We start from the raw sequence: 72,089 nt of genomic DNA, 5'->3' as shown, positions 1-72,089 counted from the left end.
GGGCGACTCCGCTGGAGCGAGGGGCGTGTTGACACGCGGTGCGGAAGCGTGGCCATGACAAGACGCCGCCGCCGCGTCGCTGAACCCAGAGGCGAAATCAAATCCTTCAATTTTCCGACCGCTTCTTCGAACGCTTTTGTGACGCCGAAGGCTGAGGCGAATACTGTAAGGAAAAAAGTTAGTGTTTTAGAAGTTTTCATCGGGAATTACCGTTTGCGAAGGGACACTGAGAAGGGCTTTTGACGTTCTTCTGCCGTGTCTATAGAGCGAACAATTTCTTTTCGGCTTTTAAATTCTTCGAAATGTCTCCATCGATCTCAATGACTTGCGTCTTCGAATGTTGTGCTGAAGAATAGACTTGAGGGCGATTTCAGATTGTACTCTGAATGTTCCAGTGGTGCATGGGATAAGTTTGAATACTTTACCTTAAACCGTACTTTTACCGCGTCGTTATTTCTGACCTAAGCGAGTGCAACGATCACTTTTCTTCACGTTCCAAGAAGTAGAAAAGCGCGTTGAGGCATTTGTCTTTACAAGAACTTCAGATTTATGTGAAGCACAGGGGCATAAGCGTACTGGCGTGGGTTAACACCTGGAGTAAAGATTATATAATTACATCATGTACATTATGCCTTTAATCTACGGTATTCGAGCATTTGCAGCTATAGCACCAGATAAACTGGCAAAGCAGTGGACGTAACCGACAACACCGCTAAATTACTTTTACGTTGTATATTTATACATTTTTATTACGACTAAGTGGACGTCTATATTCTCTTCATTATGCGACACCCATCTTGGAGCATAGTTTTGTATTCCTTGCGTTTGTCACTTTAAGCCTTATTTTAGACAAGAGTAACGAAGGGGCGATTGACGTTGATGACAGAAACAAAAGGTTAGCCTGGAACGTTTCTCTTAGACGACCGCTCTGCATTGGGGTTCGGGGAAGATAAAAAAAGAAAGATAACTCGTACAGAGTGTGCTCGACTAACATAACCAAAAGCGGTATAAGCATACAGCTGCTGATGGGATTGTGTCGGCGTTTAAAGATGACTTCTCTCGTCGGTTATCACTCCTCGGCACCATCGCACTTCACTAAGGTAAAGCAAGCGAGTGCACCAGCTTAATCGCAACAAAGCTCTTTCTGGAGATTGTTTTAAAGAAGACAAAAGACCTACGGGACCAAGTTGGACTTCGTGCTTGCGCAAAAACCGTCCCTCTCTTTTGCGAGGCTCCCACAGAGAGTTCTCGAAAAAATCCGCGCTCACGTTTCAGCCAAAAAACATCGTGGAGGCATCTTGTTAACGATCTCCACACGACAACCCCTTCCACACGACAACCAACTTCCTGGAACAACACGTATGTCTCTCATTGTATACAGGCTATCTTTAACCTACAGCTACTTGCCCGGCCGATTCCCCCATTTCCAGACAAAAGGTCTTTGGTGTACTGCCCACCATGAAGCCAACCGTTCCGGTAAATTTTGATTCGGGAGTCGGGACACAAAATGTCCAGTCCGAAGTGTAGCGCATTAGAAACGAATATTTACGTGGTAGTAAGGTGTATATATGATCGAACACCAGACATTCTAGCGCCTTGTTGCACATCACATGCTCGTCCCTATCTGGGGGCTCTTATTTCCACCAAGAAGACTAGACCCCTGCCCTCGGTGGAATTCCTCGTTGGTGGGGATGATGTTAAGCAAGCTTGGATGCTTTGGCGCGATCGATGCACCTCGGGTTTGCAGCAATAGCGCCGCCGGGCGATGTGGTCATTATTGATATGTGTATATTATGAACCTATTATGTTCGGGGCAAAAACGAGCTGGTGAAGGTTTAACATAATTTAAGACTAACCCCCAGACTGAGTAAAAGACGATTTTCCTTGTGACGAACTGTTTTCTTTTTTTATGTATTTTGTCGTCCTTCGTTTTTTCCCCAATCTAGGGGGGTTTGTCTTAATTTTTGCAGGCATTTCCCTTTTGACAAACTGTTTTTTTTTGTGTGTGAGTTTGTACGCCACTGACGGTGTTTCTACTTTGGTTTACCTGTACTCGACTACACTAACGATAAGATCGAAAGCAAAATGACCACAAGGAGAGGGACGTCGGGACCACTGTTACTGGCGATTGCTTCCGGAAGCTAGTTGTTTGATTGATTGACACATTGTGTTCGGTGAACTGTCTGAACTAAACAAGAATGTTTCACGCCGACTCGGACGATTCGAGTGGCCGTTGGCTGCTGAGCGCGTATTCGTTCTGCACAAAGTACTCATCTACTGGACCATTGGTAATGTTCGAATCTTTGTTGGCGTTGAATAATAATGTTCGTTGCAAAGAACCACAAGTCACAGATCATGTTAAGAGCTATAGTCACTAACAAGATGAGAACGGCAGTGAGGTCCTTCAGCTAGTTCAGCTCCAGCACGGTTTGGTATCTCAAGAGTGCAAGTGCAGTCAAAGCACAACGGAAGGCAACAGTGGAAGGCCTCTCATCCTGTCAATAATGGCTTTAGAGACACAAGTCTTTGCAAACATAAACCACAAAATAATATCTTCTATAGTCTGCTGCAACATAAAATGCGCAGTAGAAGATCCCACCTCCACTGTCAGATTTCTACATGTTTATACCGATTCGGCGTCGCGTTAGGCAGGCGCAGTCAAAGCACAACGGAAGGCAACGAGAATGTGCTGGCGGCAGAGTTCCTTCCGAAGATATTATGTTGCAACAAACTATAAATGAACGGCATTTTTTCTCGCCGATGTAGAGCAACATTTCCTGCTATACTTCGAACATTTAGCACCCCATGTATAATATCGTGCAAGTCTTCACGTCTTCCTGTATTAATAGCTCCAGAAGCACAATGAAGCTATCAACACCGGTGGCATAGCAATTCTAAAAAAGGAATTCCAAAACCGGAAGTCGAAGGTCACCTTGGAATTTAGAAAGTGCGCCCAATATGAGTAATAATAATTGAAAAAAAAATCCAATAGCCATAAAACTTGCAGTTTATAGCAAGCCTCACAATTAATTAGCGACTTCTTAGACTTTCACATTGAAGCATTTAATGCAATTTAATATTTTTCTTATCAAATATACGCTAAGCATGCCTTTATGAGACGTCGGTTACTTTATGAACTTCCAGGAGGTTCCATTCCAAATATATGATTTAGAAATACGAAGTCCAGCTAAAACGTTTTTTTATCTCATTTTAATATAGCTAGACTCTTGGTGTAGCTCCGACACATTCATATAATTATGATAACCCTGTCTTGGAACGGCAGTCACTGTGCAGTGGTGTTTACCATCTTTTGTAGTGCAGAGCCCAACACCGGTATTAGCGAAGGCAATATGATACGCAATGGAAGCAAGCTTGCCATTTGTAGCTTCATAATTCAACGTGAAACTGATGAGAGCCTCATTGATTGCTCTTTATCGTTGAAAGTGTAGACTAACATAGGCAAAAAACAAAAACGTCAAAATTCAACGGGTACCAAAAATAATTAAAGAAAAAATAAAGACATATGTTTCTCGAGATAACGTCAGCGCTTTGAACAGAAACATCTCAGTCGTAAACAACTCACAACTTTGTTGTATAAAACGATATATCAGAAATCAGGATAAATGCAAAGTTAATCTGTCATGGCAAATGCTGTGTCGCTGCGGTCTCCCCCCCTCCGCGCCATCTGTAGTGACTTCTCTTCCCCAGCACTCGTAAAAAGCTTCCCGTGTACGAGGCGCGAAATTGAAACGGACCGCGAGAACCGCCTGGCGGCAAGAAGTTTTCATCCGTTCCCACGATCCGGCGTATAGCACTGCTGGATGCCGACAGTGCTCGAAACGAAACAGGAAACAACGATTGCAGGTCGCACACCAATACTCACGGTAGAGTCAGCACTTGGCTTCCACGAGCGAAGAAATCCCGTAACGGGCATACCGCGGCACGAAGCCATCCGTCTCAATCGACACTCAGACTATCTACAGAAGCACACCACTTTCAAGCTGCGACGCAAAGGAGCAACGGACCCGACACCTTCAAGGACGGGAGGGCAACGCTGAAGTCGGCTAGACCCACTTGATGATCACGACCGATCATAAAAAACACCTGGAAGCAGATTTTATTACGGCACTAGAACACTATTTCTAGCTTTAGTACACGCACCGTCGGGTCTTATCGCCGTTCAGCGCACAAGCGACGAAGCACTGCCATGTTAGCCTTCAGGAGGGAGAGCTTGACGCAGAAGACACAAGGTCACTAGAAACCCCCGGTGAGCAAATACCACAAGGCGACGGGATTTGGTTATCACATCACCACCATATCCGGCCCACAGCAGTATGCATCATCACATAACCATTGTCGACGGACGCGGCACCGGTCTTAGTGGCAGACAACGTAGACCTGGAGTCTTGGACGTAGTCCTGTGGAGTGGCGCATCCAGGTAGGACGTGCCCTAGAGTCCTCCGCGGCGGTCGACGTGCGAGCTTCGACTGGCAGCGTCGAGCTCCGAGCGCGCAGTGCGATCTCCGCCCGAGCAAATGCAGCGTTTATAGCATCTCGGCGTCACATTTGTGCCCTTTTCTGGGGCCGCCCGTTCTTTGTCTCTTGGCGTACACACACAGAGCGAGAAGAGGAGGGGGGTCCTGAGCGGCACAAAGAGATAGCGCACAAGCTGAAAAGAGCGAGCCCAGAAAAAAGGGGGGGAGGGAGGGGGGGAACCAACTGTATTATAAGAACTGAATGAACGCCGTCGACCACCGACTTCAATACACACGCGGAGTGCATTCACGGCGGCAGAGCCGGGCGAGAGGGCGAGGGAACCCTGCTTGTGCCTGGTCGTCGACAATGCCTGGCCGGTGTCCCCCTTTCCCGCCGCCGCCCGCCTTTTCATGGGACCCCACAAAACAACGCATTGAAATCCCCTCTCTGCTCGGCGCAAATGAAAAGGGGACTTCTTTCATAAAAGTTGGCTTGGGGATTTCCGGCCTGAAAGGAGCGAGACACTCATAGAGACGCCGGGGCTTCGCCGGTCCTTTTCATCGGCACACAAAGGACGGCCACGTCGTCGACGTCGCCGACGTCGTCGTTGCCGTCGTCGCCGTCGTCTCGCCACGCCGGAGTGGCTGCTGCTGCTGCTGCTGGGGTCCCTTTTTCCATCCTCGGGGTTCTCGTTCCGGAGTCCGGACACGGGGTTCCCCCGCCCCCCGAACCGTTGTTCCTTTGTGTCTCGGGAGGGACTCGTTTTCGCGGCCGGAGTTGCGTGGCCGGCATCCGATTTCGGGTCTTGGCTGGTCACAACCCTGGGCAGGGTGGCGGGGTTGGTCGATATCTTGGCATCGCGCTAGTGCCCCGTGCCACACCGAAATATGGGTTTGCACCTGCATTTTTGTAGTGCAATATGTTTAATCCAGAATATGTGTGTTAATGAACTGGAGTTGGTTTTTACATGAATCGATTTTGTGAGGTTTAGACTCCTGCCTGAAGAAAACCATGACAATAATAGAGGCAGCGATGTACACGTCTGGAGCGACAATATGCCGCTTCATAGCGAAGTGGACGGCTTGCACTGTGTCTTCCATATTGTGGACGGAAAAGTTCCAGTACTGGTACGTTCAGGGACGACAGCAACAGCTTTTCAGAAGACTGCCTCGTAGAGTGTAAATACGTATTACACGAAAAAAAATATAACAAGTTATATCCGTTTGAAAATGTTTCTGATAACAGTGTTTCGGCATTGTTATTTCAGCTGCCGTTGGCATATACACCTTTTACTTTAATGGCACCTACCTTCTATATAGCTGTTCTTTATATAATAGTAATAATAGCTTTATTTACCATATATAAGCATGGTGGGGGCTGAGGAAAAAAGCTGTCCAAGCAGCTTGACTGGTCCCGAGGAGGTTCTTTATTTCAAGTTCAATATCAATATGAGTAAAGACTTTCTCTAATGACTTTCTCTAATGGCTGTTGGGGCGTAGACAACACTAAAAAAAAAAAAAGAAGTCAACACCCCTCTCCTTTTTCCCGCCCCCCCCCCCCCCTTTCCCGGATCTGTAATGACTGCCACCTCGAAGAAGCTCTTTAAAAAGATGGTAATAATTTAAAAACCTGTGCACCAGCTCGCCTGCGTTCTGACTCTGATCATGGTGATAACGATTTGTGTGATTCCCTTTCCCCCATTTAAGATTGCCCTGCATATATGGCACTGGAAGTATAAACGTCACCGTTAACTTATCGCCACAAATGGAGAGGCCGGTGACAATAAGTGCAATCGTGTAACTATGAATTTTAAGTGCACACGCTCGGGGATACATCAGGGTAAACACTCGGGAACGTTTTTAACGTTGTCAATCAGAACCTAATATTTTATAACGAATCAGCGAACCAGCAGCACACCGCTGAGGAAGCGCACAATCAAGCTTATTCGCCGATCGTTAACGGAGTTTGTTATTAAGATCTTTTTAGAGACCGTGATATCGCGGCCGGGATATTTTTATACAAAATGTTTGATTTTAACTCGAGCACATGTTTCCAGAAAGGTGGCGAGGTTTAAATGAGTGCCGTTGTCACCATGTATTTATTAGATTCGGCGGGCGTTATGTGAGGAAATAATCGTCATGATAAGTTGCCTAATTGATTTAAATTTGTTAATTACATTTTAATTAGTTGTTTTATCGGCTATATTGCGATTGCAGTATCGACGGAAAATACCATTAAAGGCCAGACCAATTAAAAAAGAAATTGGAATGGAATAGTTTTTGAGAAATTAACCTATCCTATTTCCCGTTTTCTTAGCGCGATTTAGAAATTGCGCGCAAGAACAGCATCGCAGGCCTTGCCCACAATGACGCTCAAGAGAGCGATGTAGTCGTTTTTGTCACGTAGTCACTTGTGGGTCGTCCGGGTACCCAGCAAGTCCATGCTGCAGAGGCAGTGACGACATGATTAAAACGACGACGTCTGTCACTATTCTCGGCGCATCATTCCGGGCAGGGCATGCGGCGCTCTTTAATGCTGAATTGTTAAATCCGGCTAAAATTGTGAAAATCCGTCGATCAATGTCTCATAAATTATTACATTTTCGCATACTCTTTTAATTTATCTGGCCTCTAATAAACCTTTTCGTCAATGGTGCAATTGCAACACAACTCCTAAAACCAATACAAAAAAAAGTTAATTTAGAGATTCCAGTTAATTAGCCAAATTACTATCACGTTTATCCACTTACGTAATATCAACCTAGCCTGATAATTACATGTTGAAGACGGCACCTCTCCAACTCCCACCCCTTAAATTAAAAAAAAATTATATTCGAATTAAAATTGTCCTTCGTATATAAGGCACATAATATTCGCGCGCATATTGCGTTTAAGCTGTACATTTCAGATTCGTCTACAGTGCTCTCAGAAAAAAATCTATATTAATAGCACAGACATTCGCCTGCTTCCTGATCAAGTTTCTTGGTTTCGTATGAAATAAAAAAATATAGAAACTAAAAAAGGAAGCACATATTTTTTTTTTTTCCGGTTTCGCATTAAATAAAAAAATGGAAAAGGAGACAAATCAGGGTCATTTATTTCCTCTTATGTTCTCAATAATTCCCTGGCACCGGCTTCGCCGCACTACACGCAGGGTTAATCACCGCAATCTAAAAACAGGTCCTGTTGCAAATAACCGAGTTAAAACACAAAAAAAGTGTGATCTTTTATCATGGCATCTAATACACTAGGTGTCAAGGATGATCGCATTTATACGAAGTAAAACATCTTCTGTATATCGATCTGCTCCCAGATTCCTCCCCCAAATAATAGGAACCAAGTCTGCGTACCGCCCAGAGGAGTAAATGGGCACATGAGAGTTTCTCCCGAGTTACTGTTTTACTAGATAAATTTCGGGTTAGGCTACATATACCGAAACTACCGTTACGTAGACGGAAAATGTTGTAAGCCCGTCCCTGCCGCACGAGCTAAAATCTTCAACAGCAGATAGCTCGAGCCTGCTATCAAAAATAGTTCGTCATTTATTACGCCGCGAACCCGCAGCGAGCCGTGTAAACGATTCCCGCCTCTTCCCGCAGGCGGAAATTCATACGAGATCGAGATTATCAGCCCCACGCGATTCGCAGAAGGAAATTAGGAAACTCCGCAAGCAACGGGAAATCCTTTTCGAGCCAATAAATAAAAATAAATGGGGTTGACACGTGTTCGTTTCCACGCACACACATTCGCAGGTTCCACGGAACGTTGTACACAGCCACCCACACAAACAGATGGAGAGAGAGGGAGGGGGAGGCGTGCGCTCAGTCCCCAAAGGGGAACGGCAACCCGATCCGATTCGGCGATATCGCCTGGCTTCCTTTTTTGTTTACGTTTATTTAGGGACCGACTTTTTCCGTCGTTCGGGATCCGCCACCCAAGACATCGCCATCAATATCCCTCTCCCGAACCGTGGCGGATTCACGAGCCAATGTGTACATTGCATTCGGTATATATGGTACCGCGAGGGAAACCGGAACCAGAAGAAATTCTCCAAAAGAGGGTAGAGACAGCAAAATGAATGCAGAATAAAAAAACAGGAGCGCGAATCAAACGAAGGAGATAAAAAGTCGTATCCTTTCGTGTACCGTTTTTATAAATATTTGTTTTCTTTTTGTTTTTGTTTTACGGGTTTTTATTTTTCAGTTCATTTCCTGGTCTATGAAAATACATCTTTCCAGGGGATGTGTATCCGTTCCTTTCTAGCAGACACCCGAGCATTAGGGATGTTTTATGTGTGTACATATCAAACATTTCCTCTTTTTTCCCTACATATATATATTTGCTTAGAATCTTTTTACCCTCTCCGCTTTCTTTTCTTTTTGGTGTGAACGACGTATTTTGCGGCGGCACCCTTTCTGCCACGAGCGCTCGCATAAACGCACATACATATACCATAAACGCGCCAGCAAAAGGAATGAATAAATATACGGCTAAAAATGGAAAGCCTTCCTCACTTCCGGTGTGAGATGCGCATCTATCCCTCAAAACATACAACCACGAGCCCAGCCGCTTGGATTCCCGGAAGGAGGGAAAGTAAGCGTCGATCCCTCTGGTGGTTGGAACGAACGTAGAGGGGGCGTCCCATTCATTCTCTCCCCGTTATGCATTTCAATTTCGTCAAAGACGAAGTGACTGCCGTTTTACGGGACAGTACTTTCCGTGGCGTCCAACCGCGCTGAAACGAGGAGAACGACCTGCCATAGTAGGGCGTACAGACGCGGTAAAGTAGTTATTTAGGTTTCAGTTGAACTGCAAGAGACGAGAAACTATACTTTCGTCTATGGAGTGTTTAATTCCTGTCGAAGCCCTTTAATTTATACATATTTTTAGTAAAAATATAACAATTAATTCGATTTATATTATTGGTATTGATAAGTGGGCTAGTTGGTAATTCATGACAGCGAGTTTGGCGCAAATGACGAGGACGAGAAAGAGACACGAACACGGCGCTTTTGTGCCGTGTTCGTGTTCCTTTCTTTGTTCTCGTTTTTTGCGCTGAAAAAGCTGTCATAATGTAGTATAATAATAATAACGCTTGTTTTTTTTTATTTTGGGTGTCCAAAACAACAACACTGGTCTTCCCCTTGGTGCACCAACACAAACAATAAAACCAGCAAACAAACAAGAAATCCTAAACACACATAAAGTTATGAGACAAATGTAACCGACAGAGTGAGAACGACAGGCCGTGTCTTTCAAACGCCCGGCCTCCAACATGCGCTCCGTGCCTTCCATCGTGCTTTGGCTGCGCCTGTGATGTGAACGAGACGCCGAAGTATCGTCGAAGTCATAGCCTCCTACATACTGACAAAGCCTGGCAGATCGCCACGAGCATGGCCGCCCAAATGGAAAAGGTGGAGCGGCCAACAACGGATGAGGGGAGAGCCACGCGACTGGCGCCCCACTGCGGCGACACGCCGAAACACACTTTTCCCGAGCGAACAAGTGTGTTTCGGGTCCTCGCCGCTGCACAAGCTGTGCGCTGATGTCCAGGTTCTCCTAAAAATGGCTCTTTGATGCGCTGTGCTACCAGATCCTTGCGCTTTTAATCTGCGACCGGGCACTCTATGGCTCCGTCGTCGAACTGCCAGGCTTTGTGAGTATAGAGGGGCTCTGTCAAAGTAGAAAAGGCATGAGCCGGAGGCGGGACCACTGAAGCTTCTCACTGCCGTTGTCAGCTTGTCAGTGAGTGTAGTCGAGACTTATCACAGCAGCTAGGAGGTTTCAATGGCACAATTCTATTCTATTCCTATTTCATGGGTAATATCGGGGCCTCCAGGTCAAAGGCCTCTACGAGTGCAGAGAATTTGGTTTCTGATATTCCCTTAGCGATTGGGTCAACTTTATAGAACTGATTTCTCTACACAAGACACGAAGACTTATTTTTGTTTCCTGTAATTTTAGACTTGATTTCATTTTTTTTTGTTCGTACTTACACTGATATTTGCTCAGTCAGGCATTTGTGTTTTGTCTTTAAGTCTTCAGTTTCCCATACACACGTACCAGATAAGTACCCTAAACATTTTCCATCCGGAAAGGAGACATTGGTGTTGTGTGTACCCAAAACTTCTAAATAAAAAAGCAAACAACTTTTTCAGCTTGCATTTGCAAGTCTACCCACCAACGTATAAATGTACAGGCTTGCGTCTTGTTTATCCAACGCGAGGACGTCATAACACTGAAGATACTAGCTAGAGGGAAAACTTTTCAACGCGGCGGCAGTTCAAGGGAAAACAAGTTTGTAATTAAAATCGTTGATGCGAATAACGATAACAATCGTGCCTCGGAATTCGTCGTAAACTTCCATCGAAAAAGATTCCCGCCATACGTTTCCGATTATCTAATGACGCGCGCCACACATATTCTCGCCTCATTTAGACCACACGTTCGCCGCCCCAAATCTTTAATACCCGTTCGCATTTTCAGCCGGACGACCAAATGCACACAAACACCGCACAAACCACGAATATGACCATCGTCGCATTCACTCCGTCTTCCTATTCTACCTCGTTTCACATCAAAATGAACCACAGCAGACGCTGCGAGGCATTCCATCCAATCTATAGTGCTGCGGACGTACCACGTGACTACGCCTTCTCGAGTCGCAACGCCCTTCCCCAAATATCACGTGATGCTCACACGGCACCGCATTGGCTTCGATAACTCGTAACGTCCTCCCTGCCCTATCGTAAGGTGAAACGAGCTATGAATTGCAAAGACTTGTTTTAAAACTAAAGCGTTTTTTTTTTTGTTTTTTGTTTTTTTGGAGACGATTACGAAGCGGCACGCTGCGGTGCAGCGAACGCACACCCTTAATGGCGCCCAAAGCGGAGCTCGTTGTCGTCCCTTTGCGTCGATTTGAGAGCATCTTCCGTGCTCGCGTCGGTCGTCGCGTCGTCTCCGGCGAAGGCGGTGCTGCGGGCACTGGAAGTCGTCCGTCGCGCGAACAAAGGCGGCGCTGCCATCAAGTCGCCATTTGCGGGGGAAAACTGTGAATGGTTTCCCCCTCCCGCGGAAGAAACAGACGCTCGCGGCGCTCGTAATTTTTCGGGTCGTAATTGCGATGGCGCGTGAAATGTCGGTTTTCTTTTTAAATTTCTGTTTTGTTTTTGAACTACCGAACTGCCGCCATTTTTTTCTTTAAAACGTATGATAGCTTTATAGATAGAATAATAATAATAATAATAACGAGGTCTGCTGTGCGGTGTTAACTGCCTTCTTTCGCAAGAAACCTGTTAAGGTTATCGCGAGGCGAATTAAATTTTTTTTTTTATTTTATCGTCTATAGTCACTGGCCTCTAAAGAAACACAGGGCGTACAGAGCCCCGAGCCCTATCCTCGATCGGTAGCCAATCAGATTAAGAACTTAGCAGGTGGGAACGCCAACGAACGACTCACGAAGCAACAAGTAAAACCGCAATAAGCCAGGCACTGCGTTTTGTTAAAGCTGTTGGTGTTTCATTTCGTTTCTTTTCAATCACTGATTTCTTAAAGGCCATTTTGGAAGGGCATTACATAATCTTTTAAATATTCAAAGCAGGTTTCGAGACCAAAAGCTCATTGGATAATATATATATATATATATATATATATATATAAAACTGAGAAGAAAAAAACCCTTAGTGAAAAACAGCAACAACGGACGATTTAATCTTCGACGTTTCGGCCGGAGTCCGGCCTTCGTCAGGAAGAACTTGTACATGATATGTAAAAGTTCTTCCTGACGAAGGCCGGACTCCGGCCGAAACGTCGAAGATTAAATCGTCCGTTGTTGCTGTTTTTCACTAAGGGTTTTTTTCTTCTCAGTTTTATACCCACGCCTTCGGCCTCCCGCCACCACGCCCGTTATATATATATATATATATATATATATATATATATATATATATTGTTACGGAGATGCGGGGCCGGCAGGAGAAGACAAGGAGGGTCACATAATAAAGCCGAATCATTTAATGGCGGCAGGGCCTAGGGGGTTGGCCTAGCGCGCGATAGTAGTGCACACCACTGCCGCAGCGTCGTCTTCTTCATCGTCAGATTACCCCCTCCTTGGAAGAGGACGACCCGGCCGATGAATGAAGAACACGCAAGGAAAATATGCACGCAAACAAAACAGAAACTGATGAAGACAGATGAACGAAGCACTGCTGCCTGCCGCGAACTATGAGAACCTGTCGCAGTTCCATGAGAAGACGCTCTAGCAGCATTACCGACCGAAGCACCAGTCACAGCCCCGCGACGACACTGTCCGGGCTGGGGAACATCCGTCATGCCTTCACAAGATTGGGCTGGGGACGGGGCAGGGGATCGTCAATTCTCGTAGCTCTCAGTCGTCACAATCATCGTCTCGCAATCGCGTCCTGAAGTCATCACGTAGCACTCTTAATGGTTCCTCGCTTACGTCTGTCAGTTCATGTCGTCCTGTCCTCATGGCATCATTGAGGCGGGGGCTGTGTTGCAGGGCTGTGGGCTGGAGATCAGTCAGATGCGGCGGAGCGCTTCCAGAGACGGCGTCAAGGTTGATGGGGGTGAACGGGATGATCGGTACCCCGCACCTCCACCAAATGTTACGGAGATGCGGGGCCGGCAGGAGAAGACAAGGATGGTCACATAATGAAGCCGAATCATTTAATGGCGGCAGGGCCTAGCGCGTTGGCCTAGCGCGCGATAGTAGTGCACACCACTGCCGCAGCGTCGTCTTCTTCATCGTCACAATATATATATATATATATGTAAACGAAAAGATGGCAACTACACCTAGGAAAACATAGGACAATAAACTAGCAATTATTAACGTTGGAGGCAAAGTGTTGGACCAGAACCGAACCGAAGGTGGGGAAACGAACCGTTATTTTTAGCCGAAACCGGAACTGAACTGAACCGAAATCTTCGTCGCCATTTCGGAACTGAACCGGAACTGAAACAATATAAAATATAAGGATAACCGGTTCAACATGGTTCACGGTATTTCCTTTTAATATTTTTTTAGTATCACAAAATAAATATTAAAAAAAAAAAAAAAAAAAAAAAACATTGGCAGCTTTATTTTCATATATTGATCAAATCGTCATATACAGAATAGCAAAGTATGAGAAATTGTGGGTTTGCATGACGGGCGTTTGCATTGGCACTACGAATGATCATGTGTGTTTGCTAACATTGAAATGTCACGTTACGTGGACGTGTGACAATACATGACGTTGTCACGTGACTCACTACGTCAAGTAGACTTAAATTGAGAACGTCACTCGATGTATTACCGTTAGAAGAATGGATAGTTGGGCAAGTTGGTGGGAATTCATCTCGGGAGACAGCGCAAACAACAGACGCGGACGGAGAAGAAACACACGGGTTATTACCGTTGTTGACACCGTGACGTCACATGCCGTCCCTGCTTCGCCCCCTGAGTCACGTGACACCGTGAATTACTCGATTATCATGAGCCCAAGTCGAGCGCTCAGGTTCTTGAAAATCAGCATCGCCACACATTCGGTTAATGGCTCGTGTTCAATCAAAGATGAGAATAGCCAAAATCTAACAATGTCGATCAGCCCATGCTCTGTGCTTTGCCAGCGCCAGCGCACGACTATGATGAACATTGACGGTATAGAAGTAGCGTCAAACCATCATGCCGCTTGTTCAAATTGCGAGTTGAAGAGGGGAGAGCAGTTTCTTTCCTCTATTTTTTTTCTGCGTCTGCATTGCGGTGAATGGAAAACTGACGGGTGTTTTTGCAAGTTATCAGGTATTAGTTCTTAGCGGTATTAGAAAAGTACAAAAATTGTTGCACGACCCATTATACATGTACGCATCATTGAGAACATGTTTTCGTTGTTGCTGAACTGCCTTAGAAAGTTATTCATGAGAGTAGAAGTACTGAACAGACTAAATGTGACATCAATCCGACGTTACATAAAGAACTACAAGTGTGTACGGGAGGAATACATGAAAAGAAAGATCCTATTGGCCTCAGAGAGACAGCCAAACGTTGTCAGCCGCTCAGTCTCACTGGAGTGTCGTTCTCAAGTTCTTCTCCAAGCTTCGACCAACTCAGTATTTTGTTTAAGCTTCACAGTTTTTGGGTACAAAATGAAACCAATTGAGGATTACTGTCAACAGGTGGTACAAATATAACTGTCGAATGAACACTTCCAACTGAAGGAGGAAGTTCCTCAGTAATAAAAAGCATTATCTAAAGGAGCAACGAAAACAAAAGGGGGGCGGGGAAGGGGGGGTACGTTTAGAAACATACTCTGTTGTAGAGGTTCCTCTGCCCCGCACCTTCGGCACAGACCAGAAAGCGTGACCCCCAAAAAAATACTTTGATGTTAAAAAAGAAAAAAATATTAAAACTCTTGTTAGAAAGCACGCTTTCGTGGTACCGGACACTCGCGCCGTTTCTCACGACGCTGCACCAAGCAATGATAATTTCCGTCTTTCAAATACATGGCTTGCAATGAGCGCGAACCTCCCTCAGAGTGCATTTTGCTCCACCAGATTTGATTTTTTTTCAGCAAGAGCAAATGGCAAATGTCCACCAGAATAGAGTGCGAAAATGTCACGTGCAAATCATGTTAAACAGTTCAATTGCCTGGTGAAACGCGATGTTCGCAAAACTAGCAAAAACAGATGTCCAAATTGAAAAGTTGTGCAGTGTTTATAGCAGTCTGGCGATGATATACTGCAAATGAAATATTAAAGCGCATGCCTGGTAAAGCACAGGGTTGTAAAGTGAGGGTCGGAAACACGTGCACGTAAAATCGAATATAACATTAGACTCCCGAGGGAGTATTTCACGAAGTTTCGAGTTCATGCAAGCTGATGCCCCCCGCCAGTGATTTCCCTGCATACATCCTAAGGGGGGTGTACACATCTTAAGGGGGGTGTACAGCCCCCTCCCCCCATGTTCTTTCGAAGGCACCTCCTTATTTCGCAACGACTCCTCTATTCTCAATGCACCCCCCCCCCCCCCCCCCCAATCCCCTCCCCCCTAAACATTTAGGTACCCTCTTTAATTTCAATTCCTGGGGAAACCCCTGGCCCTAACTGTAATTTATGTTAGGATTATAAAAATCTTCGTTTCTCCTTCGCGCTATTTATGTGTAGTTAGGAATATCCTTGCATCTCTATGTCTTTTTTTTTTGCATTAAGGCGTTGTGTATTGGATTTTTTCGTAGAATAAGGTTTATTATCTTTCTCTTTTTGCCAATTATTTACATTTATTTACCTTCAGATCTATCATGTAAGCACAAATCATTTTTGGCATACCCCTCGACCCGGTGTATATCTTTAAGGTGTACGTTTTTTTTCGCCAAACAACGAACAAAAAAAAGCACGTTTACGCAGATCGGCTCAGAAGCTAGCGTGTTTTCAAAAATCGTACTTTTTCGTCGGTCTCAAGCAGCTTTGCAAACTTCATACGGTAAAATTTATTGATGATATACAAATATATTTAATTACTGGCTGAAAATTTGCCAACATAAATAAAGTGCCGATCACCTAAAGATATACGTCATAAGTAAATGCACCCCTAAATTATGTCAAACATGCTCTGCAAATCTTTTCCGGCATTTTTGGCCTCGATATAAACCTGTATAAGTGATTTGGGAGTGCAATAAACCACAGTTTTATTTTGGAGCTGGTTTAAATAACTTTATGTTCCTGACACATACATAACTTCTAAAGCATATAAAAGCCTGTTATTGCATCTTTCATGTGAAGAGGAATTTTATGTGTCTGTGGGCTGGACAAAACCAAAATAGTAGACCGGGACGCGCGGCGGAACAACGACCATTACGCACGCAGACCATCAGAAAGTGACAAGTGAAGCAGCTGCCCCGTCGAGTGGAGCACGAAGTACCACTTTGTTCTATTTAACAAAGAAATATCAATCGGCAAACGTGGTGCCTATCTCCAAATAGAATTGACCGACATATTCTCAAGAACAAACCTCAACAGCCAGACTAGGCCAGTTTATCCTGTATAAAAAAATGTTCACTTGGGTACGCGCTATCTTAGGCCATGGCCAGCTTGCTAGAAACAGCGTCTCTGCTGAGACTGGGGAAAAGAAAGCACTGCCGAAGCCAGCGCTCGAGCTGAGCGGCACTCAAACTGCGTCTCAAGACACTCGCGCGTCGCAGCCTTTGTAGTGATTTGTTACACCTCAGTTGAGACGCTGTTTTAGCAAGATGGCCCTGAATCGAATTTGAATACGAAGGTGCGTAAAAAGTGGACAATTTTGATCAGCCCCTTTGGCATGATTCTTCGCCTGCACCACGGTGATGAGTGTAAACTATGATGGTTAGGAAAACAAGTGTTGTGATTGCCGCCCAGTGTTTCTATAAAAGTTTAACTGAAAGAGCTTGTGCTAAAAATTTCGTGACATTTTGAAAACATGATTGGTTTTAGCTTAGTTGCGTCCTTACAATATGTATTGTGAAACGTACTTCGTAAACTATATTTAACAATATTTAGGGCAACGAGGTGCCCATTCCACGGTTTTATACACTCTAAATAAGCCCTTATTTCAAGAGCTATACGACTTAAATTTGAATACTCCGACACAAAGTTGTACCATTCGCGGGTATTTTAGGTGACCTACCACGCTTCGTCCAGGTCCAGGTAAAATATGTGTGACTGAGGTAAACAAATGAATGTTGAGTCGTATAAACACGACGTTTTGTGTGTTAATCGATATTTTATTTTACATTTTCGTTAAAATTGAATAACGCGGAAGTTATTGTTTTTGGTACTTGAAAACAAAAGTGGATCGTACGATCGACAAAAGAACTCGACGGAACATTTGCCCGTTTCACGGCGGAAATAGTGCGCATACGAAGCGCAAGTTCGTCTGCTTCTTTTGCTGGGGTTGCAGTGACATCAGAAAGACGCCGAGCTGTGATTGGCTCTGATTGAAGGAAACTGGGCAGACGTTAAATCAAGCTGCCTTCAGGTCTACCCCCTATCCTTCAATCAGAGCCAATCACAGCTCGGCGTCTTTCTGATGTCACTGCAACCCCTGCAAAAAGGAGCACACAAACTAGCGCTCCGCACAGCCAAAAACGACGCGTTAAATATAGTATCAATTCACCGTTTCAAATTATTCTTGCTCCCCGGAACTCAACCGAAACTTAACCGGAACTGAGCCGAAAACCGCGAACCCGAACCGAGCCGATAAAAATGTTCGGTTCGACACTCCGGTTGAAAATGGTTAATAAGACGGTTAGCGAGCGGCCTGAGTCCGGGTTCGTGCACCCGCGGCGTTCCGAAAGGTTGCCATTTTTGAGAACGCCAGGGACACGGCCCGGGCCCTCGGAGCGACCCGGCGATCGATGCAGAGCGCAGCCGGGCGCCCGGACGCTCCCAAGCAACGTACACACTTCGAAAAAAAGAAAAAAGAAAGAAAAGAAGACAACTCGGTCTCTCTTTTGTTGTTCGCATTATCAAACGCTTCGCATTCGTCCAGCAGGAAAGTGGCGGTAACGGACGCCAGAGCTATAGTAATTGACAGCTTAAGATATACAGATAGTGGCTTATTACGTCATGCTTTTTGCTTTGATATTCGTACTTCGTTGTTCTTATTGGCTAATGTCAAAATCTCAGTGGTTGCGCAGCCATAAGACGATGCACACGCCTCGCCTTGCCCTACGTTTTCGTTTAGGCTGTTAGTGCCTATGCGCCCAGCAACTGAGAGAGAGGAGCAGACAAGAACGCGCAGGGACGTCAGAACGCCGAGTTCTGATTGGAGGGATTAGTGGGTAGCCCTAACGCGAGCAGTATTAGTCTCCACTGGACTCGTCGAACGCGTTAGAACGAACAACGCCGGCGTCCGGCAGTGGGCGTTCTCCTGTTTTGTTCATGCATGCATGCCAAAGTCAGAAGTAGACACCAGGCTGTATGTTGCTCGGATCAATCGACAATACAAGTCTCGTTTCACGTGACCGCCTTGCACGCGCGCTCACCAACCCAGAGATCGTTGACACGTGGCAAAAGGCTTTGGTTCGAGCAGCGAACTCCTATGGTCCGCTCTGTTATGAACTCAACTGTAAACGGAGTAGACGGTGCACCGATAGCTATACTCTGTTTCAACTTACAATGAACCGTAAATGACGCTACCAGCCATGTCAACTTATCCAGCGCCGTGTGAGCAACACCTGACCTTTGGGGCGCTTAGTCACGTGACAAATTTGCAGCGCTGCATTAGCTGGAACGGGCAGTAGATGATCCGCCGCGGTTCACTGGAAGGCGAAGCGGAGTACAGGGAGCATACCTTCATGCGACTGTCCGTTGAAATCGAACGCCGCAACGGCGGAACCTGTGTCGTGTTCTGTGTGGGCCTCAGTTTTCGGGAAACATGAGCGAGCTAATGGGGAGATTGGGGAACGCTGGTGTACGGGGGATGGGCGAGGGGGCATCGCCCTGGGCGTTCAAAGGAGAAGGGGAGAAAGTGGAGGAGAGGGTCGTAACGCGACGCGAGGACATTGTGTGCCTCGAGCGGGAGGCTCGCATTCAAAGGGGAACGGAAGGGTTCTCGAATGCATCGTAATGCCGCAACAAAGAGCCTTTGGGGAACGGGGTGATGGTCCCACGCTCCGGGCTCCGCGTGGCAACGAGATGCTCCAGAGTAAAATTAGATGCGAGGATGTACAGGTGAGCGGTATCGTCTGCTGCGCGGGTGTCCACCTCGTGAAAGGAGACGGGAAGGTATGATGATGCAGCTAGCTTTGTTTTCCGTTTGCTTTTTCAGAGATGGTGCTTGGGAAATTAGCCTTCTGAAGCAGTCTATATTTGTAACTGTGGCGGCCGAGAAAGCGTCATTTTAGCCAGTCATAGGGTGGTAATTATTGGGGGCTCGCTTACATTATTGTTGAGGTCAGTGAGGAATTGTGGCGGAAGCAAAACCTCGATGATAGCGCACCAAATATAGTTTTGCCATAAATAACATACAACTATGACTGAATCTTCTCCTAAAACCAGTGATAGGGCCATTTTGGGTTGGCGAACAAGATGGCGAGCCTCGTGATGCGGAGAACCATGAGCAGGCCCCGAGTCATGAAAGCAGATATTATATGACAGTGAGGGTTTAGTTCCAGTAGTGCCGCGATCTTTCCCCATGTATGCAGTCAAGCTGAACGAGCGCCGAACTGAAAAATAAGCTTGATCAATGCGTTGAAGCGTCAATCAGTGTTCAACCATGACTAAAGGTACCCTTGGTTTTTTTGCACGTGAGGCTGGAATCATTCGCATTAGTGTTTCCCCTCGTGTGACTAAGTTCTAAAGCGCAGGGTAATTTGCCCACCAATAATCACACAGCTTACGTCTGTATCGCATTCACATGCCCAGCTCGGTACATTCATGTCTGCTCCTAATATTGAAGATCGCCTCTTAGAAAATTTGTTTATGTTCCACCACCAAACTGCGCTTTCCGAACGTTGGTCCCAGTCCCTGTCGTCTTGACTCGAAGTCCTCCCGCCACGCTCACCGAATCCCTGGCCACCCATCACGGGACGTCATCATCGACGATGACTCCTTCCCCCTCCGCCTCGCAGACGGCTGCAGAGTGGCCTTTAGAAACTCCCCAGTCCGGGAGACACGGCCACCATCCCGCCCGGGAGCTTATTCATGCCCACGCAAGCTTCCCCTCCAACGCACCGATCCCACCGCGATGTGGGCCAACCGAAGAGTTCCCGCGGTCGCAGCAACGGGCGCAATCTCAAACCCAGCGCGGCACACGCGGAGTAGCCCCCTTTTTTCCCCACAGCGGGGCGCTTCCTACACACCATATTACGGGGGAGGGAAGGACAGCAGTTCCCCTGATTAGCGGCGTGCAGCGGGGACCGCGCGCCGAAACCCTGGCATTTCCAAAAAAAAATATAAAATTTTTATTTTTTTTTCTATTTGGAGGATGGACCGTTGAGGACCCTAGGAGCCATTCTAGCCAATCCAACACCACGAACGTGTCACGTGATTCGCGTTGCAGCGCCCCTTCCAAAGGTACTAACACAGCCTTGGATTGGCTTGGGCGGCTCGTGGCGTCCCCCGCGGTCCATCGTACGGTGAAACGGAGTATAGAAAAAAGCTCCGGCCGCCGCCGCCCTGGTCGGGAGTGGCGAAGACTGCCCGGACCCAAACCACTGGAAATTCATCAGCGCATGCAAATCATCTATCAAGATGGCGGGCGCTAGGTGGTGGAGTCTGATGGGGGGAAGCGGGGCGAAGCGGGAGTGTCATCGACACGATCGTCCATCACGCGACCACTAGGGGTCATTCGACACGCTCCCTCCCCTTATTACGTCATGAATTTCGCGCCGCTCAGCGGACGCCATTAGGCCGCCAGGAGGAACTGCCCGGATGAGGGCGCCACGATTGCGCTCGCAGTTGGATACGGTATACCGGCAGCAGTCTCTTGCGTAGACGTTGCGTGAGCTGGTGCAGTATATAAAGCGAATGGGTGTCACACAGTTCGAGTTGAAAATGCAGTGAAAAACGCGATTTACAGCGCATGCAGGTGAAACACTGTAGTTTGCTTAGTGAACTAGTTGAGTTGTCTATTCTCATAGAAGCGGTAGAGAAATCAAGGCACAGTTCTGTTTATGGGACCTTGTAAAAGATCGACCATTATGTCACAGACGTCTTTTCTTACCTTTGAGGAACAAAGTGTCTACATTAACCGCTATGCAGCACCGCTTTCCAGGCCACACTTCGCTTTGTAAGGGGCTGTTTGTGTCATGGCGCCCGCCCTGGGCATCTGCAGCAAGCAGCGGGAAGTCGCGACTAATGACACCGCTTCACTGCGCGAGGGGGAGGGAGCTCGACTCAGTCCTCAGTCTGGACGTGCATGCCGCCCCGCTGTCAAGCAAAGAGCCACGTCGTCGCGTGACACATGCTAACGACCCGTCTCTGATGCCGATCTTGAAGCCTACCGGGTGCTGAGCTATGAACTTCAAGGGTTAGCTGTGCACGGCTATTAGTTTTTTGTTGGTATGTAAGTGCATCGCACTGGTGAAGTGCGTTATGGATCGACACAACTTAGTTTAGTAGCCCGCTTGCTTTTTTCGTTTGGAAATAATGTCCTTCCAATTTCTCGTGAGAAATTACATTAGAATATTTGAAAAAGAAAATGCATCGAGGCACTTAAGTGCACCTTCTTAGTTTAGTTTATAATAATAAAAAAAAACATCCTTCCCGGGCAAAAGATATATATATATATATATATATATATATATATATATATATATATTTCCAAAAGAGCAACGCGACAAGTACCTTGATTTGTACATCGAATCGGTACAGCGTGATGTAATTAGAAGCTAACAACAACGAATATGCCTACGTCACAATCTCACTCCTGCTGAACGCATCGCTGTGCGTGAACTCAGCTCAAGAGATGATATTATTATTAAACCTGCTGACAAAGGAGGAGCCATAGTTTTTATGAATAAGCAGGACTATCTAGATGAAGGATTTCGACAGCTAATGAACCAACAGTTTTACAAAGAACTTCAAGCAGATCCGACCAAAAAATTCACTAAACTAATAACGGACACCTTGGACTTAATGCTGGATAATGGAGACATTTCGGAGGATATGCATAAAGCAATGAAGCCGGCCTATCCAAAGGCTGGCCGCTTTTACACATTACCTAAAGTTCACAAACAAGGAAATTCAGGACGACCAATTGTATCCGGAATAGACACGGTGACAGAGAGAATTTCTAGCTTCGTCAATTTCCTTATTATGAACCTTCCTCCTACGATGCCGTCATACATAAAGGACACAAAACAGACCTTGTAATTCCTACTGACGCAATCCTGGTAACCATGGATGTTGCGTCCCTATAAACAAACATCCCTCACCAGGATGGCATTGAAGCAGTAATTAAGGCGTATAGTAATGACCCTCCAACAATTCGTGTCAACAACGACGTCCTCGCAACACTTCTCAGGTTAGTTTTAGAAAATAACAACTTTGAATTCGAGGGAAGACACTTTCTACAGACTCGGGGAACTGCAATGGGCACAAAGATGGCCCCTAACTATGCAAATCTTTTTATGGGCGATTTAGAGTCACGCTTCTTGTCTAGCCGCTCTCTGCAACCTCTGGTTTATAAGCGCTACATCGATGATATATTTATGGTATGGGCACATGGGGAGTCAGCACTCATAGACTTTATTCGCGACTTCAACGGTCTCCACCCCAGTATTATGTTTTCGCACAGTTATTCTAAAACTAGCATTGATTTTCTTGACGTGACAGTCGAGATCAGCGGGAATGCTCTTACAACAAAACTCTTCAGGAAGCCGACGGACCGTCAACAGTACTTGCACTTCAAGAGCTCCCACCCTAAACATTGCAAAACAAGTATTCCCTTTTCTCAAGCTCACAGATTCCGGAGAATGTGCTCAAATTTAGATGAATTCGAACGTAACGCCAGCAATCTGAAACCCGTGCTATCCAAGCAGAATTATCCACCAGCCATTGTCGATAAGGCCATTGAAAAAGCACGTGCTCTCGACCGAGAGCAAATTATCAATCAACGCCAACCCAAAATGTCACAAAACGAGCACGCAAACCTGGTAGTTACATATTCAGCCCGCCTTCCAAATCTAAACAATATTCTCAGGAAACATCACAGTATTTTGCAGCAAAGCGATAAACACCGCACCCTTTTTCCGGTACCACCACGCGTGGTATATCGACGAGGCAGAAACCTTAAGGACATATTGGTGCACTCGAAAAATAGAACTTCTGACGTTTCTGGTTGTAGACCTTGCCGGACGCCCAGGTGTGAAATTTGTGAATATGTCGAAACCACCAGTCTTGTCACTAGCGCGAACTCTGGTTTTTCTTTCAAAATCACTGGAAACCTCAACTGCGGTACGCGTAACGTTATTTATCTTTTACGCTGTAAGCTATGTAACATGGATTATATAGGACAAACCAGTACTTCATTTCGGTTGCGCTTCAATAATCACAAGTCTCATGTCAAGTCCTTACCCACGCTCCCGTTCTCAAAACACATGCATCTTAAAGATCATAGCATTGAAAAAATACGTGTCATCCTTCTTGAATCTGAATTTAGCTCTGATCACGACAGAGAATTGAAGGAGGCTTTTTTAATTCACAAATTCAATTCGGTTGCTTGTGGTATTAATGCAAGTCCATGCGTGCTCACTTGGCTGCCACGCTGTGTGTAGGGCCGAGGCACACAATTATTTTGGTTTTGCACGGACTGTGCTAGCCGAGCGTGTCGATCACATTGTTGCACCAAAGGCGCCTGCCATCGTGAGCTCGTTCCACGCCTCTCGTGAACATCCTCGTGAGCGTGCGTCCCGTGGTAATTCCTTCCGGCGCGTCAAATTCTTGGGCGCGTAAGCATCATTCAAATATGATTTAAATACTTCATAAAAAACCGCCACGGCACTCTTGCGCTGTCTAGATCTCCGCTCTCGAAGCGGTGTTAATCCCGAACATATCCTCATTGCTACTTTTGTGTACGCTCCGGTTGCTCGGGGGTGATTGTGCTTAAGAGCTGTAACAAAGACTGTGCCAAATACTACAAATCAATTTATTTCGTTTTATTGATTTGGATTAACATTGTTTATAATTACTAATTTCAAAGATTTACGATAATTTTTTTTGCTCCTGTTCCGAATATTTTTAATACCCTTCATAGCAACTCTTCCTCTTCCACACGAACATCAACAAGAAGAAGAGGACATATGATTTCACAACCATCCCGCCCTGAAGAAAAGCGGTCCCCGCTTGAAACGTCGGTGCAGTAAAGAAAGGCCTTTCCTGGAGCTCCTCCACTTTCGTTTTACGTCCAACCGGCCCGTTGAACCTCTTCACCGTGTGTATATATATATATATATATATATATATATATATATATATATATATATATATATCTTTTTTTTTTGAGGGTGGGGGGGAGGGCAAGTGGCAACTACAGCTATGTAAGAGAATGGTGAAGGGCACGGACTCCCAGAATACGAGAGCCAGATTGTCCAAGGCAGTTTATACAACGGTGCAAAGCACACTTGGACCAGAAGCACTTTATTTCCTTTATTTTTAGAAATAATAGAACGAAGTTTCGTTTATTCCCTCACCCCAAAAAATGTGGGCTTGACCATAGCGAATTCAGCAAAGCCGACTGAATCTGCCTCATCAGAGGTGTCTTTCATATTGATAGAGACTGAACATAGGTGCCGGAAAGAAACTCGGTAACTAGTCACTTTTCATGTAGGTGCAGAAAAATTAGCATAATTTTTTTACGGTAACTGTAGATTGATCTTAGGTAAAACTTCCAGCAATTTGTAATGATTGAAATTAATTTTTAAGGTATTATTTCTAGTATTTCAGGCAAAGTGGAGGAAGAACCCCCATCTGGCTTGAGCGGCGTTTAATATCAAAATCGAACAAGAACACTGCTGTTCATAAGTCTTTCCAGCGCAAATCGCAAGCACTGGGGAAAATAGCTGTCAAACTACCGATGGGGTGAAATGTCTGAAATGAAGCGTACTTGTATAGAGCATCCTGCGAATAGTAGAGGTGGCCGCCAAAAGCTCGACAGTTTACGCCGTTGCAGACCGTAAAAACGACTAACTGTTTTTTTTTTTATATTTTTTTTTACTTTTTTTGTATCCTTTGTTTTCGCGCATATTGTTACAATTCTGAAAAGTTTTCAATACACTTCAAGTATTAGTATGGTGTATGCTTAGCTAGTCCTCAAACAAAAAAAAAAAAGCAAAAAAAAACAATCCGAGGAGGGTGTTTTGAAGTTTTTAGCCACGAATTGATTTCTTATCAAAGTGATTATCTTTTTTTTTAACAGAAAAAAATGTGTAGAGCAAAAAAAGGTTCCTCAGAGGTAGCTATACCTGCCCTTATGCAGGTATCGCTTATTTGGTGCCTACGTGACCAAAGTTTGAACATAAGTAACTGTAAGTATATTTTAGGTGTACCTTAGAGTAACGTCTATAACCCTGGTCAACGCTTGTAAAATTTTCGAGTGGAACTTTAAAATATTTTTTGTCCAGTTATAGTAATTTGTTCTGAAAGAGTAATAAACATTAGCATTAGAACTGATACTACAGTAAAAAGGAAGATGACGCTGAGCTGGCACTTTATTCGGAACATCATCACGAGTAAACCTGCTATAAATCGGTTTAAGTTAAATGCATTATAAACCTTAGGCTTTCCAGTAATCAGGTAAATTATTTTTAGTCGAGCTCTTGTGTACATTGCGGGCGTGTACGCAGATGGGGTGTTAATAGAAGGGCTATACTAGTGGTTCTCCTCGACTCTGCAAAATAAGACTCTTTTATCAAAATTGTACACATTTGAGTACGTCTCACCTGCAAACTCTCAGCATAACTGAAGCAGATTCTAGGGTTTCGTTAATGATAAGCTTCTAATTAACCAGAAACTTTGAATGACGTTCCGTCTAGAACGAAACTCTACATTTTTTTTTTTACACTTCAATAGAGACAGTGTTGTGTTTGTCCCTTTTTTGTGTGCCATCGTCACTGGGTTTTTTTAGTTTGCGCATTCGTGTTCATGGCTTCTTCTTTTCTTTTTTTGTGCTACTACCTTTAATATTGCTTCAAACCTCTAGTCAAGGTCTCCGAGGCGAGAGCGCCGGCCTACGGATCCCCAGGTGGCGGGTTCGAATCCCGACCGAGGTACCCGCAATATGACGAAGGCTTATTGCGGAGAAGGCGCCGTGTAACCGAGCTTTCGGTTGCACGTCAAAAGATCCCCAGGTGGTCCAAATTAATCCTCAGTCCTCCGCTTGGGCGTGCCAGATGCCCGTCGTAGGTTTGGCACCTGAAACCCCCAAATTTGACCAGTTAAGGTGTAAAAATTTCTTGACGATCACACGACATGACACGTTTAAACAGCGGAAGCCGTTCTGCTTATTCGACGTCATGACGGTGACGATCGATTGACATTAGAGAGTTTTAGGGAATTATGTGTCCACATCGGACGCCGTGCGAATTGCACTAAGTTACACACTGCGCATGTGCGTCTTCTGCGGTAGGACATGTTCAGTTCGTACCTGAGGGACCCTCGTGCCGTTAAAAATGTGCAAAAACGGTTCCCTCAAACTCTCCTTTGCGCCGATCGTGCGTCATATGACGATCCCACATTGAAATGACCTTGCGTTGATTCAGCGTAGACACGTTGCGGATGAGTAAATGATTTCAGGGTCACGAAATGTTTTCCCTTCCAAATTATGCGGGGAAACTGAATCGGTACATAGGTCACGTGACGTAGATTTTCCCGCTAGGTTAGAGGAGAATAGGAATTCGTTCGTAGGTCACGTGATATCATTTTTTCCGCCAAATTTAGCGGGGAAACTGAATTGGTGCAGAGGTCGCGTGACGTCAATTTTTCCACTAACTTTAGCGGGGAAACATAGGTCACGTAACAATTAATTTTCGGCAAATTTTTAAGAGCAAAAATTTACGTTGACGCTCAGGTCGTCGCGATACCGGGGAGATGGGTCGTCACTAAGAGCCGCCTCTGTAGAAGACTAAGCGCACATTCTTATCAAGGCGTGAACCTTCACAGGTATCACCGCTGCGCCCATATGCACGCTTAAAAGGGAACCAAATACAAGCTACACCTCATAAAACAGTCTGGACAGATACCTTAAACAAACATTATAGTAGCATCTCCCTCTACCAAACCAATGAGCCGCATCTAAATCAATCCCCACCTTGACGTCTGAGTAGCCGCAAAATCCCCCCCCCCCCCCCCCCCACAAAACACACACAAACAAACACAATGTCATCATGCGCAAATCAAAAAAAAAAAAAGGCAGGAAAGTTATGGCCGAGATAAAAACGGCCTTCAGCCAAGAGGGGAGCAGGGGGTGTTCATCTGCCCCGATAACCGTGCGTCGGGAATGGGTTGACGACCGCCGGCCTCCGGCCACGGGGCGGGGGCGTCCCAAACTCGCACGTGTTCCGTCGGGGCTAGACTTTATTAAAACGACAGTTCCAGATCACAGACACCGGGCGCGAGAAACCAACAAACGAAACCAAAAGAAACGACAAGCATACAAAACAAGAGGACAGCCCCCAACAGGCACGCACACACACACACATACACAGCAGAACAATAGAATCATAATAAGACTTAAAAAAACAAAATGCGCCCCCGTCCAACACCCAAGGGCTACGGGCGCGACGCGTTAAGTCGCGAACAGGGAGCTATTGACCCAGAAGCGAAATTTTATCAGCTCAGCCGGGCGATGCGTTCAAATCGGCGGACTCCGTTGGGCTGACGATGTCGCGCGCAGAAAGAGGGAGAAGGGGATGAGACGAGGAGGAGAAAGAGAGGGGGGAGAACTAACTCGAGGGATCGGTTGGTAAGCAAAAAAATAAAAGAAGATTCTAGGCACAGTGTTGAAGGGACGAAATCAGCGCCAGGAGCTCCTGATTACGGTTCTGGAGAGAGAAACGAGAGAGAGAGGGTGGGGGCGATGACTTTGCCATCTGCGTTCACCTCGATGCATAAATATAAAACCACCGGAAGAGAAACAGAGGGACAAAACAAAGGAAGAGGGGAGAGGGAAGAATGGGGACTCCGCGTTCTGCGGCTCTAGGCCGCACGCTCGGGGTTTAATCTACGGCGGCGTGGCGACCGGCGGCGTTCCGTCGGTGCGGGGACGCGCGGCACTTCATAAGTGGGCGCTAAGCCGTAGATTAAAAATGGAAATGAAGTGAGCGGGGCCTGTCCATCGCCGAGCAGATAAGGCGCTGCTTCGGGAGCGCTCCGCTGGGAGGAGGACACGGCGCGTCGGGGAGGTTCGCCTTGACGGCTTAATTGGGTGTTGGGGAGGGAAGGGAGGGGGGGGGGGGGGGGAAGAGGCTTCTGCTGCTCAATCGAGCACGTCTCAGGAGCCGTTGTTCTCTGATTTTCGGTGTTACACACGTAGGTCCCATGGCAGGACCCGATAGCATGTCGTGGTGCGCTGAGTGAGGACCTCAAGGTATCAGATGGTTTGCTGTAATGTCCTTGACATGTTCAAGGTTGCTTCCAGCCTAAATCTGTCTCGTCTTTATTAGGTGTGAACGTATCTTATTTGCATGTTCAGCCTTTCGTGTGCCTCATACCCCCCATGCTAATTTAATCTGCAACCTTAATGAAAAAATAGAATGCTGATCAGCTGGGTTATTCATATTTTATTTCTAACGAAGTTATAACACGAAGACTATTTGCAGGTTGAGTAATTGCATCTTTAAACTATTTTTGTTATTGTACATAGCAAATTTGCCCACAACGTTAATCAGATAAACGGAAAATATCACTCGGGAGCGAGAAAGGATACTCCAATTTTGATGTAAAATCCCGATGCAATCAGCTGATGGCAGGAGTCTTGCTTCTGGTCACCGTGGTTCATTTTTCTTAGTCGCACATAGTTTTTGTTCGTTTATTTTAGCATTCAAATGTCACTAGAAGCCTAGCAAATTTTTTCAAGTTTCCCCGCGTGTATTTTCGGGAATAAATTGATTGCTGACTTTCCGCATTTGTCCTTTTGGTGAAGGTAGGCGAATTGCTCTGGATTTCCTTGCACCGAGCTTGTGTAAGGAATCGGGGATGATAACCAAAATCACTTCTTCCAGATGCCGTAATAGTGAAAGGAGTTTAACAAAGAAAGAACGTCTATTTAAAAAAAGGCAAGGCAGCGCTTCTTTTTAATCACACTGCTCGAGACCAGGTAGCAGTAGCACCACCGACAAGCGTCAAATTCACGCCAAGTCCTATCAATTTAGAATAAAAGGGGATATATTATTCTAACCTCAGAGCCCCGATAAAATAAGATTTTTGTACTTTTTGACTAACTTGGTAGTTTTATAACTGCCCGAAGGTTAACTGCCTTTTTTCTAACGCAAAAAAAAAAAAATTGCAATGCCGCCGCAGGTTTTTATCCCGATTCCCGCCATCCGCGGACGACTCTCCGAAGCAGGCAGGCAAGCGTTCAGCTGCCGCGCACACGAACCCAGTGCAGCGACTGACTTCGTGTAGTACCCGGCTAACCGGGTTACCGGGTTTGTCTAAGCCAATCACCGAAACGTTCCATCGCCCTCCCCAATTAGGTTATCGCACCCCCGCACCGAACCCACCTCAACGAAGTCGGCACCGCCGCCGCCGAGCGCTCCAGCACAGAGGTAATCTTCGTTCCACCTCAGATAGACCACAGGGAACCTTCCCAACCAATCAGGAGCCATCGACGCACCACGTGACCACGCGATTTACGCGTCCCCGCACCCCTGTTTTCAAGGTCGCGTGACCCTTACACGACAATGGATTGGCTCGAGATGGCTCGTAGCGTCCTTCCTGGTGCATCGTAAGGTGACAAGGAGTGTATCGCCCGCTCTCCGTTCGTGGAGGCGGCGACAAACGCACCCAGGGTCCGACACGCGGGCACGCTGATAAATTGCGTTAACTATGCTAATACGGCAAAACCCACTCAAGCCGCGGTACGCGACAGGCGCCCAAAAACAGTGAGTGACGCAGCAGAATTTGGTGGGCTCTTACGTGCGCCACAGAGAGTGTTCGAGCGTTGTTCTTTTCTCTCGGTTTGTTGGAAAAGGCAGGCTCGGACATGCTCTCGCGGGGCGTGAGAAAAAAAGGTCAGAGGGGTTGAGATGGTGGGGATGTAATTAAGTACGCCATGTTGAATTACGCTCTGTTTGTGTCTCCCCCGCGTTTTGCTGACGGAGTGAGTTAGTTGCGGAGGGAGGGTGGCGGGGTCAGGTTACCGAGGTACGTTCGAAGCTGGGCGGTGAACGCCTCGCCTTTTGGCGGGGAAACATGTGTTCTTTGTGGCACAGTGATACACGTGGTAGCGGTGACGTGATTTTAATCGGGGGACATCGAGCGGTGGCCGGCCAGTGTCGCCACGTTTGAGGGAGTGGTAGCATTTGGGAGTCTGGGGTACCGAGCATGACGTGATTGGTCTTAGTTCCGTGAATTTTTTTATTTAGAACTGAGTGTGGGCGTTATTAGTGAAAGGTAAACTTTCACATATCCTTCTTGAAAATGCTAACTGTTAGCAATAAATAAACTGGGTTAAAAAATGAAGAGACATTTATTTAAGAAGAAGCCATATTTTTTTTTAATTTTTACGGTTTAATGCACAAAAAAACCGAGACAGTAATTTTTTTTTTATGCACGCCTACAAAGACAAATAGAATATTGCACTCTGGATTACGTGACCTTAATTTTGCGCGCATCCATTAGCAGGCAACTCGACCAGGCCTTCTTACGTAGTCCAAATATAGCTCGGCGAAATATGGATGGTAGATTTCACAAGATGGACACTAGAACTCCATCTTCCATGAGCGACCGCCGGAGCTAAGGGCTGAATGACCCTTACTCTAACCAGCAAACTCTAGTCGCGACTAACGAAAAAGCAGAGAAAGTGCCGGCTGTCGGGAACGTAAGGAGATCGCTTCAACCCCGTCCGACACCAGTCGGGGTTCCCGCCGCAAGCTCCATACTCAGTCTTGATCTTCACATCACGGTTGACGGAAAAATCTGAACTCGGTGAATACTCAAAGCGCAGCGTGCTTTGTGTATTGCAGTCAAAATATATCAAATTTCCCCTTGCCGTACACCAGCTAAGGGGAGAACCCCTTCAATCTATGCGGTGTTTTCTCCACTGAGCACGCAGGTTATGTGGCGAGGTGGATTTGCAGAGCTCTAGTAGCCGATTTTGAAAACCCGAAGTCGGTGGATGTTTGCGGAAGCCATAATGAGAACCGACCTATGCTCAAGCGAGAGTGCTTTAACGGATTCGGGCAAATGGTGTATGAGTAATTTGAAACCACGTGTTCTAGCGGTTTTCCCGACTCTGCTGAATATGCGTTGAGGGGAACACTCAGAGCAAATACGCTGATCAGAAATATTTCGAACTGAGACAGAGTAACCGCGGCTATAATCTAAATTTGAGAGTGACAAATTAAGTTGACAAACGAGAGCCATCTCTACAAATTTTGTGAATTCAAATACTTCTGACAGATTGACGAATCAAAGACGAAGAAAGAAGACAAAAGAAGAAAGCAAACTAAAAAGCGAGGCCGACGGCCGCGTCGACAGAGCCTATTGAGTCGGAAAGTGGTCCTAATCGTAGATTGAACGTTTCCGCTCCTGCATCCGGTTTCTGCACCAATCCCACAATCGGCCGTCTTCCATTGCCCGTCTAATTTTATTTTTATTCTCTTTGTATTCGAGAATAATCTGTCCGTTTCTATTTTTAAGCGAGTGGAGCCGTCCAAGTCGCGGCGCGCGAATTCAAATTAGAACTTGACACCCCCGCCCGACAATTTGAGCAGGAACTTACGAACGTCGTTGTCACTTAATCGAAAAAATCCCCCGAACACACTCAAATAAAACAAAACGAAAAAAAGCGCGATCGAGCCAACATCGAAGAAAAAAAAAACGACTACGCACAATGAAGCAAGCAAAGATAAAAACGACAAACGTTAATCTGTATCGACAATTTAAACGAGAGATACCACCATGAGGATTAGTATAAGCGGAGCGAAGAAGGGAAAGGGAAGTTTAATCTCTAAATCTTCGCACCCACCCGCTGCCGTTCTCTACGCCCACGCGCGCGTCTATCAGTCTTCGGTTCGCAACGTGAGCTCCGGGCCAAGCGACTGGGTTAGAACTCCACGCGATGGGGAACCTCGGAGTTTTCGGGAGACTTCCCTTAGCACTCGCTACGGTCTTCCTCAGTAAGTGGTGGATTTGCATCTCGGGTGACACACATTAATATCTGATCAACTGTTTTTTTTTTCTTTAACGCGATAGTGTTTAGGAGCTCGCGTCGCAGAAAAGTCGGTGTTGGTGTGGCGGGAATATCCTGATTGGTCAATAGGGTTATGACGTCAACTCCACATGAACTTGTGCGGGCATTTCCAATGACGTACAACGCTCATGCGTGACGTCACGCGTGACACACGTGACGTCACATGGAGGCGGGATTCGAGCCTACGACCATTTGGTTGCGAGCCAGACACGCTACCGAATAGGCGCCTGCACGTCTTGGGAACAAGCGGGGGTTTAATGTTCTGCTATAGCGTTCCACTCTTAAAGGCGAAGCTTAAGCGCCCGTCCGTAATTTGTTTTCACTGTGTTTGGTGGGTTTAATGCAGTTTCACGGGGGTGTGGGGGTGGGGGAGACCAACCTTGAAGAAGATCGGCGTTATTTTGGTATGTTGATGTTGCTCGTTTCGTGAATAGTCTGAAATAAGTCGAAAACAATGCTTAAGAGTGATTATGTTTTTTGCTTAAGCCTCTATTTTTTCTTACGTTAACAAGAATAATTCTAACAAAATATTGATTAATGTTATGGAAACTAAGCGCGTGGGATGCTTCAATTTACTGTACGCTTAAGTGACCGGAATACAAAAAACTGGGATAGGGCTGCATTGTTTCCCAGTTTATTCTAGGGCAGTTAAAATCTACAGCGAGTATGACGATATCGTTTGAGTAAGAACTTCTTATTGTACTAAGGCTTGTGCACAAATTATCGTTAAAGACACCGGGGTTTGAATTTGGAGTGCGGTAACAAACACCAATCAAAGTGTGACGGAAGACCAATTCCAGACGAATAGCGAAGCACCGAATTCGTGTTCGTGCTAACAGTGTGGCGCGGTGTAGAGCGAAACACCAATAGTGAATACCAAGAAAATCGGCTTGATTTTTTAATACAAATCAAGAATTCACTTGCTTTAAGAATAATTGTTGTGCGCACTTTGTGGCTAATTCTCATACCTCATAATTTAGAGCTTGTGAACAGGGATATAATACAACCACAATATGTCAACTTGAGGCTTGCTTTTTGTTTCTAAGTAATGCGATAATCAGTATTGCATTTTTGTAATAACAATTCGTTAGGGTGAGAACAGTTGAATCTCGTTAATTCAAACACGGGGGAGGGGGGGGGGGCGAAAATTTGTTTGAATAAAGCAAAGTTTGAATTATCAGGAGTTTCCTTCCATAGAGACGCATAAGATGGGGTCTGCATGTCAGTTTGCATTATCCGCAAGTTTGAATTAAGAGAGATTGAATTAATAGAGTCGACTGTAGCATGATTACTTACACAAGCTAGTTTGCTTCATTTGTTCTCTTTTCCCACAAATAGATGTAATTCCCCAGTGGTTTGTAATATCGCAACAAAGATAGTTTCCTTCTACGATCGACATGTATAACCAACAACTTTCCACATTTGTCGATTTTAATGAGCATCTAAACAATTTAGGTTAGCTCCAGAATGCACCGCAAAGGACGAGCATTTTTAGCAACAAAATGTAATTTTGCACCCAGACTAATAGATGCTGTCTAAAATAGTAGCAGAAATATATTTATGTTTATTTGTTTATTTATTTCAATACCTACATCGTTCGAAGATGCATTACAGTGGACATTACATTAAAAACATTTAGTAAATTGTTACAACTAAGATAACAGAAATCGATTACAGTGTTAGTAAACCGATTTCATGGTGGTTGATCAATTTATTGTTTGTTTAATTCATAAAGCAACTTTTACTAATACGATCATTGACAACGTGCACGAAGCTAAACCCAACTTTAACATGATATTTTCTTCATCTTTTCTTTAAAGTTTTGTGTTTAAAATTTAAGTGCAAACTATCAGAGGCTCTGGTCCTCACGTAAATTACTAGCGCATCATAAAAAAAAAAAATTTTGTTTTGCATTTTGAGTGGTTGACTGCTTCAACCCATATTTTAAATCAGTATTCACGGTTGATAACGATAATAACACCAAGATTAGAGAGCTCCAAACTTCTACTCCATCTCTAACCAACTTATTTAAAATAGAATCAGGTGTTCTGTCTCTGTTACGGAATTTGGATACCAAAAAATCCCCAGGCATTGACGACATTCCAAACGCTTCCTTGCAGGGGTACGCACAATGGTGTGCTAAGTACCGGTGTATAACATATGAGAAGTCTATCCCGACGTGTAAAGTACCACGGGAGTGGAAATGTGTCAAAATGATCCCAGTATTAAAATCGGGAGATAGTCAACAGACCGATAATCGCTCTTGTGTGTGTCGGGACAAATCCTGGAACACGTCATATTCAAACACATCGCATATTTTCTTGAGAGTAACAAATTATTGGACAATAGACAGCACGGGTTCAGACAAGGTCTCTACAAGTACACAGTTACTAGAAACAGTCCATTACATTACAAAAGCACTCAATAGGTGATGCCGAGTCGACGCAATATTATAGGACCTCGCACAGGCGTTTGTGAAGTCCGGTTTTGGTCAACTCAGGGGTGCCGCAGGGGTTCGTCCTCGGGCCACTTTTCTTTTTAATATTTATTACCGACATTTTTCTCAATATTCCGGTTCAGATTAAGCTATTTGCGGACGACTGCGTACTATTCCACGAAATACGTAGCACCGAAGACCAAGCTCTAGCTATTAACCACAGCCCTGGTGAGAATTGCTAAATGGTGTGAGAATCGGCAAATGACCCTGAACCTTAAAAAGACGGTAACTATGACGTTCACTAGAAAAAAGCACCTAGATAACCCACACGTTTTACTGGATATCCAACTAAATAATTCATTTAAATACTTTGGAGTAGCTGCCAATCTTAAACACCTTAGTTTGAGACATCAACGGGAGTGACTTAAATTTATTTTCCTACTAGTATATAACCAGCTAAAAATAATTAAAAGTGACCACGTTTCATTTATCTAAACACGCGTTACAAGACGTTCTCATTTGCTTTCATTAATAGAATATTCCAACCATAACGACGTCTTCACGAAATCATAATTCCTAGGACAATTCGTGAATGGAACTGCCTCGGCCCAGAAGCTGTAGGCAGTCATTTTTTGGTTACCTTCCTATCACAACTTGATAAAGCAAACGAAGAATAAAAGATAAGTATCACATATAGCTCCCCGAGCTCACAATAAAGCAAATAAGGTTTTTCAAGTGTTGTGTGTTGATGACGATCGAATAATTACTTTACTTCTTTCATCTTTTTGCCCATTGATAGGCGATCATGGCACCAAGGGCAGTGATGAATATTGCTTTTATACATATTTGTTTTCCCTTTCGTGTTAGTGTGATGAAAGTGTATATTTTTCAATTACCGAGCGGCGTTTTGAAATGTTTTCTATAAGTGTATCACAATAATTTCTGCGAACCGGCTTGGTGATGCGGACATAGTTTGCGGCCTGTTTTTATATTGTCATGTACTTTTTCGTGAAGATTGGTATATTTTGCTGTAACACAGTGTCCACCCTGCTAAAACCTCAATGAGGTTGCAGTGTTGAATAAATAACAAATAAATAAATAAGGTTTCTTGGCGCGAAATAAAGTTGTAGCATGCTTTAAGTCACAATACAACGGAGTTGCGAAATAGCTATGTCTGTTCATTCGGCATGTGAAGCTGTGAGTGTTTTAAGCGACAGCAAATTATCAGATGTAACACATCCTAAAAAACTTCGTTATTACTGAATAAAGCATAGCAACCGAAAGACACGTCGATCAAACCACTTTCATCGATCCTCCTGGATAATCCGGTAATGCTGTCCTTTTTTCTTTTCTTCATCTCAATACAGCTACAACAAAACGTTCAATACCACTCCTCCCGCACACCAACGTTTGTCGTCTCTCCATTATAAAACGGAGAGTCGCTTTCCTTGGCACGCCCGCAATCGAGAGACTATACACTTGCCGCGACAATTCCGACGATCTTCACCGGCGTCGACCCCACGATGCGATTGCTGTACCACGTGTTCCCTTTTCGTCCAACCAGGTCAGTGCATTCCGCCTCCCTATGTCTCTGGCCCAGAGCGCAGAAGCCACAGTGATACTGCCCATAACCGTCTGCAGGTACTTTCTGAGACGTCTTTCTTCATTGTATGGCCGGCCCTGTCAGGCTGCTCATACAAACACCCCCTGGAGACGTGTTCGAAGGTCACCCACATATATGTATAAACACAACGTGCTTCGATTATGCGCGAGGCCGTGTCTAAAGTTAACTTTACCCAACGTGTGTACAGCGAACGCTGTCTGTTTCGTATGACGCATGAGCAAACTGCTGCTTCAAGCTCGCGTTCACTCGCCCGAATTGATCAAACGCGTTCACGAGGCCTGCTCGGTGTGCGACCAATTCGACCCCAATCCGAAAAAAAAAAAAAAAAAAAGAACAACTTTGTCTACAAGTTTTTGTTTCCACAGCAAAAACATACCGGACTCTACCTTCGTTGCCATGGAACTGCTGGCAGTCGGTTCTGCCGTAAAAAATACAAGCAGTACCGTTGAAAAAAAAAAAAAAAAAGAAAATAAATCTCGCTGCAGTTTGTTCGAGTACGCCTCTCTCTCTCTCTCCCCCCCCCCCCCTTCCTTCCCCGTTTCAAACACACACACACACACACACGCACACACTTCCTCTGACCTGCCTGCCTGCCTGCCTGCCTCGTATCCGTGCTGTTTCTCCAGAAAGCCGAAGCAAGGAGGCCGTAATGGCGGCGCCTCCCCTGCCTTACGTCGCCTCTCCTTCGTGCCCCCTCCGCCGGGGCCTATAGTTTAGTTTCAGCGAGATGTATTGATCAAAGCCCCAGTGTAGTGTTTAGTCGGCCATATAGGCCGAATTTGTGCCTGCGGATCGGGAAGGGAGAAAGCCGAGGTTCGAAACCCGGCTGGGTGAGGACGGAACGGAGAAAAAAAGGGAAAAAGGGGAACGATGGTGAAGGGGAGAAGATGAGCCGCTGCCGCTTCAGTCTTGAGGGAGTTAGGGGGGAAACGCGGCCAATGGGAAGGCTGCTTTGTTTTTAGCCGTCCGGTCCGCCAATCAGCGATCGACCCGTTCTTCCTCTCGGCGTTCGCGCAGCGGCGGCGGCGGTGGCACCGCCCTCTTGCGTCGATGGCGTGACCTAGGTCGAGAGTAACTCGAGAGACGCTCGACGCGAGCGACATCTCGCGACTAGTTCCGGAACTAGAAAGCGTGGGATATTGGCGGTACCGTCGCTTCGCTGTTCCGATGTCGTGCAAAAATTGCGGCGAGACGACGGCAGACGTGGGTTTCGGGAGAAGAGTTCCCCGGTTCGATGACAACGAATTTTGGGTTGTTGCTGGAGTATCCTGCCGGAGCAGGCAGGGATTTGGCCTTTGGGAGTTTAACGACATCGCGAAGTTGGTGCTAGGGTACGTGAGGCTCCACCTTCGTGAAGCCTTTCTACGCCGAACGGATTACGCAGGTCCAGGTGGATCCCGTTAAAATAGAGTGCAGGATACCGGAGCTGTAAAATGAGTTTAGAGTAAAGCCTGTTATTTTTTATTTCATAATCCTGAATTGCGGTTGGGTGCCCAGAAAAAGACATAGATTTTGTCATTTCACGTATTGTTTGCACCAAAAAAACAATTACTGTTTTTTTGTTTTTTGTTTTTCTGCTTTTGTTTTTCGCCGGAAAAATGAACTACAAATCGCCGAACTCTCATTCTCCGCCCAAAGGTGGCGCTAGACGTAAAAAGTGTTGAGCTGGGCTAGTTGGTACGCACTATACATGGTGAAAGTGAGCGAGCAACGTGAGGAAGCTGTAGAAGAATACAGGAGACAATGATAGACGCTGAACTCACAACTCAATATAGCTAGCTACAAGGCTGAGATTGAGAGACTCCGGTCATCCGGGGTTCCCGTTGCAGGTGTTAACTGAGGTTGTGCGATCCTTAGTGAAAAAAAAAAGTGAAAGGAGCTAAAAGAGGGTAGTAAGAGCAGTGTTGAAAAGAAACGGGTGGTAGTGGTTCCATACTTGCACAAATTATCACAGAGCTTAAAACAAGTCATCCAAAGATGTAAAGTTCCAGTTATTTTTTCAGCACCCCAAGAAATGGCCCAGATTTGTTTTAAGGTGCACCCTAATATGGAAAAAAATATATCAAGATGAATGTAAAAAGAAACTTGCTTTAGTTTGTGCCTCCGCGCGTGGTATACAGTATTACAACATTTCCTTAGCATGTGGTAGGCCGTACATAGGACAGACAGTAAAATGTATTAATGATGGGCTACCTGAAAATAGCCTGTCTATGATGTCAACGGTGGGAGATCACTTGCCTCTTCACTGTGAAGCCTGTTCATATAGTCATACTCTGCCCAGCACCGCTATCATCGGTCGATATAGGGAAAAACTATCCAGAGAAATATACGAGGCGTATATTGCGCAAGGAGCACTGCGTGAGCCATCCTTCTCTTGCACTATATCTGAAAAGGGAGTTTTGTTTTTAAACGCTTCAGTTCTCGTGCTATGAGCACGTGCCTGTTGGTTGTGTGCATATATCCTCCTCTATACTCACAAAGCTTGGCAGTTCGATGACGGAGCCATAGAGTTCCCGGTCACAGATTTAGAGCGCGAGGATCTGGTAGCACAGAGCATTTCTCGGGGAGCACATGTTCACCGCACAGCTTTTGCAGCGGCGAGGACCCGAAACATGGTTCTTAAACCCTAGGAGAAAGGAAGCGGTAGCCCGAGGAACGCGAGAAGCACGAGAGGACATTGCATCGCTCGGGACAAGTGTGTTTCGGCGTCTCGCCGCAGCGGGGCGCCCGTTACACGCCTTTTGTCTGCCGCTCTACTTTTTTCACTTTCGGCGGCCGCGTCTCGTGGCGATCTGCCAGGCTTTGTCAGCATAGAGGAGGCTATGTTGTCTGTCATCTTTTTTTTTTCTTCTTCGCTTCTGAATGAAATATTGAGTTGTGAGTTTAGCGTCTATCCTGTCTTATGTATTCTTCTACAGTTTCCTCATGTTGCTCGCCAACTTTAATAACGTATAACGCCAGACGTTTGAACCAGATGCTAAAGTTGCAGCCCGAACCGATATTTTATTCAAAAGTTATAAGTGATTTTGTGAAAATTTTCCATGGGAAAATAAAGCTCATTTAGCCCGTTTTCGGTTTCTGGCGCCATAGAGCTGCATGTATTCGAAAGTTCCTTCCCATTGAAATTTTCACAAAATCAACTACAACTTTTGAATAAGATATCGGTTCGGGAATGAAACTTTGGCACCTGGTTCGGATCTCTAGCGCCACCTTTGGGTAGAAAAGGAGCATTAGGCTATGCGTAGTTTAATTTCGCGGTGAAAAAAAAAAAAAACCCTGTAAGTTTTTTTTTCGGAGACACCCTGTATATGTTTTTTTTTTTAATTACCTCTGCGTCAAATATTTCACAATTATTCACGCTAGCCAAATCTGTAGTATCATTCTAAATTCATTTGCAGACAGTTGACAAATTTCGAGCACACCAGTGATTACGTGGTATTGCTTACGGCTTCGGTGTCCTGTATAGTGAGCTAAAATTAAAGATAGCATTATAACGTAGGTAACAGCATTATGAACACATATGATGTACCTCTGATTGCAAGAAATGTTTCCCAGAAGAGGCAAAACCCATTGAATTTGATGGACATGCGTGTTTCTGAGGGCAAAACTCACGTGCTCGAAAACAACTAACAAATAAACCCCGTAAAAAATGTAAAAAAAAACAAAAACAATTAGCATTATGGTTTTTAAACAAACAGATAATTTTGGGGACACGCGTAGAACGGTTTTAAGCAGCTGCTAACCCTTTACGATAATAATCTGTTAAGCTGTTCTGCTTGAACCAGAACGGTTTTAAGCAGAACAGCGCTGTTAACCCTTTGCGATAATAATCGTAGTACTAAAAAGAGACAGTAAAATTTGAATCTATTATACGCTATTTTTGTAAAATCTTTCGTTCTTGTACAAGTGTCTTATATACAGTAAGCCAAGGTTACAAGCATACCCGACTCTAATTTCTGAGTAGCGGCCACTATCGAATTCAACACACAGAAGGAATATACTTTAGTAGCTATCCTTAAAGCGTTTGAACTAGATGTTCCCATCATAAGTCCTTCAATAATTTGACGGGGATTTACAAAAAGTAAGTACTTGAAATTAGCAAACTACTACTTTTTAAGTTGCATGGACAAATCGTGAAAAATAAAACAAGATATTCTGTCACGCAGATTATAAGAAACATCGATGTTTTTTCTCACCGAATTACGAACAAGTTGCCTGATGCCTATTTTATGCACAGTAAAGTGGGACCATTCCTTTCTGAAGGTGGTCTCGATTTTTAAATTGTGTTCTTAACGTGCACTTTTTATGCGTTTCTTTTCTTGGCATGCCTTACTGCATACTGTATTGTTACCATATGATTGTTTGGTTTCCTTCCTCACTCGGGGTACACCTGCTATAATGCTTCGGCGCTGTAAGTCATTCCTGTAAATAAATAAAAATGTTGGGTTTCGTATAAATAAATACGTAAATGAAGAATTTACAGAAATTCATAAAAACATGCCTGACGAAATAAACTTAATAGGAATAGGAATTTATTATAAACATACTTCAACTTTGAGCGTTAACCTTGTGTAAAATGTCGCACAAACCTCGCAAAAAATTTTTTTGTGATTAAAAAGATGTTTTTGCAGATATTTCTTCTTTTTTTTTTAGTTTCCTTTACCTTCAGGACACCAGGTAATAGCTTCTGATACCGACGAAAAAACGCAGAGACAACCGTTTTGTCGGGTTTCATATCTTTTGAACAATATAAAAGGCCCCCGTATTCCTATCAGAAACCAAACACCCTTAAAGACATCCTAATTTTGATTTTTGCGCGCTCTAAAAAACGAAACTCCCGAAACAAAACTATAACTAACACGTACGATGTAAAATAATAAAAAAAGAAACGATCAAGTAATAAAAAGAATACACGCTCTCTAACGTCTACTGACTGCTTGCGTATAACAAAGTTCATACAAGCGGGGATAAATGTGGATAAGTATGGAGACGTTCGCTTTATTTCGCTTGCGTTCATGGACGAGTGAGATGGCATATTATTGCATAGATAGACAGCATGTGTAGATTAAAAAAAAAGTGCGTAATGGTGGTTATCGCTAAAGCTATGTTCGACATATAAATTAGTTCTTATTTAACAGTCAGTAGGGGGTTTTGTGAAATGAATGGCCACGTTTTCATTGTTTTTTTTTTTTTGCTTTATTTATAAATTACGCCGTAGTTCTAAAAGGCGTAAATTTATTTTATTTATTAAAAAGGGTGCAAAAAAAAACAGGAGGGGAGGGGGAAAAGAGGGGTGGGATCGCGTCGTAGGGGCCATAAAATCATTCAATAAAATAAATACAAAAAATACATAAATAAGAAAAAAGAGTCTGGACATTCCTGCTCATAAAAAGAAGAAATATGTTCAAGTGAATAACGAAGGACCGAATATCGGTCATTTCAGGACGTGGGAAAAAAAAATATATCTCCCAAAAATTTGCCGTTTTGGAGCGAAAAAAAAGAAATTTGCGCGCCTGCAATATGCACAACAACGAGCCTGCAAGCGAAACCACCCCGCAGCATCAGTGCAACGAAGGAAGTCGTAAAAGAAGAACGAACGCGTAGAGAAAGCCGCACAGAAGAGGAGCGGGCCTAGGATATGGTGCGACGTTGTCATGCATGGAGGGCACTGAATGGCCATTCGCGTTCCCTGGACCGTACGTCTATATATATTTATATGTAGCTTTCTCCGCCAGAGCCGAGCGGCTAGATAGACAGATACACACGGCCTGCTTGCGGGGGTCAGACAATAGAATCCTTATTTCGACTGCGCTTGGGCGCGCCTGCTGCAGCCGATGTCCCCCCGAGATGGCGCTCGCGACTATGACGCGGTCGGTCGAGTGTTTCGACCGGAGAACGACAAATGCGCGTCTCTTCTATACCTTTTTCTTTTTTATTCTTCTTCCATGTTTTGGGCCTGCTTTAATTTTTTTTTTTTTTTTTTTTTATTGCTTAACTCGTAGCGCGGACGGTCCGTCGTTGTACATGCGCAATCGGGCTCATGTCAAGAAATCTTTTGTGGGATGTGGTCGCGCGGTGGTGACGTTTTGCGTATTTTAGATTTTCCTGTTTGAGTGTCTTTTCTCTTTTATTCTTCTAGCTTTCTCTTATGAGATATAAGGACTGCAAAACGTTTTGAAAATACAGAATACAAATAATATTATTAGCGGGCAAAATACGTACGCAAAAATGAAGGCAAAAATAGAGGACGTCGAAGGAATGTATGGTGCTTCCTCGTGAATAGGGACAAGTCGTATTTTATGTAACTTCTTTTTATGCGGGGCGTAAAAATGATGATGTCCTCTAGATGGCGATGACCGATGCTTTTTTCCCAATTTCTTTCCCGTTTCCGTCTTTTTTCTAAATCATTCTAAAGGATTTTTGTTTTTTTATGTAGCGTGAACAAATGGACGACAAGAAAATCTATCACAAGTTCGAGATTGAAGTACGCGCCTCATTGTAGGCGGGAACAATTTACACGATGACCGATGGTGATGCCCCAGAAGAAGAAGAAAAAAAAAGACTTCGTGTTCGTACATGTCTTCCTCCTAGGAACTTGTGCGGGGATTTGCATTGTGGCGAATTTTACGCCGCATATGTGCAGGCTCTCTGGCCGTTTCGAAGGCATCTCAATGCGACGGCCCTCGATGATTTACAGACGCTATTTGTGTCACAAAATAGCTAAGAACTTTGTCGCAATACTTGGGCTTCCTTTTGGGGTACTGGTATTTTTTTTCTTCAAAATTCAAGCCCTTGTTGGTGTTCCCTCCACTAACAACGCGAGGTATAGTTTTATGTACAGTCAGTGGTAACTTGAGGAAAGCAAGACGTAGCAAGTTCCGTGCAACTTCTTTTATCGCTCCCCCCCCCCCCCCCCCCCCCAGCCAATGAGAGCGCAGCATTAGCCAGTGAAATCGGCGACGGACCAATCATGGAGCAGGCAGCGCGAACGTCATAAGCCACGCCTCTCGTTTCTTAAAACTGTCACTTAATATAAAAGTATTAAAATAGCGGCGCATGTCACGAAGCTATAATAGCACGATTATTTTGTTTATCGACGGGGATTGCAGGACACTGAAGTCTTCTGCTAAGAGAAAGGCAGAGCAGCCTTCGGCCAAGGATTCAAGACTCGACACAGAGTAAGCTTGGTTCGGCTGAGCAAAAAAAGACAGTCACGTCCAACAGAAGTTGGTGGGCACGCTACTTCAAAAAAGTATCTTCGATACCGATGCCCAGTACCGATACCAAAGGTTGATTTCTGATACAGATGCTCGAGGCAGAATCGTCGATATTTCGACACATCGCTGTAATCGCCAATATTAATGAAGCTTGTAATATGATCTTCTAAGTTACGAAATGTATCTGTGGTTTCTGGAATATTTAGTGTATTCGATGTAGCGGACTGTTTCTGAAAGGGCTCAAGCGAATCCGGCCACACGAATTTCTTTAGGCTCTACTGTCGGCGCAGCTGGTTTCGTTAAAACTAGCATTGGAACAAGGCCTGAAGTGGGACTATATTCTGTTTCACCTTATGTTGTACCGCACAGAAGGCTAGAAGCGCGAGCTCATAGCGTTGGCAGCTGCCCCTAATGCACGAGACCTTGTGCCGTCGAGATGTGCCCCAGAGCAAGGAGCTCGCGCTTGTTACCTTCGCTGCGGTACAACATAAGGTGAAACAGTGTATAGTTGGTGCATTATGAAAACTTGGAAACAGCGCGAAATAAACGATGGACAAGAACGAGAAGTGAACGAACACAACGCTGTTCTTGCAGCGTTGTGTTCGTTCACTTCTCGTTGTTGTTCTACGTTTATATCGCGCTGTTTCCGAGCTAGCATTGGACTTGGGGGACGTTTAAACGCTCACTTTTATAAGCAGCGTAGAAGTCTTTTTTTAAACTAAGGTTCTTCATGCGATCTGGTGTCCGAGCGCTTAAATATACACACAAATAACCTGAAACTTTTTTATGTTCCTTGTCTGTTACTGCAGCTTTTACCGCGATGCCTTTTCTTTTCCCTTTGCTGAAAGGTGCAAGCCCGGTGTGCTTAAGAAAGCCGAACAGTAATTTTCCCAGCACACTGTTTAACATACGATTTGAAGACGAGCATTCTGCGTTAAAAGCTAGAAAGAAAACAACAATGATAAAAGGGCTGAAAGAGTTCGTCAGTCAAAACATATGTTGCTAATCTCTATTATATAGATATTACCTTTACTTAAACGTCTTAAGTAGCAGCATTTGCTCAAACTGCCGGTTCGAAATAGCCATATGCGATGCGGACGTTCTGTAACCGAAGCAAACGAGAGAAAAAAAAAAAAAGCCTCGCTACAATAGCAGACGAGCACGTTGCCGTGTAGTATTTGATGAAAGCGGCTTTTATCAACGGATAAAAGTAAAGCATAGCCTATTGTCTCTTGAGAACTACGGCTTGTGGTAGCGCTTGCTTCTCCAAACGAAAAGAATGCGTGATTATTAAGAGGGAACCAGCGCCGAAAGTACGGAGGACAAAGAAGGAGGAACACACAGTCCGAGCGCTGACTGACAACTGGTTTATTTCTGGGAAACCCCCTACCGGCGTGAAATCAGAAGACAGATACATCGGACCATCGCGGAAGGGCACGTGTCACAGCTTTTCAAGAACGCGATTTCCTTATCGAAGAGCGAAATTGAGGGAGCACTGAAGCACTCAACCTTATACTTAAAAACGTAACAAGCCTCGAATATTTCACGACTCACCTGCTTACTGTGCCGAGTGACAATCGTCCTCTTATCTAAAACAGGGGAGCACCAACATATATCACAATGAATGGCAAAATTTCCCGATGGTGAAGATATTATCGAAAGTGCGTGTTCTCTGAGCGTATCATTGATGCACCTCTCTGATTGGCCAATGTACACTCTCCCACAAGACAACTCAATTTTGCACACCACGCCGACCGCGCACGGCACAAACGTCGTTATTGCGCTTCTTACGGCATCAGAGTTTATCCGAACGACCCCTATCAGCCTTAGCGGGAGACTCGTGAAATATTCGAGGCTTATTATACATTTCTAAGTGTACGGTTGACAGCGCTCGGTCTGTGTGTTCCTCGGTCTTTGTCCTCCGTACTTTAAACGCTGTTTTCCCTCTTCATAACTATACATAACCAACTCGTCCAACTTTCAAGAATGCGTGCGTTGATGCATTTAAAGCTGCCGTCACTGACGACCCCGTTGACTCGCGTGTGGAAGAGTGCGTGACCTTTGACGCGCTGTCAAAGTCAACAACAGCTTGTTCGGTAAGCTCCTGTGCATGACGGCGCGTGTGTTTTATTTCTATTGCAACCACCGCAATTTGAAACAGAGGCGAAAAACAGCAGTCTTCTCTCTCTCTCTCCCCCCCCCCCCCCCCCTTTTCCTCCGTTCAAGCGCTATAACTCCATCCCATCTCTTTCTTCAGTATGCTACTGCCTGATCGAGCGCTGTTGGCACAAAGTCTGACTCCCAGCAACTTCAGCAGTGGTGCCGGGCACCGGACAATGGTGTGAACAACAAAGTTTCCTCTCAAAATGTGCGGCACATGTTCTTTTCTTTTTCTTTTAGTTTCGAGTATAGTGAGAATACACGATACACTACAAATCTATTTTCGATACCGATACACCGATGCTTTTATTTCTGGCAAGCGATATCTAATACCGAGCCAGAAAATGTATCGAAAGATATTATAGACTATAGAGTCTATAGACAGTACACGTATCTTCTATACTGCCCCATACCTGACGTCCAAACATCGTATAGAAAGATCATCGCAGCTCTCAGTGCGGACGCTGTAGCCTAAACTTAAGGATGCGGCTTTCCTATGGGCTCTCTACCTTCACTCCACTTTACCTGCACTCTTCGTGGAAGTTGACGTCCTACGAAACTGTAGTTTTGCTATGAACTTCGATGTACCCTCTGTTTAAGCCTGGCAAAAAAAAAAAAAAACAGAACAAAGTCAACATGTCATTGAGGCGAGTTGTTCGACAAAACAAAAATAATAAAGATGCAGCAATGCGCAAAAAAAAAAAAAGAGAAACAACAAGACTTCACACATAGCAGACAGGAGCATCTAAAACACTATGTCGGTCCTCGTTTTCCCCCGCAGTTTATTATTTTTTTTTTCTTCAACTCTTACCCTGTCGCTCCGCCGTTTCATTTTGGCGCGCAGTTTATCCGTGACCAAACGGCGGTATTCGCGGCTCGTCCTCAAAGCCGCAAAACGGCAATTTCCTCGAATACGTCAACAACCGTCACGGGGTAATCAAGGAACACGCGCACTCCAGAACGCACCCTCGCTCCAGCGTGCGGCCTAGCATGGTTGCCAACAGCGGCGGCGGCGGTGACGGCAGAAGCAGAGGTGGCAGGCGGCAACCCTCTGATTCTTTTTTTTTTTTAATTTTTTGTTTGTTCGTTAATTCCGGGACCCGCTCCCGCGCCCCCTGGCGCCCGGCGCGGGCGACAAATATTCAATCCGACTCGGTTTTTGCCACGGCTGCGCGCCGAACAGCTAACACACGCGACTCTGTTTGCTCTCCGAATCCTTCTTTGCTTTGCTCGTCATGCATGCTATTTTCTCATCTTCCGTTCTCTCCTTCTCGCTATACACATATGTTTTCTTTCTCTCTTTCCCGTTGCTTCTATTAAATCTTACTGCGTATTGCGAGAGCAACGACTGCGGTCGCTGTGTTTGCCCCAAGTGAAGGAACCTGGGTAACGCGAACCAGTCCCGTTCGTGCAGATGGAAAGGTGACTGCCCGGCAAAAAAAGGAAACACGCACATGCACACACAAACACCTGCAGTGCATGCTGAATGCATGCAGGATGTGCATGCATTCAGCATGCACACCGTGCCTCTCCAGAGGATCAAAAGTGTTAACTTAAAAACACACCTCGATGTAGCGTGTCGATGAACTTTTCAATAATGGTTTGCGCACGTTTCGCTTCCTTAATGTGCGTATTAAAAAACAAAAATCGTCGTTCACTTTTGCTTTGATCACCGCACGATTACGGTTGAATACATTGACAAATTATAAATAAACAAACAACGAAATAAGATGCAAAAAGATAAACGGAGGAGCACACGTAGATTTGATTACATTTACAAAAGGAACTGCCCGGATATTCGCCCAGTCCAGCGAGAAAACACACACAAACACACACGCACGCGCGCACATCCACATACACTCCGTTGGTTACGAAACCTATGCTGCATTTCTACAGGAAGGGAGAGTAAAAAATATCGCGAGACTCAAGAATAAACTCTTGGAAAGTTGCGTTTGGAGGTCGAAGCCCTACCAGAACATTTGTTTTTCGGCCATATGCTACGGGCAAGACACAATCCACCGATATCCCATACTCGGTAATACAGCATGGTTGTAGTTATCTTGTATAGTAGTAATAGAACGAACCGCGCAAAAACGTTTCATAAAGCAAAATGGCGATGCGGGCGAGTTGGTTCATGATACAACTGGAAACAGAGCACACATAACGAAGACGAGGAAGGTACAGACGGGACGAGAGTTTGTCCCGTCTTCCCCGCCTTTGTTATTAGTACGATGTTCCCGGTTGTTTTATGAAGAATGCAAAATTCGGGGGTTTATGTGCCAGACCAGCACAAGGCATCTGGCACGCCCCAGCGGAGGAGTGAAAAGTAATTTCTGGCACCTGTCTCTTGACGTGCAATCGAAATCCCGGTTCTGCTCCGCGATAGGCATTAGGTAAAACCCGCCCTCTGAGGATCTAGACTGGCGCTTTGCCTTGGAGCTACCGAGACGGCTACAACATTTTACGAAGTGAGAAAAACAAAACACTTCCCATCACTGCCTCGTCATCTTAGGGTATCCCTGTTTTTTCATATAGCCTACTGATTACTGAAACAGCGTATTTTGTTTTTAATGATGGCAATTCTAAGGATGCACAGGAGGTAACTCGGTTCCCATGGAAACTTTCCTTTCGTATGCATCGTTCTTAAAGAACACATAAAAGAGTCTCCATGAAACGTAGTTCGCTTTATGCGGCTACACGAATATTGTGGGATTTGCAATTGGAGTGTTGCTATGTTTGTAGAGGGGTGCGAAGTTCAGACCTATGCGCTTCCCAACGTCCAAGCCATAACTACGTCGCTTAAGAAGAAAGAAAAACAAACCAAACAAACAAAAACATCGGCGTTCGGAAGTTTTTCCGGCACGTCCAACGCCTCTTGCACACGAGCGTGAAAACATGGCGTAGTCTAAGAGAGACAGATGGCTAATCCTTGATACACGCCTTTCTTTCCCAACAAAACCTGTTGAATGGTTCTGAACTCTATTTATGTATACAACTTACGCGTTCTGTTTTTTTCTTTCTTGTTTTTTGAAAGCGCTAGTAAAATGAGATAAAAGCTACCATTAGCCTAGAAAGACAACCGTACATGCTTATCTTACATAAAAATGAACTGCACTACGCATCTCAGAACGCCTAGACTTGAACCTAATATAGCGCCAGTAGTTGGGGTGAGATTCCAATTCATAAAAAGTTAACGCCGTCTAATTCAAACGTCAAGTAGGATTTAAAAAAAAGAAGAAAAAAAATTCGATGAGAAAATTGGGGTTCGTTCTTGACAACGGGGGGTTTTTCGTTTCCATAGATTCGCGAAATCTGCGTTGACCGACATTCATTTTTGGAAAGGTCCGAGAATTCCGTTCTCCTAGATAATAAGTAAACATAAAGTTTAAACACGATTATTAAACAACGCTTTTCTGTTTTCTGTGCCTTTTGCAAAAGGAGGACGGAGGTGAGGGAAGAGGGGGTCGCTATATTCTTATAGGCACTCAGAAGTCAACATCTTGTTTTCCAAGCCAATGATTTCGCATATGTTCAGGTGTGGTCATTTTACTGCTGATTTGAGCCTGGTGACACGGGTCGCATGGGCCCAGTGTTATCAGGAAAGATATCTCAGTGACCGACCTTCCCCAGTCAGCTATCAGCCCCAATCGTGGCGTCATTCCTCACGCCGCGTTAACATGTTTTTTTCTCTTTTTTTTTTACTTACCGGATTGATGCATTGGCGAAAGTATCCGACTCTTCATTCTGAAACAGAGGAAACCTAAATTAGATTAGAATTACATCGCCTTCAGTCCAGGCAATAATGTTAGCAATGTCTGGAAAAACAAGATAAGTTATGACTCCATCACTCACAAAGCAACAACAACAAACTGGTAGACCGTTTGCCCGCGCACAACGAGACTGCAGGTTAGAAATTAAGGGCAACATATAGCTATACTGTAGATTATTTCGCACTCTATCAAGTTCATGCAATCGTCTAGTACAACACACTTCTGACGCAAGAAGCATCGTCAGTATAACAGCGCGAAGTAATAAATACGAGCGACAGCACCGAATCACTGGACAAAAACACATTATTATGAAAATCTGGTAAGGTAGCGCAGTTACGAGGCATCAAACCGTGCCGCACGAATCAGGATTGAACGAGGCTTTGCCGGCCTCAACGATCTTCAAGGGTCGGATACCCCATGCACGAAGAAGGAGACAGACTAATAAATCATTACCTAATGTTGTGTAGAGCGAGCATTGTCCAATTTTTGAGAACCGTGGGATATAAAGCGATTAGACAACGTACATTGGAATGCCAAGTCATACACAGAAAAACAAGTGGGGCCCAACATATCAAATCCGACAGCCTCGAAAAAAAAAAAAAAAAAAAAAATCTCAGGCCTGCGTTGTCCCGGTAGTGACCCCAAAATCGGAGGTCGCTCCTCCCGTAACCAAATACCGTCCGCTGTTCTCACAAGAAAATGCGCCGCACTCTTCAAGAACCAACCTACCTCCAGATGACGAAATGGAAAGCGAGCGCTCACAATGCATCCTTACCAAGGTTTTATGTACATTTACAAATATATATATATATATATATATATATATATATATATATATATATAATTTATTTTTTTAGACTTTCTTCGCAACAACGCGAGGTTTCCAACAGCAGCGTCTTCGGGCGCCCCGTTTTCTCCGACTATTCAAAGTTCCCGGTCAGACCCCCACAAAAACTGCTCGCCTCTTTTATGCGACCATTTTCTGAGCACGACAGAATCTGTGGCCTATGTCAACTGTGAATACCTTAAGACGCTCTCGACGGTACCGTAGCTACTTCTATATAAGTATATAGTTTTTTTTATATATAAATATCTATATTTATTTCTCGCTGCTCCTCTCTCTCTCTCTCTCTGCATGTATAGTTTTTTGTTTTCCCCTTCCTTCCGACCCCTGGCTCGATCTCTAGACGCTCATCACGCCGCCCGAAGGAAGACGTAGCATTTCTTTATTCGCACCGAGACCCCCATTGTGTAGATTCCTGATTTTCATATGTTTGTTCTTGTATTCCTTATCCCCCCATCCCGATGTCGAGGAATGGCGTCGTCGTCGTCGTCGGCCATTGTGCGGATCCGGGACTAGCAGCTCGGGGTGTGATGCCCGCCATCTCAAGGCTACCGAGGGGCTTCAGGTTAGGAAGTTTGGAAAAGGCGACGGTGGTTGTAGCTTTCACTGATCGCTTTCTCCAAGAGGTCATGGGAAGAAAAAAAAATTCAACGGAGCTTGTTTACAGGCCAAAGACTCCACGACATATGTTCTCTTTTTATTTTCTTTCTTGGGGGGAAAAAAAAGGGGGGGGGGGTTGAGGATTGTGTACGTTTGAATATGAAGAAATTGCGAGACAGAGGTGGGGACATTTTTAAAGGTATGTTAAGAAAAGAGCAAGAAATGCCTCGTGATGACGAAGTACGCCTATTGTAAATTGTAGCCGAGGAAAATGTTTTGTGGAGTGTTCGTTCGACGAAAAACGGGGCCGTCGACTGAGTCATCCGGGCGTCTCTAACCTTAGGCTGTGTTCCTTTGAGAGCTCCGTGGGAACTTCCTTCTTAGGCGAAAAGCTCCTAGCATTCCTTAGAAAGGTAATTAATTTCATCTGCCTTTCTCCGATTTGGCGGCGAAATGAGAAACCTAGCAACAAGACTTATTCGATGAAACATTTATAATAAAAAATATGACCGCTAACAACGGCCTAAAATCTAATTGTTTTATCACTGGCTTCTAATTATGTTTCTTGAAAGAAGAAAAACATACTTACAAAATACTGAGTTTCACGTGCCCTTGTCAACAAAAGAGGAAAACAAACGTTTGTGAGCCATGAAAATCTCGATTCGTCATATATTGAGACATCTCATAATAATAAAAGATAACGGCTTCGAGGCTACCGTGTTTCTTTCTTTGCCTTATATTACACCGTTTGGTATCGAGAAACTGATTGATAACCTTCCCAATAATTCTGCCCCAGGCCCGGACGACATATTGACTAAATTGCTTAAATTAATTATGCCTGTTTACAGCATTCTTCTATGCCAGCTATTCCAACAGTCCATTGACTCTGGTGACGTGCCCCCTGACTGGAAACTTGCTCGAGTAAGCCCAATATTTAAGACCGGGAACAAAGATTTCCCCACGAATTATAGGCCCACTTCTCTCACTTGTGTTGCAAGTAAGTTGATGGAGCATATTGTTTATTCAAAAATTATGAACTGCATGGTTGATAATGGTCTACTTTTTGTAAACCAGCACGGTTTCCGACGGTCTCTGTCCTGTGACACCCAGCTTTCTGAATTTATAACAGACATCCATAAAAACCTTCATCACCATACTGAAACGCATGCTATTTTTATTGACTTTTCCAAAGCGTTTGACAAGGTTCCTCATCACCGTTTAATATTAAAATTACGCTCGCTTAAAATTGAAGAAACTCTGATCAACCGGGTAGCTAATTTTCTTTCAAACCGAACACAGTACGTTGCCCTTAACAACAGTTGCTCGTCTTCTATAGCAGTTAAATCCGGAGTACCTCAGGGAACCGTGCTGGGTCCATTATTATTTCTCATCTACGTTAATGATCTGCCTTCCCTAATTTAGTCTTCAATTAGATTATATGCTGATGACTGTGTTGTGTATTCTAAAATTTTTGATCCCTCTGAGTTTGCGCAACTCCAAACTGATTTACACGCTGTCGAATGTTGGTGTGAAGGGTCGCAGATGCAAATAAACGTAAATTAAACTAAACAAATGACTTTTACTACGAAAAGTAACACAATAGGCTTTCAATACTACCTTTCCGGTAATATTATCGAAAATGTATCAACTTACAAGTACCTCGGGGTTTACTTAACATGCCGTCTTTCATGGGAATGCCATATAACTAGCATTGTCAGCAAAGCTAACCAGACACTCGGCTTTTTGCGACGCAACCTTTTTCTTGCCTCTAAGGAAACTAAACTTTTAGCATACACCTCCCTTTTTCGTCCCCAGCTGGAGTACGCCTCATCGGTATGGAATCCCCATCAGTTATTTTTAGAAGAGATGTTAGAGGCCGTCCAAAACAGAGCGGCACGGTTTATTCATAAAAGTTATAATCTCACGGCTAGTGTCAGTAATCTTAAAACTCAACTTGGCCTCCCTCTCTTAAAACACGTAGGACAATATCCGCCTTAACCATTCTACATAAATTTTACTATCACCTTCCTTTGCAGATATCTTTATACTGCATACCTGCACCTCACACCCCCCGTCGCTTAGATAACCCCTACAAGCTTCTTTTATCAATTCCTAAAACAAATATATTTATACTTTCGCCTCTGCAGCTTTCTATTAATAATTGGACGAAATTACCAGATTCAATAGTAACAATACCGGATATCTCAAAATTTAGAGAAGCACTTGCCACCTTTTACGGCCTGTAGCCCACTTGTGTATTATCTTTTGTTCGTTTTTTTTTTCTCTTTTTTTTTGTACTCTGTCCCTGAAGTGTACAGACTGCCTGCCCCCCTCCCCCTTTATGTAAAGCCCCATGTGGGCATTTAATGGATTAATAAATGAAATAAATAAATAAATGAAATTAAATTAAATTTTGCATAAGCTGCTTTTTTGTAAAGACGGCCTTTACGAAACGAATGTATGAGGTAGAAACATGCGCGTAACGCAGACGCTACAAAATGCTCTCGTGGTTTTAAAGTCGTCCTTGACTACCACAGCCGTACCACTTGGTTGATAAGGAAAGTAGGGTTGACAGCGATATTAAGAGGTTGCGGATTAGATTCCGCCCCAGATCAAGTTGTTTCGTGCTGTAGCCGCAAACTGAGTATACCACGTGATCAAATAAAAAGATATTCGTTTTGTACCTTTCGTACAGCTACTAAGACATTGGCGACGATATTAAATCTAGCGTTTACGTCACTCCTTATCACACAAAGCCACGCTTGCGCGTGGAAACAACCCCGAACCTTTAAACCATTTCTCAAATCAAACAATTTCAATTAACTAAGACCAGAAAGTAATTTGTGCGGGCGTCCGACCACAAGAACACCTTGTCCGGGTAACCTAATCTCCATCACACGAAGTCTTTTTTTCACTGCCACACCTGTGACACGTACAACACTCTCTAACCATAATTTGTAAATGGAGGAAAAATCGCGTTTCCCACAAAACCAGACCGAACGAAGCTCTCGTTCGCGCGTTCCCATCGCGTTATTTTCTAGCCCCGACCTCGAACCCCCAAGACCATTTATCGTCGTACAAGGCATCGTACGTTTACGTGCAACCTCGTCCTCCGCCGACCCTTTGCTCGAGATAGGGGGCCGCTGCGCTGCCTACGAGTAAGCGTTCCCCCGGCGAAAATGGAGTGCCCTAACGCCGACGCCCGTGTCGCGGTGGCTCCCGACGAAGCCGAGGGAGGTTCCTTCGCGTAACACTAAAGATAAGGGAAGTCGATCCCCAAAAATCAGGAAAAAGTCCTCCCCAGGAATAAAGTGGTCGTGGATGAAACAGGGTCACTACGCAGATAATATTACTAAAAGAAAAAAAGAAAAATAGGGGGAACAAAGCAGTACACCAGGGTTACACGAATGCGCCGGTCCCCTTGGCAAGGGCTATCGCCCTTGTCAATCTTTGTTTTACGACCATGGGGGAGAGGAGAGACGTTGTTGAGCCTCTCCCTATCTTCTCGAGACCTAACTTGCTGTATTTTATTTTTTTCTATGTTTAAAGTGAAGGCATACACATCGAGCCGTGCTTCCTTGCGAGTACTGCAGATTCGATTTGCACCCTTATATCTTCACCGCCAGCGCGAGACTGGATGCTGAGTTCACGCCGGTTATAATCACCCAAAACTTGTCGCCATTTTTTTCGTTTTCCATTTTCGATCCAGGCCGACATGGGCGTACGGTATACCTAATGATGTCTTTCCAGATTGCAGGACCGCTGACATGTGTTCAACAGCTTCGCAGTAGCATAAACAGAAACGTGACTGTACAGCACTATACGACATAATTGCGCAAGAAACAAATTAAGAATTCGTTGGCAGTCTGACCCACAGTTTGATAGAGTAGGCGTGCATTTTACTCTGGACTGATTTTATTAGTTTAGTTAATGTATATGTTAATATAATGCAGTCAACTACCACATCAGATCTTCAAACAAATCGATACCTTGAACACATTAAACTGAAGCCGAAATTTAACGCATATATTAATCTTGTCGTCCGCTCACTCTATTGTGTTATTCAACATGTAACATTTCGTGCTTCTTTGCTCGCATGTCTCAACTCATTTTTCCTACGCAATCGTATGTTCACGTAATAACTGAGGGCATTGTAAACGCGCAGAATTTTATGTAAAAGAGAGACGCGTGTACCCTATACCCAAAAATGTATTAATTGAAAACATTTCAAAACGGCGTTCTGAAATGTTTTCTATAGATGTATCACAATCACTTGTACGAACTGGCTTGGTGATCGGGACATAGTTTGCAGCGTGTTTTCATATTGTCACGTATTTTTTTCGTGAAGATTGGTGTATTCTGCTGTACCACAGTGTCCATCCTGCTAAAGCCTCAATGAGGTTGGACTATTTAATAAATAAATAAATAAATAAATTTGTTGGTCAAAAGTTAAAAAAAAATATAAAATAACTAAAAGCACAACTAGTGTTTAGTGGCGTCAAATATAGGGGTTAGTTTACATATCTAGTGCTAGTATGTTATGACGTGTAATATGGATTGTAGTGCACTTACAAATGTACAAAGTAAGGCAACATAAAATTCTTAGATTTTACGTGTTTCCGTTACTGAAAATTTCAGCACAAAAACCACTCTCGTGAACAAAAGCATCAACAACAAATCATAAAATGAAATTTATGTTGCAGGAAATAAGACGACGCGATATTAAAGGTACAACCAACAAATATAAGACCGCTCACACACCGGCATTTTTAATGTCAAACTTTTATCGCAGTGTATGCCAAGGCAGCGCTCCTCCCGGCCAATCGTAGAAAGATTTAGAGGCGAAAGAGCCGTCACGGCCCTTTCCCCACCCACCGGACATTGCGACCATTACATAAGACACAAGAAGCTCCAGTTTCACCCAGATCCCAAAATAATACCAAAACTGAAAATATAAAGGACAGAAAACAATTTATGTTCGAGTTAACGTCTCCCTAAACTGGAAATTTCCGCCGAGAGTGAGCGAAACCACCCCTAAAATAGAGCCCCACCACTTCCGCTTTCCGCCTTTATCCGTGGATGCCGCGGAGGCACACACCAAGCTCAAAATGGGGCGATTTAAGGATAGCGGGGATAGTGCCCATGGAACTCTAGATATGGGTTAGGAACACGAGGTACAGTCGGGGACTGTGCAAATAGAAACGAACGAGGAACGACCGAAAGATACCGTGGTACCGATGCGTCGACGCGAGAAATTGAACTAGCAACGCGAGATGGCGTGCGGACGTGCGTACCACGGCCACGGCTATATGTGACTCAACCTGTTCTTTTTTCGCGTTTAAGAACACATCGGTGAGAGTCGCCCTTTCTTTTTGCTAGCAAACTTTTTTTTTTCGGCGTCTGAACAGGCCAACGCGATGTCAACCATAATCAAGCCCCGTAGCAGCACGTACCCAGCAACTGCTTGCACTTCTCAAACATGATCAGGTTGAGTGAGGTTCGTCACTATTATCTCGTCCGCATGCTATTCCTCGTTGCCGGTTCAACTTCTCATATCAGGACAGCGCCACCGGTATTTTTCTGCAGTCACTCGGTTCTTACAGCTTGGACTGTCCACGAGTGTAGACACAATGTATTTATTTAGAAATCACAAATTTATGTGTTTTTTTTTTTTATGCTTGGAAGCTGAAACCTCAGTAAGAACATATAAACCTCGCGGAAAAGTTCTGAGACAAATGTGATTATTAAATGCAATTAAATGCAAAGATGCAAGCGAGCTGGACAGAAAGGACAAAAATAATCCCTGGAGAAGGGGAACAAGAGGGACAAAGGACAAAGCATTAAACAATAAAAAATCAACAATTTATGTTTGTCCTTTGTCTCTCTTGTTCCCCTTCTCCAGGGATTATTTTCGTCACAAATGTGATGCTGCTTCTTAGTTACAACCAGGGTGTATAAGATCACAGTTTGAAGAAGGTCATAAATTTTATGACATTCCGTTCCACTTATGAACAGAAAAAAGACTAGTGAAGTTAATGACAAGGTGTCTTAGATAAAACTACAACTACATTCACCAACAATTCTAACACTAGAACCTTTACATTTTAATCTTTGTGAAGCAAGTCTGGTTCAACAGCCAGACTTGCTTTTATTACAAATTAGAGTGGCATGTTCACAGAGAAACGTAGTACGTAGAAATGCAAGCATCAAATTGGCTATCCCCAAATAATTGTTGAAGTATTTCATTCAAATTATGAATTATTATACAAGTTGGTTCAGCTTTATCTATATATTTTAGTCGTCTCATACGAAGACTCCGGAGAAGAGGGGGATACTGGGAGAGATGTGCGCCTCCTCTACGGGGCAAGTGATGGCCAGTTCTTTGTTACTTTGACACAGAGGCACATTATTCAAAGTACCTGACAAAACTTTCCTACAACCACTAGAAACAAATTACATGGACCCGTCAAGTTCGTAATCTTGGATGTTCTCATGCACAGTTTCCACGGGACTTGCTAAGAAAAAGGAAAAAAAAAAATAGGTGGGTTATTGACCCGTTTTAATAAATTGAACTTTGTGGGGCAAAGATGTATGCGCCAAGACTGTATGGTAACCACAATGTTATACTATTTATCGTTTCGCTGTTAATGCTGTACGAACTTCAAAGCACCGGCTGTCGTTTGAATACACTGATTACATTAATTTAAAGAAACATGATTTTTGAGTAACGCCATCAAATCCAAAAAAAAAAAACAGCACCTATACAAATAAGATGGATGAACACGAGCACAACAGGCAACATTTTTTTTATGAGTGTTTAATCCGCATTGTTTAGCTAACAGTAATGACAGCTTTTTTTTTAAAAATATAACTTTATTTTTCCCGCAACCTATATTCAAAGATTCGCACGAGGTATTCCCACCCACAAATTTACTAAACCCTAACCAGCAAAAACAAGAACAACGAACAAACCCGGAAATTGATAGTTCGGTTTTCAAAGGCACCTTCAAATCCAAACTAAGCAACCGTGACTCAAAGACAGATGACAGGAGCGCCCTTTTTTACACAGCGGAGCGACAGGGGTGCTTCGCCCAATCCAGAGTCGGCTGTGTGTGTCTGTGCTTGTGTGTGTGTGTGGGGGGGGGGGGGGGGGGGGATCTCCATCGCGCGGCTCATTGTTTCATGACAAATCTCACCTCAACGACGCACTGGGCCGTTCTATGAATCAAACCGGCGGCGAGAGACGAAGCGCCCAGGGCCACACGTCGGCGCCATTTCTTCGCCGCCAATTTGCTCCCCTGCCTCCCTCCCACAAAACTCCGCCTCAGGGGCGCCGCGGAAATTAATCAAACGCTCTGCAAATGACACCGACGATCGCTCAAAAACCTCGCCGAGAAAACAGAGGGATAAACACAAAAATAAAATAACGATAAAAAATAATAAATAAAGTTTTTTTTTTTTTTTTTTTTTTTTTTTTTTTCAAGAAGATGGAAAACAACTCGTACCAGAAAAGAAGAATGCAGTTCATTTCCTGAGCCTCGAGCGGCATCTTTTATTTCTATTTTTTTGGTTTCACGTCTTCATCATCCGTTTTCAGCACCAGGTGGTGCCCGAAGCGCTTCGGACGAAGCCATCTGAGCTTTATTTAATACATATCCAAATTCTGCTCGTACCATTATTTCTTTCGCACTCACAGAAGTATTGCGAACCAACTTTTCGGAGCTGGAAAATTGTCTGGCGAGCTACGAGCGCCATCTAAGAACGGTGGCGAGACCTACCGGAAAGTTGATGCTGATCGTTCGACTCGCCCGGCTCTGCGCGACTGGCGGCATCTGCCGGAGGGGCGAGCAACGAGTTTGGAGGATTTTGGGAGGTGGTGATTGATTTTTGCATCACGTGCTGGCTGACGTCAGAGGTGGCGCCGCTTTTTCAATCGTGTCCCGTGTTGTGCGTCGGGTTTTCATTGTAGCCGGCGTTGCACAACTCACTGAGTGTTTTAGGCAAATCGGTGTATTGTTCTCACTTCAAGCACTGTATTCCTACTACATGATGGGAAATACGCCAAGAAAACGAGTCCAGAGAAGAGAGGCACACGGGACACAGGGCACACATACGCCCTGGCCTGTGTGCCTATCTTCTCTGTCCTCGTTTTCTTTTTTTTTTCTTTTTTTTTTGTATTGTTTATTATGTATCAGAATCAACTTGACCAACTCGCAGTCTTTATTCTGTATTCCTCTTCGTACGCCAAATGTACCAGCACCAAGACCTTATGATTTTTTTTGCGAGTATATCAATGACAGTTAATTTATAGAAGACACTGAAGTGAAACTATATTTCCGCTATTATAGTCAATATGGAATAATGGTCCATCATAGCTACCCTGTCAGCTCTCCGGCGCTCATTGACTTTTGCTACAATAACGTACTGGACTTTTGAAGCTAATACGACATTAGCTTTTTTAGATATTACGACAGCCCATCTGCGAATTATATTAAGGCTATTTTATATAATACAACAGCTAAAATAGCACAAGTTAATGGGGTCATGAAACGACATCGGGTTTGAATGTTCATGACTTTGCAATGGCATACTGGTCCTAGTCTGGCCCAAGTATACTCACATAGACAAGCCGCCACTGATTCAGAAGCTTCTTTGTCGAGGTGAGATTGCCAGGATAAAAGGCGACTATTTCTTTCAGACTTGCCTTCGCAAAGCTTGATGACGTAATTGTGTGATCGAAACCACTCACCTGACGATAGTCGAGCGCGGCTCATGGATTGTACACGAGAACTGCGAGAGCAATCGTCTTCGTCTCGTGACAATCAATGCCTCAGAGTACACTCAAGTAGTAGCTCGTGTCCAACCACTGCGGTGATCAGAATAACCAAATTCAAACAATGCCTGGAGCTCGGCACGCGTTTTCTACTTTGCCGACCCCAGCGCGTGGCTATGATTAACGTTGGCGGCATAGGATTAAGGCACCAGGCTACGTGGCCCTATGTTCTGGCTCTAAGTTGAGGGGATGAACGATGCTCATATTTCACGAATTTTTAATGCGAAAACATGAACTGTCCCATGTAGTGAACCGGCGCCCCCAGCTTTTGAAGCCGCGCCAAACGGCACCTAAATTCCCCTGTCGCATGGAGCGAAGCCTGTAGTCTGTAGCAGCGATTTGATGGATAAGTTCCTATTAGCTCCGTGTCACGCATGCCCCGTAGCTCGCGCTCGGCCGCCGCTCTTATGTCACGCGTTGCCGGGCCTGCGGCCGCGCTTCTGCTCTTTCGGCGCCCAGGAACATGGCGGCGCCTGAAGCATCAAACGTCGGCGGCCACAACCTCGGCAGTAGGCAGACGTGGCCGTCCGCGCCAGTACACCGCAGACGAACTAAAGGAGCGGAAGAACGACATTCATGCTTTCGCATTCACAAAACATAAGGAGTGATTCGGTGTCCTCTTATTTTAGAGCGCAGCTCTTAGGCGCCCGTTTCCGGCTTGAGCGGCGTCGCCAACGGCGTCGGCGTCGGCTTAACCGCGCGGTGCATTATGGGTAAATTTCCCCACTAAATCTAGCGAAGAAATTTCCCTACTAAATCTAGCAGAAATAATTCCCCGCTAAATCTAGCGGAAAAGTATCCCCGCTAAATCTCACGAAAAAACTTTTCTGGGGGGTCACGTGACCCCCCCCCCCCCCAAGGTACCCCCCCCCCCCCCCCCGAGAACAGGTGACCCTCAGTACCCTTCCCTCCTCCTCCTTAAGAGCTGCGCTCTAATTCGGCGTTACAGGGAGTTGTAAACGGCTTTAATCTTTTGACGACTGCCTAAAAAGAAAAACTAAGGCAAGTTCATTCAGTTAGGAAGTGATGCTAAGCAGTATTTAGAGAAAGTAGAAAAATTGTTTCATGGCTCCTTTAAATTAAATATTACGCCAGCTCGCCTGCGTTCTGATAAATGTTGGTCGACTGACTGTCATGAACTCTTGGGTATAGCAGTAGCTCTAAATAAAGCGACAAAGAGTGAAAGGTCACTTTTCTAAATCCGGTCAATTAATTTGCTATATCCAAGTTTTTAGCCTTTTTGGACGACGCCGGAAACCACTAAAGACACATTAGCTGATCCTAGTTTCGTGAGTTCGCAAAAATTCGGAAGAGTCAAATATTGAGGGTAACAACGCACACATTTATTTATTTATTTATTATTTATTTATTTCATGATACTATCAATCCCCCAGTGGGGACTATGATAGGAGTGAGTACAAAAAACCGTAGACATTATAATACACATGCAGAACACAATGACAAAAAATGAGGGACTATACGACACCTAATACTCATATCAAAAGCACAAGTACAGCAAAAATGATAACATGAGGTCTATTAGTTACATGGGAGACACTTTATAAAATCCAAAACAGTTTTGCATTTAACAACGCTTTCAGGAAGTTTATTCCATCCCCTTATCGTCCGAGGGAAATACGAATTCTTGAAACATTCTTTGTTGAATTTGTACTCTTCGATTGTCCTAGTATGCTTATTACGTGTGATTCTAGATAGATGGGGTTTGATGAATCTATGTTTATCAATCTGCAGTGTGCCATCTAAAATCATGAAAAGCATTTTTAAACGCTTACTTTTTCTCCTCTCTTCTAATAAGGAGATACTTGCCTTAGAATAAAGCTCAGTTGGTGAATCCAGTCTTCTGTACTTCGAAAAAATGAAACGCAGTGCCATTCTTTGAACTTTTTCTAATTTCAATATTAAACCTTTTGTGTGGGGATCCGAAACTTCACTAGCATACTCCAATCTAGGTCTTATTAGCATTTTATAAGCTAGCAATTTAGTTTCTGTGGTTGGCAATTTTAATGATCTTCTTAGTGACCAGAGTTTAGCTGTGGCTTTTTTTATTATATTACTAACATGTTTGTTCCAACTTAAATCACTGGTTATTGTTACTCCTAAATACTTAAATTCATCTACCCTAGACAATGGTTTACTCTTCAAGTAGTAGTTATACACAGAAGGAACTCTCCTATGTGCTATTGACATGCAAACTGTTTTTTCAGTATTTAAAGACATTTGACAGATCTCGATCTTGCTAATTTTCTGCAAACAGTCTGACTTAAATACAGTCACTGACTTAAATACAGTCGCAAAAAAAAATAAGCGCCTGCTCTTAAGTCATACCTGCTGAAATTCTCATACGTATAATAGGTTTCTGGGCCAGCGAATCTCTGCGATCGCTTGAAAGTTTGAAGTTTGTAAGTTTTTTTGGTATTTTCACGATCCAAGCCCGGTAGGAAGGTAGTGGCCAAAGGCATTTCTGCCTGACTGGGCCTCTACCCCCGTAGCTTACAGAAGTGCATGTACCAAAACTCGTATAGAGCGCATTCCTACGAAAATTCTATTGGTTGTCACTAGTGTCATATGACCGCTTACGCCAACCAATGGGTGTGAGGTAGTGGCGTAGCCACGGTGGTAAATTCAGCCCACCTTTAGCATACACATGCACTTCAACCCCCCCCCCCCCCCCCCCCCCCGATAAATTTCCTGGCAACGCCCCTAGGGAGTAGTAGTGCGGGTTGTCCTGTGAAGCACCATTCGCGAGGGAGCCCTGTTCTATGGGTGACAGTATTTCAATGGGTACCAAAGTTCGAGAAAGACCAAGAAGTAAAAGAAAAAGAAATCCGCTATATTTGGCACGCAAGACATCGTGCGCCAAATTTAGCGGACGATGCGCTGATAACGTTACTCTGATGAGGCCACTTCCATTTCATTTTTTTTTTTCAGTCTCTGTTTTGTATGTTTTCTTTTTCTAGTATGTCTTTCCCTGGATGACCAGCCCCATAAATTTATCCTGGTTAACAAAAAAAAAAAAAAAAAGTCTTGTTACCAGAAATATGCTTATAAACCCCGAGACAAGGGGACAACACAACGACGTCTCATCTGAGACGCATTCCCACTTAAGACGTCGTTGTGTTGCCCGCTGTTTTTCTTCCTCTTCGTTTCTTCCCTTGTCTCGGGGCTGATAAGTATAAAAAAACTTGACAGGGTCAACAGCGGGCGGCGACGTAGACGATCGAGATGGGTGGCGGGGCGCTTTCGGCACACGAATTCATAGATGCCATCGGTAGCAGCGTCGGAAGGGGTATTCGACCAGCGAAAGAAAGCGGACGACACGCAGAAGAAATTCGTCGGCAGCAAGAGCGCCGTTGGCTTCGTCATTATGCAACCGCGTTTTCTTTTATTTTTGTTACTTCAAAGTTTTGCTAACTTTGTCTGCATTTATTTTTAAACCAAAGGTGCATTACAAAAATATTGTGTTCCTTTTAACAGACCGCAATCGTCGCGAGTAGTCTCGGTACGGAGGTAGCGCCACCTATCAATACGTGCGCCAAACGCGCCCCGCCACTCGACTCGCTCGTCTGCGTCGCCGTCCGAGGTTGACCCTGGCAAGTTTTCGGCTTTTCTTTTTCCAGGAAGGAAGCTACGCTTTGCGATTGTACAGGATAAAACCGACATGTGAAATACGCACTTGACGAAAAGTTTACACTGCTACTCGCAGGCGCCGATGTTTACGGACCTTTTTGGATAGAGCCTAATATTTCAAACACCCTCTACGTAAAAAAAAAAGGAGAAACGAATTTAAATATTTGCAATTGCAGCCATGTCTCACATATCTGCACGCCCTCATCGTTTCAAAAGGCTGAGTGAACTTAATATTTGCACCGACCCTTAGTCACTAAGATCTTAAAGGGGCCCTGCAACGACTTTTTGACTGGTTTTTAATTTGCGCCGAACCTGAGCGCACTGAACGTAGTAACTTAGTGAAACTTTTCGTTTCTCGAATTTCGCTTTATTTAAAAAAAGTTATCGGCAAATTAAAATTACAAAAACAAGCAAAAAAAAACAAAAAAAAAACTCCTTCAAGACGTCCCTGGTCCTGGTTTGGGTGGCCGCGAACTAGAGGACGGGTAGTGAGCTCAGCGAGCGCCCACGGCTGCCGCACTCCGTGTCGTCGGCTCGAGAGGGCGCCACTAAAGCATGGGCTGGATAGGCTGGATGAAGCGGGCGGCCAGGGCGGCTCGCATTGCATTTTCAGCGAGACTAAACACTCTTTGTAGAAGCTTTTGGGATCGAAAAGTTTGCCGTTTTAGGCATAACATTTCATTGGCCACAAACGACAGGAAACACGGGGTAAAGAACAGCTCAGAACGGTAGCCACTTCGCGCCGCCAAACCACCAAACGGCCAAACAGCAAGCCAAACCTGCTCGCCGAAGGCCTTCGGAACGTTCGGAACTGGTCGGCACGCTCGCCGCTTCCACGGTTCCACGGTTCCACGGCCGTTTCACAGCAATGCGTGGCGCGCGTCGGCACCTGATCCTAAACCTGATCCTACTACCCCTTTCTAGTTTGCGCCGCCTTTTTCCCCCGCTTGGTGGCGGATATGTCAACGGGTCATTTCTTGTTTCCGTTCTTTCTTAACTGCATTTTTTTTATCATTTATCATCTTAAATACTTAACAAAAGCTACTTTCATAACTAATTGAAACGGTTCGCGCCATTTATTTTATTTCGTATTTCGACTAGAAAGGAAGTTTTTAGCGGCTCTGGCCAGTCGTAAGGCCGAAGCTGAACAGGACCGACAACGTCACGATTTCGTCACATAATGCGCTTGTTCGGCACCGCGGGGCGCCACCGTAGGAGGAGGAGGTTTCGTCATCGTCCGGTTAAAAAAGGACGCACTGATATTTAGTTACTCTCTCCTGCTCAGTAGCCCGGACCACAAGAGACATGGAAACCGCAAAAAAAGTAGACGCTTAAAGGCCGACGACCAGACCCGAGATTCTGCAAGGCAGAAGACCCTCCTGTCCATGGGGGATGAGGAAAGAGGCAACGGTGGACAGGGTAGAAGGGGGAGAGGAGGAAGCAAGGGAAAAGTGGAAAGCGCGAACTGGTCGTCGGTCTTTAAGTAGGACTACAGGGCCCCTTTAAGAGACGCAGCGCGACGAGCCCGAGCCCCACAGCCAATGGGAGTGCGGCATTAGCCGACAAGAACGTCGAAGAACAAATTACGAAGCAAGAAACACGAACACAATAAACCAGCACTGCATTTCTTAAGCCGTCGTCACTGATATCGTGTATTCGCAATTCCAGAGGTGCCGACGCCATTCAGCGCGAAGGACGTGAAGACGAGAAGCTGAGAACTATCTCCTATTCAAGTGAGTGTGCCAAGTGTGCAGCAAAAAACTGGCGAAAGAGAATTTTATGCACGACGCTAGAGTTTCTAATACGATAATACCAAATGTGGCAATATTCCATCCTGGGAGGAGAAGGCCTGTAGTATGGAATCTAGTCGAACCAATGGCAGGCAGCACCAACGCGCCAGCGTCGGCGGGATACGGCTGAAACCGGCAGCGAGAGTCCCCTCGCCTTTTGTAAAAGAGCGCGGTCTGCATTCCCACGAAGGCCAAGCTTTTTACCGATTGAGTTTTGCGGAGTCGCTGCGAGATGGCCCGGCGATCGACTCGAGGCGCTGTTTCGCGCTTCTACCACCAGATGGCCGCATCGTCCCGGCGCGGGCGTCCAGCGGCAATTTTCGGTCGGTTCTACTTTACTGACAACTTTTCACTCCTCTTTACTCCAGATAGTTTCAATGATTTGCTGCTTTCTGCAATCCTGTTTTTTCTGTAAGTCAATTCGCCCTCGCTGAACGATCGGATAAATTTAAAAGGAAAGGTTTTGCACGTAAGCGTTCGCAGTTGAGAATAAATGTTAAGTGTTCACACAAAACTTGCGTTTTTATTTTGTTTTAGGAAATCTGATGTGTTAAATCAATATCGCAATTAAGGCAAAACGTTAATTTTTAGCCCGAGTTTATGAAGCCCCTAAGATCAAAGAATAACCGCCTAGGCAAACAATGCACGCGTTGTAGGTTTGGAAGTCTTGCTTGCATCTTCGTGCAAAGCCCCGAGAATCAAACCAACGTGGTTGCCTTGTCTCAGCGACCAGATTTCGCTCAAACTGCTGGCAGCGGGACACGTCTTTTCTAAAATAGAACGCGTCACCGAGTTCAAGATAAACACCATCACTTTAGCACACTAATAGCAACAAACAGAATCACGCAATATTCGAGTGCACAAAACAGTGGCCCTTTTTGTGGCGTGAAGGCGGCGCACTTGTGTTTCGTCACTTCTCCCGGCTTATGGGTATCTCTGCGTTTGCCTTGATACATATAAGAAACATACAAAGTGCTGTCACATTTAATTGTATTTAGTCCTTCGTCAGTGTGCGTAGTTTTATCTGCGACAACAGTGCAAATGTAGTTTAAAACAAAGCGTGGAATAGACTCCTTGTTTCGAAACCCGTAGGGATCGACGTGATACGCATATTATGTATACTGCGTGAGGAGCAGGCAGAAATGAGGCACTTTGTTTCCCTAAACTGACACCAGAGACGCCGCGGTTCGCTTGGCGCCGCCACCGCCGCGGTCCGAACTACAATGAGTGCCGCGTGCGCGGGACACTGCGGAGAAGGCCAAGCCTTTGTTTCGCACCGAGGGAAAAACCAACAAATGCACCCTGGAAAAAAGTAAGTAAAAGAAATCACCCAAAAATCGAGACACCCTTTCGGGAAGAAGGAAACAGTGGGAAAGGCGATTTGGGGACAAAAAAGAACAATGCGGGGAAAATCATACATCCAAACATAAACGCAGAAAAGAAAAAAATGGCGCAAGAGAGATAGGTTGAGAGACGCGGGAGAACGAAGGACCAGCAAAGATTCGGCGCGTGAAACCGCAAGCGATGCATTGAACGGAGACAACAATGCGGTTATTGTTAGACCGACGGGACTCGCTTTTTCCCTGGGACGCCCGGGGAAAACAAAAGCCCTGGTGTGCGCCACGCCGGAGTTCAAGGCACACAAAGACTCCGGGAGGCGCGCAGTTCTTTTCTCGGCCGGAGAGAAACAATGACTTTGACGTCTCCGCGATGGGGGCCTTTTCGGCCCGGCACTTCTTTGTGTGTCCCTAATGAAACAATGAGAGCGGGGGGGAACCGCCCGGCTAAAGGGTTGGTCTGCCCGGAGCCCTCGGTGTTTGGGTTGACGGCGCAGCGCGGGTGGCCGTGGTATCTCTGCTTGTCGATAGACTCGTGAGCGAAATTCACTTACGCCCCGTTGCGAGCGCGTCGTACAATGCCACGGGATGGGCTCGTGTTCTTTTCTGGGGGGCAGTCGGAATTGCGACTGCACCACCGGTTCCCGAAGTAAGTGAGGGAGCTCTGGATTGTAATAGAGTCGTGGGATAATCGTAGCTCTACGAATTGTTCTCTCTGGCGTCCAGTGGTACCGCCGTCTTATTTCTCTCAGAAATGTATATTTTCAGGCACTTAGCAAGAGCTTCTTCAGACATTTGTTGTATATAGAGGTACAGGAATTTCTTTTTAATGTAATATTGTGCCCGAAAAAATCCCCATAAAAACGTGCTTTTCTTGTAGTGAAAGGATACATACTTAGGACAAAATGTTGAATCTAAACAAGGAAGGTGCCAAACAACCTTTGGAACCCAGTTAAATCATTAAATTTGCCGATTGGTTAGTTTCTACGTGATCAGCCAATTAGGAGTTCTGGTAAGTGCAAACAATTAAGCAGCAAAAGAACAAGGACAATAAAAACAATTATTTTAGTGATAACGGGAGATGTGAGTAAAAATAAGAGAACACTTTATATACATCAAATTTTGAGTTTAATGGCGTTCTCTTATTTTCGAATTTTCATATTGTGCGTATAAAATAACAAGGACGAGTTATGATCTCGAAATTAGTAAAATACGCATTTGAAAAACTCCCGACAACATATAACAGCCTACATTTGAGCCACATTTGTGTGTGCGGTTCATCAAATTGTTGATAAGTAGGCTTAAACGTCTCATCATTACAGACCGGATATTAAGCGAATGCCAATTTTGCTACTTGCTTTATTATCAGCCATTTTGAATATACGAGCACGAATTAAGTGTTAATAACTCCCTCATTACTGTTTTCACAGTGCCTATATGCGCCTATTTCTGATGTTAGTGCATATAAATGGCTATTTTCGACATCGGTGTCTATATTAACACAACTTAGCCTTGAATTTCGCTTTCGAGTACAGTTTCAGATCGTTCTTCATGCTTGCAGTGAACATTGACTGTGTTGAACTCTATGGGGTTCAACCAGCTGCCGAAAGGCAACAGCTAGCAGTGACATGGTTGCGCTGGTCAGAGTATGCCGCCGCGCTGACTTGGCGCGAGCGGTTGCCGAAAGCGAAACCTCGGAGAGCCGTCAGGGCAGTCCTTGACCTTTGAGAAGAACCTTTGGAGAGAACGAACGGAGAATCTACGGCATACTTTGTAAACGATGCCCTGAAAGTTCTGTACCTTGTAGGAGTCGAAGACACCAAGCTTATGTTGCTTTACGCAGACACTGCCCAAGTAACACACTTCCTCGGCCCAGGCTTGGGTCAGATTAGCACGGGCTAGAGTCAGCTTGGCTCAAGCCTGACCCAAGCATGTGCCAAACTGGCCCAAGTATGAGCCGGGAACTGTGCTGATAGGGCGCTGCCTACATGCACAAGGCCGCTCATCGGCTGAAGATCTTCTACCCGCAGATATTGCATGTCACATGACCAGCGCATGCGCTTCACCTTGTTTGTGAAGAACGTAGGAAGCACTTGAACTTTCAAGGACGTCAACGAGCTGATTGCTTCAGTTAAGGCCGTGTTCCTGAAAACACCCTCTCGCGTTCGCTCGTTCAAGGAAAAGGTGACGGACGTACCCCTCCCTCTAGAGCCCATCGTCACACGTTGGGCGACATAGCTAGGAGCTCTTGAGTATTACAACTGCCACTTTTTAGACGTCTAGGCCGCATCGACAGCTTTTCAGGTGACGAGAATGCTTAAGTCAGGATGGCTTAGGCTGCCCTCTCCATGGATAGCCTTCAAGAAGACCTCGCATACTTGTGCGTCAACTTCGCGTTCCTCGAAAAAAATATGAAGAAACTTGAAAGTTCGGGGAAACTCTATTTAGAAACATTGCAATAATTATCGATGCACAGAAAAAAAATCGCCGCCGTTCTTAGAGGACGAGTAGCCGAAAAGGCAGGTGCGAAGTTACAATCGGTGTTTCACAAGAACGAGAAATGTTTTGTCCTTAAAAAAGCTCCAGGAGTTTTTGTTGGTGATTACTCTAGGGTACCGGTGTCGCTTAAGCCATCGAATGTACAACTACGCTCCAATAACATATCTCGACGTCTATATTTCCCTCTCAGCGTACAAGCTCATTCTCAGGGACAAGAGGCAGGGGCGTCACTAAGTCAGCGGCACTCGGGGCGGTGCCCCCCGCTCTTCTGTGCGCCGCTGCGACACACCCCTAAACGCTGCGCCCGGGGCGGACCGCTCTCCCCCTTCCCGCTTAGTGGCGCCACTGGCAGGGGATACAATTTTGAATTAAAAAACCTGGAGATGGTCGTGGTCCGCTGTAGTTTTGACAATTTTCACAGTGATTTTTAGACTGCATTCCTCGTGCTCTCGAATTTCTGCAAAGATGGGCAGTTGCATCCTCGTTTCTAGAAGCATACTCAAATTCAAGTCTAGTTTCAACACAAGGGTTGAGCATAGACGCCTTTGTGAGCGGATCACTCGTATATTGAAGAGCCAACGGCGAAACATCACTGTGCAGCTGCATGCCCTTACGCCTTAAAATACACATGGCCAACGGGCTCTAAAATACACTTTTTGCCCCAAAATCTGTTGGGATGGTAAACACCTTTTGAAGAATGCTCTTCAAATATCTGGGAGTGTATTTGGCAGTGTTAGTACGTCTTGTCTGTGCAATGCGGACAATATCACTCAACTACATGCCAATTTCTTAATAAATCGTCGTTTTTCTTGCGTTTATTATTTGTGTCTGTTTTTGTGGTGTCGTAATTCACTTGCGCTAGGCAGACATAAAATAATGTCTCTTTCAATCAGCATTCTCAGTTTTAAAGTGATTTTTTAATGCCTGTTTCACTGCATGCGACGGCTCAAGCAAGCGACAGTCGTTATTGAACATGAATGAGTGAATGTGGTTAAATAGAAACTGAAGCGGTTTTGTATTTGTGAAAAAACACCTACATTGTCTTCATTTGGCCACCAGGATCACGAATATCGATATTATTTTTTTTCCATTTGGTACATGGAGACTGTTGAAAATAACTTTTAAAGAACCACCAAAGCCCCTCCTTCCCGGTGCATTACGTCATAAAAGGAGTTTTCGGAATCTTCACTCTCACGCATTTTCAACTCCTATCAAAGCTATGCACGCGCACTCTTGGTATTTTAACCCAGGTCAGAGAAAAGACGTCACAACTGGTGTCAGTGCGGGGGAATAGGGAGTATTCACTGGCGGCCATAGCTGTGTGCGCGACTGCTGAGCGCGTGCTGACGACGTGCTTCCACAGTTCTTTCGCCACGTGCATTTCGCACCACCAAGATTGCCGGTCTTAGCAGCCTATTGATCTGAGCTCGTTTCGAGCATGCGCTCTAAACATCGCCCTCAAATATGGCGTCCAGTGAATACTCCCAATACACCTGGCAAGCTTGCATTTGCACGCGCTGCCCACACAAGCGACACGCGCTTTGCGGCCGAAAGGTCCTTTTATGACTTAGCGACTGGTCAGAGCTTTTTCTGATTTCTCGTGTTTAGTTACATCTTCGGAGAAAACAAACGTGATATTCAAAATCGCGGGATAAAAATACTTCAGCATTCGCCTCTAACTTGTTTTTTTTTTCAACAACCTCTTTGGATTCTCTTTAAATTAAGCCAATTTGTCTTGATTAGTCGAGCAGTTTATGGGATAATTGAACGGCTGTGTTCAACTTTCGGCGCCTTTGTGCCATCACAAATAATCATAATTTCGCTTTTCCTGTGGTAGATACAGGTCGCGCAAGTCTTTTTTTTTTATTATTATTTGCGTTTATGTCAAACGTTGCGGTACCCATTTTAACACACTGGAGGCCTAAAACGTTGTTTTTCTTGCCTGTTTATGGCGCCTAAAACGCGCTTTTTGATGCCCAAATATCGGGCCTTTATACGTCATCATCGCAGTCTTCTGTAACTTCGATTTCGCATAAAACTTTCTTAACAAAAAATATTTTTCCCGGCACGAAAGAGTGTCGCTAGCATCTAAATATGTAGCATACGAACTCGTTTTTTTTCTTTATGTAATTTTAGGCATTCATATTTTGGACACGAGAATTTTTGTTTCTAATATTGTCCTTCGACAACCAAATTCCGCAGACATATACTTTAGATTTAAAATATGTAAAGTGCAAGTATTAGGGTTTAGATAATTTGTTTGAATTTTTTTTTACATAAAAAAAAGAATTAAGCAACTTTTGCTCGCCCTTCAGAAATGACGTTTTTGCGATTTTTAATCATTTTAAAATAAGGTGGGCCTTGCACGCATTATTTGTATTGTTCATTGCACTCAGTGGTTTAAAATGAGCGAATTAAATTATATTTCTAGGTTCTTTATGTGTGTATCCAAGTACAAGTTTTTTTTTTGGTTTTCTGTGTGTACATAGCATCTGGAACGTTAAGAACAAGCTATGTAAAAAGAACACAATATTTTTGAAAAGGAGATCAAGCGCTATAAACTGTGAAAATCTTATTTTCCACAATTTTTCGGATAAATCTGAAAAAATCCAAAAAATACTCATCGGAAACTTTTCTGTCGAAATGGATTTGTCCAAAAAAACTAAGAATTTCGAGGTCACAACAAGAAAACAAAAAAACGGAACAAAATCGTTTTTGTTTCAAAATGAACTTAAGAGCACAAGGTCCGTGATCCCAAGGAGATGTCACTTCAATTTCTTTTGCAATCTGGAATTGCTGACAAAAAAGGTTTGCATTTTAGCTCATCAAGGTTCCTTCAAGACAACGGGTTACAGTACCCGGACTTCATTTATTTATTTTTTAAACTGGGAACAGACTAACATAAACTCCGAATTTCAAGAACTGGGAACCTAACTATAATAAAAACCAATAAACCCCGAATT

Source organism: Ixodes scapularis, unplaced genomic scaffold (assembly GCF_016920785.2).
Source record: "Ixodes scapularis isolate PalLabHiFi unplaced genomic scaffold, ASM1692078v2 PGA_scaffold5__190_contigs__length_132052651, whole genome shotgun sequence".
In the NCBI taxonomy this organism is placed as follows: Eukaryota; Metazoa; Arthropoda; class Arachnida; order Ixodida; family Ixodidae; genus Ixodes; species Ixodes scapularis.
Note: the sequence above shows the minus strand (reverse complement) of the source record.